The sequence below is a fragment of the Ixodes scapularis genome, unplaced genomic scaffold (assembly GCF_016920785.2).
Source record: "Ixodes scapularis isolate PalLabHiFi unplaced genomic scaffold, ASM1692078v2 PGA_scaffold11__112_contigs__length_91849675, whole genome shotgun sequence".
NCBI classification, from domain to species: domain Eukaryota; kingdom Metazoa; phylum Arthropoda; class Arachnida; order Ixodida; family Ixodidae; genus Ixodes; species Ixodes scapularis.
Window position 1 is genome coordinate 27015130 of NW_024609837.1, and position 60948 is coordinate 27076077.

Sequence of the window (60948 nt, forward strand, 5' to 3'; positions counted from 1 at the left end):
AAAGCAAAATACCTGAGTGACATGTTAGGCTAGGATGAGATGCCGCGAACCTTGTCAGCGACTATTAATGACTTTTCCACATGATAAAACCCATCTATTCTCCTGTTCCGATATCAAAGACTTCCACTGACGCCAGATTTTTCGCCTGGCAACATATAGCGAATGTAGTAGAAATCTTCGCTTACAGTCACCGACAGGATTAGAACGGCAAGGATGTCCTTGCGTGGCTTTGCCCCCGGCACGAGGTTCCAAACTTCGATAGTGCTTCGGCGTCTTCTTAGCCTCGAGCGTGCGTGCGCAGCCCGATGCACGGTGGAAGGCAACAAGCTCGTGCCGAAGGCCGTGCGTCCAGGCAAGACGCCGTTCTTATTTTGTCAGTGACTGTAGTCCCGCGTATGTCTCCAAGTATATTCGCTTTTCACCTGCCTGTATATATATCCTTAGCCAAATTGCCAACAAGAGAATTGGGCAAAGTTGGACCTGGCACAAAGCCGCGTCCTATTTTTTTCATTGAAAAACAAATTTCCTGCTGCCTGAAATAAACTAATAAAAACACGAAAGCAATTACATCGTAACGAAAGCATTCAAGGAGTGTTATAAAAATGATAATACCAAAATGTTTTTTTTTTTTAAGAAATAGGTTTATTTACTTTGAACATTAACGAGAATTGTTTTGCTACCTTCTTCAAAAAAAAATTTATTGTTATCAGTATAAAGAGTTTTAGTATTATTACACTCATTATTATTATTATTCACAAAAGGATCCACTCAGAAAGGGAATTCTTTTTGAGTGACGAAGTGCTGAAACTTTACCCGACAATTACCGAAGTGGAAGCGACGGAAAAAAAAAGTGTAGGTAATAATGAGGATTTTTTTTTTTGCCTACTAAATATTTGCGAATAATGCAGCAAACATCCATTCGTTTAATAATCTCCACGGAGTTACATTTAATCTTGATTTAAAACAATATGAAAAAAATGTGCATAACATGTCACTGAACTTCAGTGTCAATAGGTGAAAGACATAAATAAGCATGCAAAATAATAAACATCTACTTGTTGGTGTTACCTGCCTACGCGATCAGAAAATTGAGCTCGAGCGCTCGCGGACTTCCCCATATCTGGAATGTGACCAGGTTTATTCGGGGACGTAACAGTTAGAGCCATACCGTTTGAAACATTCCAAAACAGTATCCTTGCAGCTGTATACTCATGAATATAGCAACGAAGGTTGTTCCCTCTTCGTCAAAGCGTCCGTGTTCTAAATACTCGTCGAGGTTTAACCGATGATCTAAATAATCCTTGTAAATATTACGTAGTATATATGTCTCACGTCCTTTCTGCTGCCACATCCGCTTACGCAAAACTCGAGCCTCCGATTATAATAAACTACCATTGCCTGCTCGTAAGTACCACTTACCCACACGGTCGTTTGTGTACGTAAGGCTTCTATTATACGAGCTTTCATGCATTACAGGGGAGTTTGGTCATTTGAGAGGAGATACCCTGCAAAGGCGACTTCCCACCACTAATGTTTCCTTTTGTGTGTGCGTTTCTGTTCTTTTTGTTTGTTTTTTTCGGTGGTGGAGGAAAAAAAGTGCGGAAAAACCAAAGACGATGGCGTGGGTTCAAAAGGACACGTGTACGTTTGCTCGGTGATAGCTTGCAGAGGAGGGGGACAACCCTACCCTCGAAATCACGACTACTTCTAGTTACCGTTTTCCCGTTTCACGCCACACAATACGATGAAATACGAACATACACACACACACACACACACAAAAATACCACTTGGGACATACGACAATTTGCGATGCGCACTTCCGTGTATCTTTCAACGAGGGAGTGCATCATTACGACAGACAAAAAAACACTAAAATTTGTCATCCCCACGATCCCGATTCCCCAATCAAATGCCGGAAGGAAACGAACGGTACCGGAAGTAGAGTGTGCATGGCTCGGGAGAATTTTTTTTTTTTTTTCTGGTTGCAGACGCGTGGGGTCGCTTTAGAAAGAAGGAGCACTGATGTTTACTTCGATGCCGTCCTTTGAGATTCGCCGAGGCGTGGGCTGCTTGTTAAAATGTTCGTAGCGTGTCGCACGCTCTGCACTTCGCTTGTTAAGAAAACCGGGCAGATGCACCGTCTTTTGTCGACTTGTGTGTTCCAGCTAGTTTCCCTCGTGCGTGGGCTCTGTAGGTACATACAAGCGAATGTGGGTTCCCGGTTTAGTCCATAATGTCTGCTTGTTGGCGTTTCTTAATGTAGAAAAAAAATCATATGAAAGAAGAAAAAAGCTACGGCGTACAATTACAGTACATATAAATATTACAAAACACTACTTATATTTTAGTTTCTTTTGTCATGGTGAGGGTGAGGACCCTGTCTGAGTGGGCCTAGAGTTTTTTGGGGTTTTATTATCGCCAAAAGTCAACCAACGAATTGACAACACGAGGTTCAGTTCAACGAGCATTCCAATGCTCCGATAAAAGAATTTAATTCGCTCCAAGAAGTACGTAGCCATAAACTTCCTACAGCTGTCCTGTTCGTTTGTACGTCTTGCTAAAAAAAATATTACACTCGTATTCAATATAAAAGTGAAAACACCGTTATTGAGCACGAACATTTGATCACCAGCAGAACAAAGTCAGCTATTCGGTGACCCGCGCAATCTTCCATTGTGCTACTTGTTCACAAATATGCGCGTGTTCTTTTGTGGCAAGTTGGCAACAGGCGTACGCACAGTGTTGGTTAGCCCTACACTCCATTTCACCTTATGGTGTACCGCAGCGAAGGCTAAAAGCGCGAGCTTATAGCGCTGGCAGCTTCCCTTAATGCACGAGAGCTTGTACCGCCGAGATGTGCCCTAGAGCAAGGAGCTCACGCTTGTAGCCTTTCCTGCGGAACATCATAAGGTGAAGCAGAGTATAGGGAGTATTCACTGGCGGCCATAGCTGTGTGCGCGACTGCTGAGCGCGTGCTGACGGCGTGCTTCCACAGTACTTTCGCCACGTGCATTCCGCACCACCAAGATTGCCGGTCTTAGCAGCCTATTAACGTGAGCTCGTTCCGAGCATGCGCTCCAAACGTCGCCCTCAAATATGGCATCCAGTAAATACTCCCTATAGTCGATGACGGGTTAAAGGCTAATCTAACCTAAACCTAACATAGTGGCCGTGCACCGATATTCGCTTGGAATGTTGTACACGAGCTTAATGGCACTAGTGGGACCCAAGTATACTCGCACACAACGCCACTGACCAAGGAACTCCTTTTTTGTGGTAAAAATTCAAAAACGGAAACGAGCGGTCTTTTTTTTTTTTTTTTTTTTCTCAGACTCTTTTTTGCAAAACTTGATGACGTAGCTGGGAGGTCGCAGTATCCTTCAGTGACGATATTTGGACGCGGCTCATAGATTGGACCCGAGCGTTGTGTGAGCGCTCGATTTGGTTTCGCGATAATCAACAGCTCGATGGGCATTCGGGTAAGCCCGTGTCCAATTGCTGCATTGCCGACAATAGCCGAACAATAACAATTGTTCGGCTATTGTCCGCAATGCAGCAATTTCGGCTCCAGATCACGTGGCCGCTTGTTCTCACTGTGAGTTGAAAGGGTGTCCTCTGGCTCGTTTTTCTTTCATTATTTTTCTTCCGCGACTTCTATGGCGTGTGGTGAAAAACGAACGCGTGTTTCATAGGTAATAGTCCGATCTCACCAGCGAATTTGACTACGCCGCCGCTGCTGAAACATATCGATGAGATCTTTGGTCTTTCCGAACGTGCGACAAGCTCGCTGGAGACGGCACGAGTCCTCTCGTGCACTGCCGTCTGCCTCATGTGAGCTAAAGTCATGGCGGCTTCACGCTGGCTTCCCCAGTGCTTTGGCTGCGTGTGCCTGCGCGTTCAGACTTGCGTTAGCAAGTGCTAAACCACAGTCCACCACATGTGCTAAATTACAGTCCAGCACTCGCAAATGTTCGTCGCTTCGAAAGAAGCGAGCAAATCACGCGCCGTACGCACAAACGCTGAAAATGAGACCGGCCAGGAGCCCTTTTTTGGGAAAGGTCTATAACAATGAACAGTGCTGAAAGTGGTCACCGACTAGACCACCAGGTGGCTCTGGCGCTACGCCGCCGCGTTCACCAACGGGGATAACCGAATTCCCACTGGCTAGGTTCCAAACTCTACGGGACCGCCCGATTCAAAAGGGAACAGCGGCAAACCATCATCATCATTATCATCATCATCGCGTGATATCGGCATGGCTCATGAGCGGGCGTTTCACCCCCGTCAATTTGGTTCCTGCACACGCGCAGTGCGTAAACCATAGTGTAAACAAGCCCGGGCTTTTTCGCAAACATCACGTTGGCATGTTTCCGACTCCACCGACCTGTAGGGGTCGCCACTTACTGACAAATATGGCGGACAGAAACAGGTCGTGTCGTGTCATGTGCTGGCTCAACGCACGACGCTCGGGTTTAAGCAGGCGCGGGTGTTGACTTCAAAATGGTTTGCCCCGATTTTTATCCGACACGTTCAAAACCTGCCGCGGTGCGTTGGCGTATATGCGAGCTTAGCCTTGTGCGGGGAAGTGATGGGACGACAATCCTTACAGTCCTTCTACCGCGATAAGGAACGTTGATAAACGGGCGATTTCTGATTGACACTCGGTTGCGTTCGGATCAACCTAGGTGATGCGCTGATACAACAGTAAGGACATAGTGACTGGGAGAAGTGTTCGCCCTATACGCCATAGGCCATCACGAGCCACAGTTTTGCCGGCGGCCTTGTCGTTGGTGCCGTTTTCGGGGCTCCGGACAGACAGAAAACCCACGCAACTTCCCTTGCTTTGCTTCGGTGGCCATCATGCCAACCGCCGACAACGTGCGGTCAGAGTAGCCGCAAAGGGGCGAGCGGAAATCTCGAAAGCGCCTGTACGGACCAGTTCCTTGTTTTCCCTCTAGGTGCCGTCCGTTTCGCTGGAGTCGTCGTTAATATGGAAGCAATGCCCACACCACGCTAGGTTGAGAACATGAGAATTGACGCCTCAGTAACGAGCCTATTTACAGATACCACCAAAGATACAGATACACAAAGCCTATCGACATACACTACAGAGATACAGGAAAGTATTCTCAAAAAACGGTGGCAATGAAGATTCGTTATGGCCCTAAATAATTTTACATATGGTATCACGGAACGTAAAAACAACAAAGAAAAGAAGCAGCGTTTCGTTTAACATTTGCAAAGCGCCCCCCCCCCCCTCTTCCACAAACACACACACACATACAATTTCCGCCAAAATTTTACCATGAAAGTAGTATCTCTATTGTCCCACATAGTTTCTCGCAATACGTTGCTGCGAGAAAATAAAAATACGAGTGATCATCGCTTGAAGATGGAGTAAATAGATAGGCAGCTGGTTTGTGTTAAATATATTTGAAAAACCAGAGACGGCGGAAGTAAAAGGAGACAAAACGTCTGACATGAGACATTTTGTGTTTGTCCCCTTTTTCGTCCGTCGTCGCAGGTTTAAAAAAAAAAACTGTTTGACTTTTGCTGCCTTTTTACCTAATAATACACTAAGAAATGCATGCTTTCTCTTTTTTTTTTTTTTGTACTGTATTCTTTACATCATACATTGTATTCGGGCCACTTCCGGCCGCCATGACAGGGAGCCGAGAACACTTCCGGTTCGGGTTTTGTTTCCATGATTTTAAAGGGGGGCAACATCACCGCCATGTTTCGTGTGTTCTGCAGCAATTAAATCTGCCTTTCGTTATGTTTTCCACGTCCACTGGCTTCTTGATGTGCTGTAATGCGCTTTGCGATTGACTTGGCAACTTTGCTGTGGCACATCTCCACGAAACAAAAGGTGCACCGAGCCGCGGCCGTCGAGCGCGAACAGTCTGTCATGTGCGCGTCGTCGATTGCACGCTCAACACTCAATTTTGAAATCAAAGACGCACGCATCCGACTATTCCGGACAGCGAAGATGCTTGATCGATTAAATCACACTTGAGTTCTTAGGCAAATCAAAATTGATCGAAAGATTATTTAATACTCGCCGCAATAGAACTTTTTTTTTCTTTTTTAGCCTGAACGCAGGTTTTCATAACACAGACCAACTTGGTACCGCATAAACTATTTAATATATAAAATAATAGTTTTTATCGTGTCTTTTTTTATTGTAGAGCAGACTTACTTGCTGACGTTAATATTCGTGTGCATGCGAGCTTGTGAACAGACGCTTTTTGTGAAAGTCCTGAACAAACTCCAAGAAAAACCCACAAACGAACTAAAACAAATTAGAAAGAAAACAAAAACACGTAAATTTTGAGAGTTTGTGTTAGCGAAAGTCTTCAGAATGGGAGGGATCTTTTCGCATGGAACCAAACCATGGGGTTCGGTTCCACGACAATTTGAGACACGTCACTTTTGAAGTTCGAGAGCCAAACTTTTCTCTTTTCCGCATGCAATCAAGCCCTTGTTCGTTACACGATTCAAGCAAGACAGAAGCAGAAACCATCCTTTCGATTTTATTACTCGCCCACGTCGTCAAACACAGCACCGCTTGTGTGTCTGCCCAAACAGAAAAGTTCGAAAAAATGCGATCTGTCCCTAGGCGAGTGTCGCGCGATCGTAACAAGTCGGACGCGAAACTAGTTTTCTTTCCTTATTGCCTAAATTCTAGAATCCATAATAACCTTTTTGACGTCCGCGTCTCCTCCTGTATCCGGGTGAATATCATTCGCGGTATCGCCGGGGTAGGTCGACGTTGTCACAATCGCAATATTTTCACTCATCGTAAAAAAGAAAAAAAGGGAAACGCCACTTGATTGTTGCTGTGAACGAACAGCGCAATCGCACGCACTGCGACGGCTTTGTCCCAAATCTCTATTCATCGCCGAAAACGCCCGAGTGTCGAACCGAAATTTTTATTGGTTTGGTTCGGGTTTGGGTTTACTGCTTTCGGTTCAGTTACGGGGAGCAAAAATAATGGTTCAAAGCGGTTCGAACCGGTTTGAACCGCTAAAGTGAGAACATATTTTCGGCGTTGCTTAGGCCGGTGGTTCTTGAACGGGGGTCCGCGAAGCTCTGTCTCATCAATCAAACTCTGCAATATTTTTTTTTAGGTTGAGAAGAAACGTTTTAATTTTTTTGTGAGTTTTGTATGTGTTTGTCAATGGGAGAAGTCTACTTATCATTATCATAATTAATCTATACTTTTTCCTTCCCCTCACCGCAAACGGGGTATACTCCATCATCTTCGCCGATCCACAAGGGGTCTGCAATACATTAATGCTTGAGAACCACTGGCTTAGGCAATGAGCACTATTTCTGCCGTGAAATGAGTAGCTTTATAGTAGTTTTTTTTTTTTCTTTTGTGCCGTCTACTTTTATTTTCAAGTACCAAAAACTGGAAATCGCGTTATTTCATTTCAAAGCAACAATAAAAAAGTGTATTAACGCACAAAACGTCGTGTTTATATGACTCAACATCCATTCGTTTACCTCACTCACATATGTTTTACCTGTATCGAAAGGTTGTTAAGAAGTGCGGCAGGTGTCCTGAAATACCCCTGATTGGTACAACTTTGCGCGTAGTTGTGCCAAGGTATAATTACAGTGCATAAAATAAATAAATGCGCACATTGTCGCCATATATATTGTGAAATATAGTGTACGAAATACGTTTCACAAGATATACACAGGGTATTTCTTTTTTTTTTCTCTCTTTTAGTTGCACCAATTTTTTAAACAAGGGGTGGGGGGACGTTATATGAATGTAGTTTTCACCACGTGCTTATATGGCTCGGCGTACATTAAATTAACATATATAACCATCACTATTATGAGACTAATTTCCTAAAATTCGTCAATTAACTTTTTAATTACTGGAATTAGGATATATACTTGTATAAGAAACTTCGAGGCAGTCGTATGCCAAGACTGTTCCATTTTGCAGAATTCGCGTAACCAGCCCGTGTTCCGAGATATCTGCCCCCAAATATTCCACTAAATCCGACTTCTTTTTCACTAAATCCGGCAAACCCGCGAAAGTGGGCACTATAGCCGAACTACTTTTCCACAAGGGCGCCGCCATCTTGAATTGTCGTCACTTCCAGTATGGGCGAAAACATTGTTTTGCCATCGCCACGCCAATAGAAGACATTTAGGATATAAGCCTAACCGTCACACATTCTCGTTTTGGCTCCCCTCTATTTTTTAACTAGTTACAGGTTGAAACGTTTTACTATTTTGTCGTCGCCCATACTGGAAGTGACGACAATTCAAGATGGCGGCGCCCTTGTGGAAAAGGTCTATAGCCGGATAAAAGTGCGAAATTCGGGGACGAATATCGCAGAACACGGTCTGATTACGCGAATTCTACAAAATGAAACAGTCTTAGCATATAAGACCGCCTCAAAGTTTGTAAAATAAACATATATCCTAATTATAATAATTAAAACGTTAATGAACTAATTTTAGTCAATTAGTCTAATAATATTGATGGTTATACTGCCATCTAATGTCCGCCGGGCTATATAAACCCCCCAAAGAGTGAAAACCCCACATTCATATAACTTCTTCCCCCTTGACATAAAAAGTCGGTCCAGCTAAAAAAAAAAGAACCTGTATAATGACGACGCCACTGAGCTAAAAGCAATCATATTTTCAAAATATCTCGGGAGTTTTAGGACAAGCCCGTTCAGTCTACCTTCAATAGAAACAGTAAGCGGCAGTCACAACGCTTATAGTATTCCTAACCACAGTGGTGTAGGCGAAGAACCATGCAGAAAGGAGTGGTCGAAAGGTATATAGTCACTCTAATCTACACGCACGTTCGTGCTCAGATCGAAGCTGGCCTAAAATAGCGCGCACCCAAGTGAACATTTTTTTTTTTTTTTTTTTTTTACACGAGGATAAATTGGCGCAGCCTCTCTGTTGAGGTTTCTTCTTGACAAGATGCCGGTCGATCCAATTTGCAAATAGGCATCACCCTTGCTAACGAATGATGTTTCTTTTGTTGTTATATAGAACAAAGTAGTTTTTTTTAGGCTCTATACTTGACATGGCTGCTACTTAATTGGTGACTTTCTGGCTATCTGCGAGAGTAATCGTCATAGTTTCACCACGCTCCCCTGTGTGTTTAGTTTTTTGTCCAGCCCACAGATATGACATTTCTGTTCATCACATAGAAGAGGCAAATATGTTGGAAACGTTACCCATGCGTTAGAAATACACAGTTATTCAAATCAGCCTCAAAACCAGAAATTTGTTTACGGCTTTCCGTAAACAAACAACATAAAAACGTCAAAAAAAAAAAAGATTTGCAGAGCATCTTTTAGATAATTGGGGGTGCATTTGCTTATGGTGTATATCTTCAAGCTGATCGGTCCTTCATTTACGTTGTCAAATCATCAGTTATAGTAATTAAATTTAATTTTTCTTGTCATCAATAAATTTGACCATGAAATTCACATAACCACTTGAGACCGGCACAGGAAGACGATACTCGAAAATACGTCAGCTGTTGGACCTATCTGCGGAAACATGCTTTTCTGTTCGTTGTTTGGCTTGTGTGAAACACCAAGTCTCGGGGGGATGACAAAAAAGACCTTGTATTCACAAGATAGATCTGAACGCATATACACGAAATGTCCAGAAAAAGAGAGCTGATAAATGGTTTTCTTCTAAACAATCCCATACGCCTTACTACTAAAAAAGTGCACGTATGCAATGATAATCCTAATTACCCACAGATAGCGCGAAGGACATATTTACAGTATAAATCACAAAACATATCGCGAAATACAGTCTCGGGAGGCTAATGCTATATCAGGTTTTACCTGCATTTGTGTTGGACATTCACGTTACAACTCTGGGCTTTATCAGTCATGCGCTCTAACATTTTACTACACTGCCGCACATAGTCGCGGTACTGCTATTATGAACACTGCACAACTTTACAATTTTGACATCTACTTTTGCTGGTGTTGCGAACAACGCATTTCACCAGGAAACTGAACTGGTTTGCCCGTCACGTCATCACGCAATATGCTGGTGGTCATTGTGATTTGTTTTTGCTGAGAAAATCAAATCTAGTGGTGCCAAATGCGAAGGCGCACACTCAGCACAAGTCCACCAGAATAGCAGCTAATGTAAGGTCAGTGAAAGCCATTAATTTGAGGTACACAAATTATACTTGTTTGGTGCAGCGTCGTGAGGCACAGCGCGAGCGTCTCTGGGACCACAAAATCGCGCTTTCTGGCAAGAGTGTGTTCGCAAACAAAGTACAAGGTGTCACGAAAGAAAATTTACACGGTCTCTTTTACCGCAAAAATTAAGTAAGCATCGCCGAAGGCTCATTCTCCGCCCAAAGGTAGCGCTAGAGGTCACAGCCAGATGCCAAAGTTTCAGCCTGATCCGATAACTTAATCAAAAGTTATAAGTAATTTTCTGAAACTTTCAATGGGAAAACGGCGGCCGACGGAGTTTTCAAACATATGTGGCTCTATTGGCGGCGTGTGCAAACTACAGGGGGCGCTTCTCTAGCTATCATCATCATCGTTCGTGACGTCAAGGGTAGGACAGACTGGGACAGAACGTGCAGATCTTGGATACCTCGGCTCGTCAGCTCGCTTCAAGCACTGTTTCGGTAACGCGCGGCAAAGCGTTTCACGGGTTGCTTTTATTTAGTGAGGTGATTTTTGTGGTAGGACATTTGGACCAAAGTTTAAAACCGCACGTGGCACGCGTAGTCGTGCCAACACCCACTTTTGGCGCAGAAGTGTCGAACCTCTCGAATGGTGGTGGGCTGTTCTCTATACCGCAGTATACACAAGGCTGGATCATAAAAGTAGAATATCCAGCGCTTTACCCCACTACAACATCTACCACGGCGAATAAGGCGTTTTTCTTTTTTTTTTATGATTCGGACAAAATAGAACTAACAAGGAAATCTCTCATCAAATTGAAAATAGGAAAGCGAAATCCTAGAACTTCTCCCGTGTATGGAAAACACTTCAGTGAAAGCGACTCCGTGTATCCTGTTGGTTCCAATGTGTTCTGGGAGTGTTGGTTTCTTATTAGTTCCGAGTTGATTCCTTTTTTTTTTTAATTTTGTAGATCAGTAGGCGAACATTTTCTCGAAACAACTGTCAGGAAGACGCGGTGCATGGCTGGCTGCCGGAGTCGTTCACAACCGAATCTTCGCTTATTCACCCGGTCGGCTCGAAACGTGCGAGGCCCCCTCGCTATTGAAGTCCTAAATCTAGTAACTCGGTGACACTTCTACGTCCTAAAAAGTTATGCATACACCTGCTGTAAATTGCTACCGTTTGTATGTTTAATTTTTGAGGACCTAAATGCACATAATGCGTGATGCACTTCTCAGCGAGCGATTTTAAATTTGTGAAAAATTCTTATTAAAAATAGGATAGAACAAATTAATCAATCGCCCGAATTTGCCAGGCGATGACCGACAATTTGAGAATTTATGAAAATGTCTGCTTTTCTTTTGAGCAGAAGTCGCAGTGTGACTTGTTTGCCACATATTCGATTTGGGAGGAGCTAAGCGTCAGTTGCTGACTCGACAGTTGCTGACGAGCAGTTGCTCGTCAGCAACTGTCGAGTCACATTTGGATAGAAGCGCCGAAATCGGCAAGCTGTAGCTAAAACAAGTGTGCGGCGCGAGCTTTGCAACACGACTGTGCGCGCGTGCACAGCTAAGACGACAGCACGTCATTTACTCTGGTAAATGCAGAACCTTTTTTTTTCACAGGAACCTTCATATATCTGAAGAAAACAAGAATCAAGTAGGCCGTGAATAGCCCTGACGCACGCCGCGCGAGCTCTAATGTGTAGCCCCAGGCTTGTTTTTGAATATTTTAAAGTTTTTCCAATATAAAAAAAAAAAAAAACTTCGAGGTGCTATCATTCACTAGAAGGATCAGTCACAGAAACGTTATACGCGTTTCTTTAATAAATAAACCGTTTTTAATCGGCATAGATGAGAACTAACATAGCCACACCGTGCTTTGGCATAGCGCGTCGTCTGCTCGCTTCCTACCAGCTGCGTCATAGGAGGGCACCCGCGAGGTGGCGCCACCAAAACATCTCGTCGCCAATGGCACCAGAAACCGAAAACAGGCAAAAATGGGCTCCATTTTCCCATTGAACTTTTCAGAAAATCACTTATAACTTTTGATTAAGTTATCGGATGGGGCTGAAACTTCGGCATCTGGTTGTGACCTCTAGCTGGGCGGAGAATGGGAGTTCGGCGATGCCTAGTTTATTTTTGCGGTCAAAAAGACCGTGTAAATTTTCTTTTGTGACACCCTGTAGTTTCCGAGGTCACGCTTTCTGGTGTGTGTCGGAGAACCTTTACAACACAGTATGTTTTAAAAAAAACCTTCTCCTTTTCTTTTTTTTTCTTTTTTTGCTCTTTTAAATTTATATGTATATAAAGGGACTTTTTATTTTCCTTTATTTTGGGTTATTTAATCCTCCATTGCCCTTCTTTTGCACCCAAAAGTTGTGAAGTTTAAACAAAACACGGACGTGGTGAAAGCTAGCGAAAGAAAGTGAGAACGACACTCCTGTGCGACATGAGAGCGGCTGCCAACGTTCGGCTGTCCTGGAGGCCACCAGGATCTTTCTTCTCAGGTACTCCTCCCGTGCACTAGTAGTTGTATGTAACGTCGGATTAATGAGTCACATTTAGTCCTTCCAATGCTTCTACTCTTGGGGATAACTTTCTGGGGCGGTTCAGCAACAACGAAAGCATGTTTGGGTGCCTCATGGATGTGTACATGCAAAATAGGTCGTGCAACAACTCTCGTACTTTTAGTAAACACCTCACAGAACTAATCCCTGACGGTAACACTCGAGGCATCCATTAGTTTTCCTCTCCGCGCAATGGCAGACACTGGAGAAATAAAGGAAAGATACCGCTTTCTCCTTTTCAGCTCGCCATTAGAACAAGCGGCCACGTGATCGGACGTCAATTATATGCCGGCAGTGTTCCTCCTAGTCATGCGTTGGGGATGGCAAAGCATGGAGCGTGGGATGAGCTTCAGACATTGCAAGAGTTCGGCTATTTTAATCTTAATCGAACACGAGCCATTACCCAAATGTTTCCAGAGGCTGATTGTCATGAACCCGAGCACTCGACTCGGACTCATATGACAGTCGAATACGTCACGGTGTGACGTGACTCGTGGTGCGAAGTCCTGATCTCATGTGACGTCACGGTGTCAACAACGCTAAGGATTCTAGTGGTGTTATCAATTTGAATCGAATTGAAGCTGCGATTAACATGACCACATCACGTGATGTCACGGGGTCACCGTGACATCACGTGACGTGACATGATTGACACCGTTACGCCACGTCACCGTGCGACACGTGGCGACACATCATTAATCACAGTGCAAATGCAGAAGCGCCACGAAAACCTAAAAGTTCTCATATATTGCAATTTTGTAAATGACGATTTGCTCAATACATAGAGGTACAGCCGTCAATTTTTGGTTCTCAAATATCCAGAATGTGATATTAACAAAAAAGAACAAAAAAAAATGAAAGACGTTTCCAATTCCCTGCGACGCCAAATTAGAGCGCAGCTCTTGAGGAGGAGGAGGGAAGGGTACTGAGGGGAGGGTGTACCCCTCCTTCCTCTTCATCCTCCCTGCTACTCCTCCTCCTCCTCCCCGCGCGGTGCGTTATGGGACATTTCCCATAATGCACCGCGCGGCTACATTGACACCGACGGCGACAACGACGCCGCTCAAGCCGGAAACGGGCGCCTAAGAGCTGCGCTCTAAAAGTAGCACGAACCGTTTTGAACCAATACGCCTCGCAAGTGGGCTCATTTTCGTCTTCTGCGCATGAGAAAGGAAGTAGCGGTGACGTCAGAACGCCGAGCCCTGATTGGCTGATTGCGAACCCCTATCTGAGCGTCGTCTGCTCCTTTGCAACGTCGTCTGCTCGCAACGTCGTCTGCGTCTGTCTTACCTTTCCTGCGACTCTCGGAAGTCGAGCCAGCTCGACTTCGCCTTTCGGAGAGGGCAGACGAAATAACTCGAACGGTACGTTGTTTTTGTCTAACAACTAGCAGACGCGCATCAAGGAGGGAAGTCAAAGGACTCACTGGCGAGGTGTCCCGAGGCGCCGAGGTTTGTTTGCTAAGAACCGAGAGGGGGCGAGGGTGGTTAGTGTCCGCATGTTTCTTCCCGAATACTTTTTCCCTCCTTTCGTGTGCGGCGAGACTCCTCACTCTTTAACGGCGTCGGCGGGTTGGCGCAGTTAACGTCGTCTGCTTTACGTCTGCTAGTCAAAGCGATGGCTGGTTTACCTTTCCTGCGTCTGTCGGAGATTCACCGCTTTTTTACCGGCGAGTCACCGTTGCCTCGGAAAACAAGATGACAAGAGGAAGAGATTGACCTCTTAATCTAAAATTGAGGTCAGCAATCAAAGTATAACACGGCAAGGGTTCACAAGGGTCGCGCGGGCATATTCCATTCAGCACGCCAGCCGGTCGTGGGCAGACGGAGATTCACCGCTTTTTTACCGGCGAGAGTCACCGTTGCCTCGGAAAACAAGGAGATGATAAAAGGAAGAGATTGACCTCTTAATCTAAAACTGAGGTCAGCGATCAAAGTATAAGACGGGAAGGGTTCACAAGGGTCGCGCGGGCATATTCCATTCAGCACGCCAGTATGTCGTGGGCAGACGGTCGGCGAGTCGGAGTGCTTGCTAGGCCTATCTGCCGTGCTCGCTTGGTCGTTGTCGGTGGAATCGTGGCTGTTGGAGCTTTTCCCGGGTGTTTCTGGATCCAGCGTTCTTGTTCGTCGTGGTCTGTTTCAAGTACTTCTTACTTCTTTCTTGCTGCTTGAAGTCGGGACGCGTGAGAAGCGCACGTAGAAAAATAAACGTCCGCTAGTCGTCGCGACCGCGACGCTGTCGGCCATGCTGATTTGATCGTAAGTGCGTAAGACAGCCTCAGAGCTGTCGTAGGATTTCGTCGTAACCTGCGCATAACTTACGAAAATTTCGTTTCGTGAGTACGAATTTGTTCTCAAGTTTTGTCTTACACATATTTTTGGCGTAAGATGGCTTTGTGAACCCTCTGCACTTCCGAAAGTCGCGGGAAAGGTAAGACAGACGCAGACGACGTTGCGAGCAGACGACGTTGCAAAGGAGCAGACGACGCTCAGATAGGGGGTCGCGATCAGCCAATCAGGGCTCGGCGTTCTGACGTCACCACTACCCCCTGCGCAAGGAGCAGACGAACTTGCCCTCCGCATTTCCGCTTCAGTTCCAAGATGGCGGCGAATATTTCGGGTAGGTTCCGGTTTGCCTAAAAATAACGGCTCAGTTTGCTCGGTTCCGGTTAGGTTCGGCTTCAGGTCGATGCTTTGGAAAACGCACCTCTCGCTTTTTCCCGGGCACGATTGAGCACGAGTGGCATAATCCTTCGCACCCCTCTTCAAAAGGTCCAACAAGCGTAGCGTAGTTTCGGTTTGGCCACCTCGAACACTCAAGGCGACGCCGTGCGGTTGATGAAACTATGTTGTTCCCCCACACGCCCTCACGTGCACACAAAAAAAAAAAAAAAAAGAACAAAACAAAAAAAACTTATTAACAATTACATCCCTCGATTGATTTGTGAACGTCTAACTATGTTGAATGCCTCACGTGTACACAAGTTTCTACTGCTCACGTGTACACAAGTTTCAATGCACTAAAGCTGGATGTCACTGCTGTTGTACATTGATTTTCAAGTCAAAGGTAACAAACGCATGCGCTGCATTACTTATATTGCAGATTTATTTAAAGGGTGTGAATACAACACAAATGTGCCCCTGAAGCGCCACATCTCAGGCTATCAAGCAACACACCAAAAATGTCTCTGAGTATTCATTTGGACAACTGTTTTCCAGGTTTAGCGAGTGACTTGCTGCATAATCAGGCGTACAACTTTCCAAGAATATCATTTCGCCTTGTTCTTGTACCGCTCAAGCAATTCCAGCGGAGCATTAGGCCTAAAACAGACGGTATAATTTTCATCATCCATATCAGTCACCAGAACGGGTCCCAGCGGCTTTGGCAGATCACGTACATGAGGAATGGACTCGTTCAGTTCGTCGAGGTCGTAGCTAGTTGCCGACGCCTTTGGTCTGAGCTCGTAATTATTCGGAGACACGGCCTTCTTTCCACGAATAACGCAGCTGAGGATGTAGCGGGGATGCAGCATGAACCGTGCATGCTTGAAGACGCTTTGGGTTGCAATTTTTAAGTCTTCCGCGTCTTCTGAGTTGGCGAAGAAGTAGACAGCTTCACGTGCGCTCTTAATTTCCCCGCCATGCATCGTCCAAAGCTTTCTGTACTTCTCCGCAGTCGTCACAGAAAACCAAGCCACACAGCCGTCGAAAACCCCCATCGCAAGTCTTTTCAAATAGCAGACGACCCAACGACCCAACTTGTTGACTAGACATTAGAGGCAATACCTTTGTATTGGGGAGTGGCTTGCGCCACCTAGTGAATGTTCATATTTTTTTTCCCCCGCTCTCAGCGTTGCCGGACATCTAGCAACATCGCCTGAAGTAATGTTTTCTTCGGTTTATTTTGAAGACAACACTCTTTCTTAGGAGACATGCTAGAGAAGGCGGAGTGGCGGAGTCATAGAGCGCAGCAACTGCGGACTCTGCCAACTGCGGACGCTGCGGGCGTCGGCATCTGCGGAACGTTTGACGGCATTGTGGTCAGCTGATGCGCACGCGCGTCTGTCTCAACTGCACTCGTCGAATGCGTTAGAACGCGATAACGAAGTGCCGGACGCCGGCTTTCCACGATCTAAACGTTTTCGTTCGAAGTGTGCAGTGCGGACAAAGGCTACCTTTGTACCCGATACTTGCACCAGCAGCTTTGACACCGTTGTACATTAAGTATGAAAGGTGTTATAATCAAATACTTGGTATAATCATTCCAACCAGGGGTGCTAAACTCGTCGAACACAAAGTTTGGGCCGAAGTTCACGGAACGCACCGATGGGACGATCCCGACGATGACTAGGCGCTTTTTTCGGCGCGCTCCGCTAACTTTGGGCTCCAACTTTGTGTTCGACGAGTTTAGGGCCCCAGAGCTCGACGCTCTACCGTCTTCGCGAGCTCTCGGCTCCTCCTCTTCCTGTTTCTAGGCCCATTACTTTCTCAAGTTTTTTTACTAACAAGGCAACCCTGACAACTCTCGATTATCTGATGCCCTATGGCGCCAGAAACCTTAAATGGGCCCTATTCTACCACTGAAATGTTAAGTCACTTGCGACTTTTGAATAACATATCGGTTTTGTTTTTGAAACTTTGGCATCTGGTTCAGACCTCTAGAGCTACCTTTGGGCGGAAATGAGCATTCGATCGGCAACACAATTTATTTTTGCAATTTGAAATTTTTTTTTTCTGGGGGGGGGGGGGGGGGGGGGGGGGGGGGGGGGGACATTTTACATTGTACTTAAAGGGGTCATGAAACGCTTTTCCAACTTTTTCCTGTTTCGCTTTCCTCCTCAACTCATAAATCGCGCATTCCACCAAACAGTTAAAGAAGACGAAAAGGGGGAGTCCCCTCTTGCTCGCACTCTCGTTTGTGTAATCCCGGACACATCCATTCTCCCCCTAGAAGATTAGCCCGTCGCTCAAAATTCAGACAAAAGTCGCTTTCCCCACCCCGTTCATTCCGAAGCTGACAGTGCTGTTGAAGCTACGTGCTCGTTGGGCCAGCCACACTTGCCACGTGAGCGTGGCAAATGTGACTGCAGAGAATGAAGTCAGGTGATGAAAGGGAGGCGGCTGATTGGTCCGGCAAGCGCGTAGCTTCCACCACAATGTCAGCTTAGGGGTGAAGGGAATAAGTGAGGTCCGGTTGCGTGTGACGTCAGTTTGGACCCGATAACGCGCTTTTGGGACCGCGGTTGTATCACAGTGAAAAGGCAGAGAGGTTGCGAAGGGGAGGAGGTACGAAATAGTCCGCTGTTTTCAAATTTTCGCAAAGTCAGGCTTTTGACTTTCTACCTTTTTCTTTTGGTCCACTGAACGATGTGCTATTAGTAAAATCCCAATCTAAAATGATTTATCCCAACCCAAAAATCGTTTCATGGGCCCTTTAAAAGAACTACTTCAAGTAAGTTTAGAAAACTCGCACTTTACCTGAAGTACATTCTCCGAATATGTCCACGTACTTGGCATTTTTCTGCTAGTTTCCAAGGAAAGTACATCTGCCAACTTCAAGGTGTATTTCCCAAATTTTATTTTTTTAAAGTTCTATCATAAAATGATGATTCATAAACCTCTAACGAAAAATGGCATATCACAGGAAAATGTGCTTTGTCTTTCGAGATGCCATCTGGTCACTTGTAGGAGTGAAGTAATGGTGACTAAAGACCAATACAAATAACTGCCTTTTAAGTTGACTGTGTCAAATAGTTTGTCAGCAAGACCAAAACAACTACTCTGCAGCCACTTGACTTATCCAATATCTGTCACCATTTCCGAAAATAACTGATACCCCTTCCCCCCCCCCCCCCCCCCCCCCTCCTTCTTACCCCTGAAACAATGCATACCAGCTTGAAAAAAATGTACAGGGGAATGAAGGGGCATTATGAAAGATTGTGATAAAAAGTACTTATACTTTACTTGGAAAGTATGTTGTATTTATAGTACTTTACTTGAAGTACACGGCACTTGGTGTACTTAGTACTTTACTTGAAGTTGCGGGCAACCTAGGGATTCAAAGCGTTTGGCCCAGGTTACCCCTCCGACAATCGTCAGAGGTCACTTGCACCGCGAAGGGGCCAAGGGCGACTGGCCACGCAAACGGTGCTCCGCCGCTGATAAAGGGCCGTTGCAGAGCATGCGCGGGAACTTTTGGGACCGCGGCGCAGGTGATAACGGTCATTAAATGTTTACGTGTTGTTGAACCGGTGTGCCGTGTCAATCCCAGAGATGGGTAGCAGCAAGGGAAATCCCACAAAGTACATAACCTCTGATATACTTTGTACTTTACTTCAAGCACTTTCAGGATGTACTTTATCCAACATTGAATACACTCAAAACAGTGGAATCAACAAGTCAAACAGCAGTCGCTGCACAGCTGTTGTAGTTTTTTATGTGCCACAACATTACAACCGCCGTCAAAAGTTCTTGGCCCAGAGTGGCTAATTTTTCACGCAATGCTCGGAAAATGGCTGTCAAGGTGATAATAAACTCGACTTCCTCCTGTCAATGAATCGCACAAAGCAGTAGCTGCGATACCCTGCGAATGACAGACCGAGAAAATAGCACAGATACACAGAGTGAAGAGAGGCAAAAGGAAATGATGGTGAAGCAGGCTTTCAGGTCTGAAATGAAAAACATATTGAGAACTTCATTCGCTCTCTGAACCGGACTGTGCTGGTGATCCAGATTTGGATCGTGAGCCAGCCGAACCGACTGGGCTCCCCTCTTTTGAACCGGGTTGCGAACCGGATGGAGATCTCGAACCCGATTTCGAGCGCGACTTTGATCTTGAGCGCGACCTTGAACCGGACTTCGACCTCGAGCGCGACCGAGACCCCGATTTCGATCGGGAGCGCGACCGCGATCCTGACTTGGACCTCGACCCGGATTTGGATCGGGAACGTGAGCCGGACTTGGATCTAGACCGTGACCTCGAACCAGATTTAGATCTAGAACGCGATCTGGAGCCAGATTTGGATCTGGACCTTGATCTTGAACCAGATTTCGACCTGGAACCGGACTTTGACCTGGAACCGGACTTGGATCTGGAACGAGATTTGGATCGGGAGCCCGATTTGGATCGGGATCCGGATTTTGATCGGGAGCCAGATCTAGACCTGGACTTCGATCGGGAGCCGGACCTCGATCTCGAACCGGACTTTGACCTGGATCGAGATCGCGAGTTCTGGCGTGAACCGGACCTCGACCTTGAGCCCGATTTAGAGCGGGACTTGTTGGACCCCGACCGTGACCCAGAAGCGGATCTCGACCTGGAGCGCCGTGGACTGCTCCCTGGAGACCTGAAAAAAAAAGGTACTTTTTTGCACAAACATCCGAGGGAGATGACCCAGTTTAAAAAGATTCCCGGTTCCTCTGCGTGCCTCATGAACGAACTGCGACGATAGCTGAGGCACTGAACACAGGCATTTTCCCGATAATTTTGGAGGATAAATATTCCTGCTGAACGTCACATAGCACTGGGATGTCACACGACACCATGTGACATTGCCCAACACCACGATGACCCTACACAAAACACGGGGATCTGCTGCAAAAACACCGCCCATAACGGTTGTTGCTGTAACAGTGACCAGACGATGTGCATGCAATCTGCAAGCCTGCACGCCTAATTTTCACGTCAGACAATGCACTGAACATCAGAATGGGCTTTCGTAAATTACCCTTCCTTCTCGGAGTCCGAAGCCACAATCTTCCTCTTCTGCTTCTTCTTGCCCTTGGCACCGGTGTCGGAGCCGGATCCTTCGCTCTCGGAGGCCACCCTCTTGCGCTTGGTCTGCTTGCCACCCTCTTCGTCGCCACTGCAAGAATGCACCGTCCAGCATCAACCCAAATCTAAACGTTCTTCGAGCAATTAAAAAGGCACTCAATTGGATTTGGATGTCTCTTTAATACACAAGCTCAACCTACATGCCCTAACCATCAAAGAAAACCCCAAATTACGATCCTTTGTTGCCTTCTTCCCTAACATCGCAGCACGCCTGTGGTGACCAGAGGGCGCTGCGAGAGCAGGGGCGCTGGCAGGGGCGCACGGCACCTTTGCAGTTTGATAAAAAGTTTTCGAATACGACACAACTGGCGACGATTGCCCAGCCACGCGAGCCCCAAAGAAAGGGGTGATGTTGCAATGTTTGGCTGCATTTTTAATCGGAAAAAGACCCCATGCACCATTGCCCTTTTGAATTTGCTGGGATACTTGGGCACATAGCTGGAGTTTTCAACGTAACAGATAATCTCAAAATCTCCCCTGGTGCCCCCAAACTCCCGCAAACTTTGCGGGCCTCACGTGCGACGCTAGTTTCAATGTCTATGCGGAGCGCAAGTTCGTCTGCTTCTTTTGCAGAGGTTGTGGCGACGTCAAAACATTGAGCTGCGATAGGCTCTGATTGAAGGATAGTGGGCAGACCTCGAGGCAGCTTGCTTTGAGGTCTACCCACTCTCCTTCAATTGGAGCCAATCAGAGCTTAACATTTCCACATCACCACAATCCCTTCAAAAGAAGCAGATGAACATGCACTCCGCATACCAACGATACCATACGTATATGTTAACAATGGCTCGTCATATTATATACCATTCATTAAATCAGTATTCCCCTTCAGTGAGGTTTAATTGTAACTGACCACTATTATTCTCGATTGCACACTTCCACCCGCTGCAAAGGTGCCAGCATAAATGCTGGTAGACACAGAACCGTTCTCTTACGTTACACACAAGTCACCAAAACATTAGTGCTTGGAACCTTGAGTGCCAGGCTACCTCCTTGAACTGGGAGCCACACTTAATACAAAGCACAGATGTAAGCTTTCGCAACGTAACGCAAAATGAGAAAACGGGGCCGTGCGAACCGGCCTATGCTCTCACGGCAGACGGACGCAGACAAGAAAGAGAGGCTACTCCACCTGGACTTGCCCTTGTCGGAGTCCGAGTCCTCGCTCGACGAAATGGTGGCCTTGGAGACGATGCGCAGCCGCTGCTTGGCGGTCATGCCGGAATCCTTTGCGGCCGACGCCTTTTTGGTGGCCTTGCCTCCCTTGCGCCCTCTCCTGCCCTCTCCGTCCCCTCCGTCCCTGCGGCTTTGTCTCCTACACAGATTGTACAGATGAAACAATCAAATATGCTGTTACGATGATGACACAACAAGTACAGCGTGTGGCCCAAAAACTTTATGCAGTATTTTTTTTCACCGCAAAATCAAACTATGCATCGCCAAATGCTCATTCCCCACCCAAATGTGGCGTTAACGGTTCGAACCAGGGGTCAAAGTTTCAGAGCTACTAACTATTATCTCATTCAAAAGTTATAAAGTGATTTTCTGAAAATTGCAAAAAGAATGAGCATTTGGCGATGCAGTTTATTTTTGCAACAAAAAAAAACCTGGAATTTTTTTTGGGGGGGAAGGGGAGGGGGGGAGGCAACTTACACACTTGTTTTACGGCCTTGTTCTGTAAAGGCAATGTGGCCAGTGCGGAATGTTGGCTAGCATAGGGTCTTGCATGCACCACGCTTCAGCGATAACCCGAAAGAACGCTTGTAGTCGCAACGCCCGTCCATATTGAAACCGATCACCAAACTTCCTGTGCAGAGATAAGCGGCAAGAATTTGTCGAGCCATTTCAACGGGCCTGAGTAATATTCACTTCCGATGTCATCTGTTTCAATGCTCCTACATTATCCTCAGCAATAAAAAAAACGCTCGTGCTGTCCGCCCTCTTCTACGCCGGTCACGACGGGCAGTAAGATAAAACCTTTACGAGAGAAAGACCACGCCACTCTTTGGTGTGAGCAAACTCCTCGTCGCTCAACGTATCTTGTCCCAGCAGACAACAAAATGTCAAATTTCATCCGCCAAGAAAAAAACAATTCTGCTTTTAGGCAAACCAAGCAATTTTCTAATTCCCGTGAATCCGGAAACGTGTTAGTTAGCACTTAGTTGGCAACGCTCAAGCACAAAGAGGCATCCTTGACATGCGGGCGAACTGCCCTTGTTACTCGTCGGTCTACTGGAAATAGCTTGGGCAAGGCGGCCTTGTAACAAAGCACTCACTCCTTCCTCTTCTTCTTGCGCGACGGCTTGTCCTCGCCGTCCGAGCCTGCGGCGTGCTTCTTGCGCTTCTTCTTCTCCTTCTTTTCCTTGTTCTCAGCGTTCTCGCCGTCGCCCCCTTCGTCGCTGCTGTCGCTCACGTAGTCCTGAGACTTGCGACCCTGGAGGAACACAGCACCCCAAAATGTACCAACGTAGTACCAATGTAAACGAACCAATGAGTGTGTGCATTGGCACCAGCACCTTTGAATACACTCATGTTTAATGGCACTGTTTTGATCAAACCCAGCAAGGAGCAGTTGCTCTGATGTGCTTAAATTCTTGAGCAAGATACAGGTTAATGAAAGCAGGGACTGGATTTGCTGACATTTGACCTGCAAGGGGCCCTCATTCCACTTGCACTTACTGCAATTCTAAATGTGACCTTTTTTTTGTTAGTACAATAAAGTACCATATTTTCTGGACTAGAGTACAAGGACTACATGTGTTCAGAAGTTGAAATCTAACATGGTGTGGACCAGGGATGGGCAAAATACATGCAAATATGTATCGAAATACAAATGCAAAATACTTTGTCAAAAATGTATTTAATTACAAATCTAATTACATTTCCAAAAAAAGCATTTAAATACAAGATACAAATACAACCAAATGTATTTGGTCTCCTCCAAATACTTTTCCAAATACATTCCTCAAAATCTGCGTCAGCGACTTCAGGGCACCTGCAACGGGTTTCTGGGTATCTCACTTTACTTTTGCATCGCACACTCGGGAGTTAGTGTGCCAGGCTCTAGTCACGTAATAGAAATATAATCACAAAAAAAAAAAATGTAATCAGCTTGGACGTAATAGGTGAAAAAAGTACAGAGGTTCAAGCAGCATTTTTTGTCGATTACATTTTGGTAGAGACCAATAAAGAACCGAGACGACCAACACGCGCAGCACTAGCTAGATAATCTTTTATTGTTAAAATTCGCACCAGTTACGAAAATCTGGACTACCCGCGCATTTAGAATGTTCCAGGCAAAAATATGGATGGAAATCAGGCTGGAAAGCATCACAAGTTGTCACAGGCACTTATTTAGCCAGTCTGCCTGTGAACGTCACTTTCGGCACTATTCTTGCCCTGGACTAGCACCGTAATCACAAAGTCACTAAACGCTTGTGCTTGATTGAGAGACACTGCGTTCGGTGCAGAACGTAGTTCTCTTCCTGCTCTGGACAGTGACAATAAATTTGAGGGATGTATTTTCGCCCACAAAATTGTATTCAATTACAATTGTATTTGAAATACCTACGTTTTAGTATTTAAATACACACGTCAAATACATTACCCAATTTGTAATTAAATACAAATGCCAAATACACAAAGTATTTGAAATACGTATTTTAAATACTTGTATTTGAAATACTGCCCATCCCTGGTGTGGACTATCTACGGGTGCAAACTATGCAAGGTATTGTTTTTCAAGATTGCTCATTGTGACGACCTTGAAATTATGAAGCAAAATTTTAGGGACGATCGAAATACTGGCACAAGCATTTGAGGTACCGATACACTCAAGATACTGGGATATATGCCCGAGAACAATTTATGTGTGACTTTTCAGAAGGAAGGAATACACGTGCATAGCCTTGGTGCTACAGATGCACAAACTGGTGCCCTTAGCATTAACTCCGTGAGAAGGAGATGCTGGCTCCGTGAGAAGGAGATGCTCCTTCTCACGCGAAAGTTTGAGAACATGACGTTGCCTGGATAAAAAATTCACCTAGAAAGATGAAATTTCTCGACGAGCCGACGTCCCCCTAAGCCTAATATATCGTCAAAATGAGAAATGACATTGTGTGTGGCTAAAACGTCTATTCCAGTGGGAAAAAAAAAAAAGAAAACGCAAGTTGGCAGGAAGGAAAACAGTAGTATCCTCTTTCATGCTGACAAGCGCTCTTCACTTATGTAAATCCCACATCCCTCCACGACGTCAGCTCTTGTTTTGGTGATGATACTAGGCTTAGGTGGAAGTCGGCTCCCGGACGTATTTCATTTTTCCCGATCCCCTTCCGATACGGGTAACGTCGCACGTTTTAAAACTTCCCCATTCCATCTCCACCGCTGGCGTCGTACTCTCACAGAGTACGAGCTTCCTGCGATGCATAGTTCAATTACGCGGGCCGCAAAATGCGGTTCTCCTCTCTCGGGACTGCCCTGTAAGTGCGCCTTCCTGCTTACAAGGTCTGTAGACTCCTCCCCTGCTTTTGTCCCAGTGTCCAGACTGAGGGGCGTTCACCAGTTGCCAGTCAAGGCGGGTAGGGGATCGTCAGGATAGAAAAGCTGGAGAACCCCCGGACTACAATAAGACACGCTGGGACGGGCGGAGTAAACGGTGAGGGAGGCGGCACCTTGGACTTTTTGCCCGGCTTGTCCTCCGGGAAGTCTGCGAATTGGAGCTTGCTCTTGCTCTTCTCCACAAACTCCTGCCGCTTCATGATCATGGCCCGCTCCTGCTCCTGCTTCTGCTCCTCCAGGATCCTCTGCACATGCACAAGACATACAGGTCTAGAAAACACAGACCAGAACAAACAATGTTGGTTTGCATGCTTGCGTCTGAGAACGAGTGGAATGCTGCTGTAAGCAGCATTCCACTGCTTACGGCGAGATATGTTAATTCCCTTTTGTTTATTTATTTAACCATATCAATATCCAATATGAATATGGAAGTTATTGTTATGCGGGTACATTGTGATAACCCGTGGAGTCATGGAAGGCCTCAGATTGTATAATGATTGTATAATGATAGTATACTAAGTCTGTTTAGTGTATCTTGTTTGTCATATGTCTTTTGAGAAGGTAATGTGTTCTTATTTCATGAGCTGCCTGTTTTCATGCACAAGCCCAAAAGTGCTTTTGAGGTATAGAATACACTGTACAATTCAAGGAAGAAACCTGCAATAAACTTATTACTATCATGTTGCCAGCCGCCCCATCGGTGGCCAAAGCAAGGGTGAACGCTGCCTTCCCTACTGTGCGAGCAAACAAGATAAAAAAAAAAAAATAAAAATGATCACCTATAGCATTGTCAGAATTACTTCCAAGCCCACAAGGAGATGATAATGCGTAAAAAATTAGAAGATCTTGCCGCGTGCGTGGTTGAGAAGGAATGCTACTCCATACTTCAATGATGCACGCATGGCCGAGAAGGAACGGTACTTCATACTTTTAGAAAGATTCGTGTTCACTCTCATCCCGCACCTCCACCAGAAATGTCACAGACAGAAACAAATCGACAAGCATAAAAATAAAGATAAAGGTTTAATTGGCGAACTTGTGCCAGAAACAAAAGAAAGAGTATCAAGGAAGCAGCAGCAAACGTCGAGCTGTCGGCGTTCGTTGAGCTGTCATCCAGCACGAGGGTGCGAGTCCCTCTGGCTCAGCAAAGCCACACTGGGCTCTGATCTATTACACTCCATATCTCGAACATTCGGCCTAGGATGTTCGAGACTGGCTTGGCAAGGTCATGCAGGGCTTTTTATCCACTATACTCGGTATCTCCAACTTTGGGTTTAGAATGTTTGAGCGTCGAGCTAGCGCAAAGGTGACTCGGCAAGGCCAAGTGTTGGCCTCCTTATCTCTTACACCCGAGGTAAGAGTAAATACAAATCTTCTAGAAGTATGAGGTAGAGTTCCCTCTCGGTCATGCACGCGGCAATGTACAGAGGTCGGAAGGGTTCCAGGGCCACCCGGTAGATGGCGCCACCAGCACACTGTCTCATTGTAAGCTGCTCTGAGCGGTTGCGTCGCGGTCGGTCACACTCTAACGCAAATGTGTGAGGCGGCCTCAAGGCACGATGGAAGTGTAGACCGGCGCCATCTGTTGCAGTCACCTGCTCCTCGGAGATCTTGCGCCGGAGGGCTTCCCTCTCCTCCTCCTGTTTGCGCCTGATCTCCCTCTCCTCTTCGTCCATGCGGCGAGCACGTGCCACGTGGTACTGCGCCTGACTCAGCAGATCCTGACACTGCCTGCAAGGTTTGTCCACGTGTGGGGAGCGTTCGTCGAGCTGACCGCCAACGGCCAGATCGGGTTTTGCCGTCCTTGGCGGCCGTCTTTACGACGTTAACGGTGGGCTCACCTTGACTCGATGGCGGCCTGAGCAAGGTCGTACTTCATGCGATCCCCGTGAACGCTGAGGTACTGGAAATACCTGCGCAGAAGCCAATGTAATTCGTGAATTCATAGGCAATGGAGGCAGTCTGCCCTTTTACCTCGCAGGCAATCACAAAACAAACGATGCATAAGTGAACGGCACTATTAAAACAAAATCTTTTTCTCACAAAATACTCATGCTACACCCATGTTTGAAAATGTATCTAGTTCCAATGATGCATAAGAGGTAAATATTAAAACTGCAAGAAATAAAAAAAAGAAATTTTGTAAAGAAATAAATCTGATTCTCAAATAAACATAATATCTATTCTGCTGAGGCTTAAAGGGTAACTGCAAAGAAAAAAAGTGTATTTTTAAACAGCCTAATTGGGACAAGCATGTCACAAAACAATTTTTCCGCCAAAAACAAAATTTTTTACAGCAATAATTATTGCGCGAGACTGATTTTAGTTTGCGGCTATTTCGTCCGTTTTAAATTGCGCGCTACAAAGTTGGTATTATATGTCACGTAGTGGTTGCTATACATCACAGAGTGACGTACAACAGCCACTTTGCGCGCTTCGAAAGAGTGGGAGTTTCAAATGTGGAGAAGTTGTTTGTGACTCCGACTAAATTTCGTCCTGTGGCGTAAATATTGCTAGAAAAAATTTGTATTTTCGCAGATTTGTTTTGTGACATGATTGTCCCAATTAGGCTGTTTAAAAAAAAAAAACATTTTTTTTTCTTTGCAGCTACCCTTTAAGCCAAGTGAAATGATTTTGCATACAAGCATTTTGTTTAGGAAGTTTAGCTTATTAAAAATTCATAGTCTTTATGAATACAGACTGATCCTGAGTTTAAAATCAGCAAAAAAAGGAAATATTATAAATTGTTGTCAACCCTAGCGGCACTGACACGAAATGGAGTATTGGAAGGTTGTCTACTGTTCTACAAACTATGGTAAGCAAATGTTACGATATACCATACCAAAACTGTTAAATTTTCTTCTAGAAAAAGAAATTTGCATTGACACAATCTCCTTTAAGGCTTTGCATTCTTTTTATCTGTAGCAGCGACTCACCTCCCCCACTTTAAATTTGTTTATGCTACACAAAATGCATTCTTTAGTGTTTTTCGTATTTCTCGTCTGCCACGTCTGTGCATGCAATCTGTTTGGTGATTAATGATTGTGCTGTAATCTCGTGCACATTTTTGCTGCAATGCCATTGTATGGGGCCGAGGGCTGGTCAAGCCTCCCTTGAGGCTCTTACCCTTTACTCCACCATGCTTCATTGAAATAAACTTTTATTATTAAATTTTTTTTTCCTCACTTTGACATTTTGGGATACTAGGTTCATCTTACACAGGGTTTTAGAATGAAATTTTTATGTGACAACCTTGAACTTGATATTGTTGGTTCTGCATAGAATAGGTGCACCTGTAAGCACTATTTGTAGTGGTTTATCACTATCTACTAAAATCTAATAAACAATTACACTCCAGACTCCAAGTTGCCTTCAGACAAATAAAATTAACACTACCGGATGAAATCTTGAGCATAGTAGTCACATATATTTTGTTTGTAGATGCTGAGAAAAAAAAAATCTTATAGTCCGATAAGAACACCTTGAAATATGCCACAATCTAGTACAGCTATCCAGAAACTATAATCCCAGATTTGAAATCACCTGTTGCCAATGAACGAATGAGGCAAAAAACACATGAAAACAGATTATGAACAAGAAATAAAGTTTGAATACCACTGTTCTCCCTCAATTACATTACAGTGCAGTATAGTTACATCATGCAGCAGTGATGCCATGACCACGGGTTGAAACAGTGCCTGTCCAAACTGAAACGAGGAACGACCGAGCTCGGCAGCCCGAATCTCCGCAGTGCGCGCTTCCGATCCACGCGCTCCAAACTATGATGCACCGATGCACATGGACACCAAACCCCCCAATATCGGAGAAGATAAAAAGAAGTTTCAATGTCCCCCGTCTTCCCTTACGATTAGCGCTGAAAATAGGCCCGGTTGACCCAACCGGTGTCGTGTCCCTCCCTCCCCCTCCCCCCCTCTCCTCTCCTCTCTCTCTCTCTCTCTCTCTCTCTCTCTCTCTCTCTCCCCCCCCCCCCCCACCAGCATGTCCGTATCAACACCTCCTGAATAGCGAGGCAAAGATTGGCCAGCAACCCAAGGTCGAACGCGGCGCTGACCAATCGCGGCGACGGGCGATCTCGCCGACTTCCCCAAAACCCTCCGAACTAAAATCCTGGGGGGTGTTGTCCGAACACCCCATGGGGAGGTCTTGCAGGGAGGCTTTTGTTGCCCAGACCGTGGCCGAGAACCCCACCTGTGCGCCAGGCCGAGCTCGTGCACGGCGGACAGCACGGTGGCCAGGGAGGACTTGTCGTCGCGCAGGCACTGGGCGGCCAGCCGCTGCAGCACCAGGGCGATGTTGTACAGCAGCAGGGTGTCCTGGGGCGCCACCCTCCTCGCCCGGAGCAGGATGCGCTTGCACTCCCGCAGCCGGTTACAGCGGAACAGGGCCCGCCCCAGAAAGATCAGGATGTCCACGTGGTGATGCCGGAAGAACTTGCGCAGGCAGTTCTCGTACTGCGCCGTCCCGCGGACGAGAAACGAGGCGTTTCTTCAAACATGTTTTTTTTTGGGAACGAGGTGGATGCGATATGTTGCGACCGAGAGTTTGAGTTTGCTAAGCTATACCTATAAACACTGCTGCTATAAGAATGACATGTCGTCTTGACCGGCTCTCTCGCTTTGCGAGCACAGATGCATAACAGGCCCACTCGAAGCATTGTGCTTGTTCTTGTAGCTTCTCCTTTGCTTGTGCTTGTTTAGGTAAGGATTGCTATTGCAAGGCTGTAATAAGTACTAATATAAAGTTTGAATAAAGTCCCAAAAATGGCATAAGCCCTTAACTTAAGGTAGCTCTCTAAACAAACATCAGTATTTTCAGGAAGAACCTTCACTGCACGAGTAACTTAATATAATTTAAACTTTGCTTCGAATTATCCATACTTTATTTTTCCTCGTTTGCGCTGTGGTTCACCGTGTACGGTTCAGTTACATGAGTCTTTGCCATAAATAAGATCTGCTGTACAAGGGAGGGTCGTGATAGAGTGAAGACTTCTCGTAAAAATGTAAATTTACTAAGAGTATTAGTAGAGTGACGTTTCACTAGTTTAGATACCTTCGTTCCCCCAAAAACCGTCCATAATGTTAGCAGTCAATAATAACGAGACTAAAATTTCATCCCTAAAAATGTTTTCTACTATGTCGTGGCATATTCACAAACGAGGTACGTATTGATTGAGACATGACTACACCACACCCCAAGAGATGGCATCCCACAAAGGAGCAGACTAACTCTGGAAGGAGAAAACAATAAAAAACTTATGCAATCGCAAAAAAAAAAAAAAAAAAAAAATATTGGGTGTAATGGGAGGATTTTGGTATAACCACGACCATGTCGGCCAGAATCCCCTCCTTGCTACCAACTAGGATTCAGGCAAGGGCTCTGCATCCTTCATGCTAGACCACTAGCTTGCAGTTTCATTACACTCATACACAGTCCATAGTTTGCATTGAGCAAGCTGATAGTCAGACAACTGCACCTTGACATCAAACTTGATGGCTGATTTTAAGTGCTGGCTACAATGGTAGCTATCCACTAGAAGCAGAGTGGATGCAAACTGCGATGGGAACCACACGTTGCCTCACAACAAAACTTTAGATATGCAGCAAATGCAAAAGCTACGCAATTTGAAGACAGATTCCACGAATAGAAGGTAAGTGTGCAAACAAGCTGGTGTAAACTGAACATAATTACAACTCCAAAGACTGGAGTGAGACAGGGGGACAGGACAAATATGAAGTCTTCAAAAACCTTGTGTTTGTCCTGCCCTGTTTTCTGTCTCAGACACCGGGTTTTCATAATTATGTTAAACTGATTCCATGTTTAGTTGCTTAAACACATTCACACTCTGACGCCGCTTATTAGCACATCCCTACAAGTTTGCCATCGAAAAAGAAGCATATCTGCAGACTACAAATACAGATCGGTAGAGGTTGAGACATTTACAGGAGAGCAAGTCAGTCACCATGGTAACTAAGTGTTTTAAGCTGAGAAGCAGAAACAACACCCACCATTTGTATGGCTGCCACATACTGTTTCTGCTCGACATAGATGTGAGCAATGTTGAGCCAGACGTCGCAGAAGTCAGCCGTGGCTTCACGGACTTGGGCAAAGATGTCGCGTGACTCCGAGATGTAGCCCTTGTGCGCGAGCACGGCACCTGCAGGAACCCGTCGGTTGCAAGAGGGGCACAAGCTCGAGAAAACTCCTCTTTGCCAGCGGTGCGCGGCCAGTTATTTGCCTAAGCATAGAGGCTGCTCAACCTTCGAGCTTTGCAAAGGCGTGCCCACTGTTGCCAGACATGCACCCGATAAGTGCAGTCCCACCCAGAGCGGCCAGATCAGGTTTTGAAGTGCGGATGCTTGCAAGAGTGTACTTGTCATACAGGCTTATGAAAAACCATCAGCTGTGCAAAGAGAGCCCATACTCGATTAGCTTTTCTCTCAACGAAATATAATAGCTATTATTAGGATGCGACTCTTAAAAAAAGTGACGGAATGCCAAGGAAACTGTTACAAAATCTGCACACATACGTCAGAGGACAATCTGCAAAAAAAAATGTGGTGCCGTATTTGCACGATTGTAAGTTGACCCCCACATTGCCCATCAGCAAAAAAAAAAAAAAAAATCTGTAGAAACACACTTTACAGCGAACGCGCAAGAGCGGCCGGGCATCTCCTGCGAAAGCCCAGCCTCAAGCACGAGATTGATGCCTTCTGAAATGCTTTGGCTGTGCATGCACGCGCGAGGTGCATGAGATGCCCAGTGGTTATCAAAACTAGAAAGTTCACGGGACAACTGAAGCTACTCCCCGTCGTTCTCGCTCTGTCCGCGACTAGAGACTATGATTCGTCCGCACTGGTGATGTCATCCTTGTCGTCGTCACTGTTACTTTCTCAAAGCACGTCGTCATACAACAGAACCTCGCACTGCGCAAATGACTGCATCAACCGCATCTTCCACGCTTGCTCGGTGATCGCGCTGCAGGACGGGTAGGGACCGATCGCGCTCTTCTGCGGCGTACATTCCCAGTCCGACCTCCAACTCTGGAAGGCGTCCCCACCTATCCAGACTTTGACCTGTGGAAGCCTCTTTGTTTGTTGACACAGTTAAGGTCCCGCGTCATTGCAAGCTCCACAGGAGTACCGCCCACATCGACAGATCGCACTTGCGTACAGTGGCGCGGTTGTTCGTTGCTTCTGGACGAAAAATGGCCATAAACGAACACTGAAAACCTAAACTGCCCGGATCACACACATCAATAAGAAAAAACATAGTTGGCGCTCCAGCATGATCTTTACACTCGATCGAACAACATGTGACCGCGATTCGTACAAGAAACTGCAGAAAGAAGCCGTAGGGAGTGAGGCGTGAGGCTGTTCCAGCAGCCATTCCAAAGCGGCTCTTATAAGAAGTGCTGCCACCTCCGGGAGTCAGGAGCACCGTGCGCCGTTCACTGCCGTACATTCGGGCTAATTTGCAAATCACTATCCATAATACTTGTTCATGCAAATAGTGCAATAATAATAGTAATGCTCTATTTGCAATGCTACAGGTACAGCCGGCTAAACTCGTAACAAGTCGCGGTGTTCTTGATGTCGTGATTGCTTCGTTTTTGTCGGCGGTGGAATGTTAGGGTTCGTTTTTAAGTCGATTCCCCCCACTTCAGATTTTCAAAAATTGAAAAAGGGATTGACCTACATTCGTGTAAATACGGTAAACTGAGAAGAAAGAATGAAATTCTAGACGTGCCACGACGGGAATCGAACCCACGACCTCATGATTGCAAGCTCGACGTACTAATGCTACGCCAAGTATGTGGATAGACACAAAGCTAGTTGGTTCCGTCTCTATCACAGTGGCGCCTACAAGCCTCAAACGCAAGTGGCAAACACCGGCATTTGGCGTGTAATAATAAGCATATCCATAAAAAGAAAAAAAGAACAATTTCGCTGAAGGCAGGCGGAGTCGCCATCCGAACTCGTCTGCAACGACAAGGCGTGCGCTCACCCACGCCGTTGGCGGCCCAGATGTTGCGGGGGTCTAGGCGCAGCACCTGCTTGTACATGGCGAGCGCCCGGTCCTGGTGGCGGCGCTCCTTGTCCCGGTCCCGCATGGGCTGGTGCAGCGTCTGCAGCCACACGTTGCCTAGGGCCACCAGGGAGTAGGCGTCCCCGGGGGCCCCCTTCAGGATGCGCTCAAACTTCTTCTGCCCCGGGCCCCACTCCTGCTTGGCCAGGTGCAGGTTGCCGATCAGGGACCACGAGTCTGGGTGCTCCTGCCGACCGATCCAGATCAAAGACGGATTAATACGGACTAAGGTTAAAGACAAATCAAAATCAACTAGCCTGCTTCTTTTGTTTGCCCATTCTATCGAGTTGTAGTTTATTTATGTATACAGAGTTTTGCAGCGCTTTCATTTACTTCAGCTTGTTCTCATAATTAGATGTTTTCCCATACACGTATCATGGATCTGCTTTCTATTCTCTCAGACCCTCAAAGGAAGCCGTCAACATGGAAACCAGTGAAGATTTCCCCAGCAGATGTGGCAGTGAAAACTGTCGCTCAACGAGTTAGAAAAAGTTTGGTCACCTGGTTAACTTGGAGGGCTTCTTTGAACCAATCGGACGCCTCGTAAATCTGGCCACGGTCTCTAGCCATGCATCCGAGGCGGAGGTAACCTTTAGAAAAGAAACAAGAGTGAAGGAACTCGGTGAGCGTTCGAGGTGCGACAAATATTGAGTCTTGCACTTAAACTAAGACCGCACCCTTTTGTCATTTACTCCAAATGATAGTGAGCGTTCTATCTAGTCTATAGCCACCGGCAGAGTAAGAAAACAGCCTGCCATTCTCATTTTGCCAGTGACTGTAGCAGCAATACAACTGCCATGCCTTAGGTTTCTGATTTAAATTATGTCAACTGCTTGTATGAAAAACAACATCTTACTTCTAAGGCACCTTATAACAATAATAATAATAATAATTATCTCTATTCGTGGGTGACCCCACAAAAAATTCATCTTGAACGCTGGAAAGGCACCATGGTCTGTGACCTTTCGGATTTCACCACCGTTTCTCTGAAGTTGTTGTTAATTATGCTTCAGAAAGTACAGATAGTGCAAAATAGGTAGACTTACTGGTTAGGTTCGCTCGGTAGAAATCCAACAATGGGAAGTTTGAAAGTAATGTACGCAATTTTAGCGCAAGCTACCACTAAATTTAGCGCTTGCGTTAGCGCACGCTACGCAAAGAGTTTTTGGAATAGTGTTCCTCTGCCGTGACGCAAAAGCCAGAGCATTTAGCGCTTGCAATGCCGCCAAGGTACAGTCACAATTTTTATTTCACACACGAAATGCTGTAATTTGAGCAAAGACAGTTATTTTTTTTATTCAGAGTAATATTTTAGATTCGTTCAAATGTGAGTGCGACGGGGGCGGTTGACCGGTCGTGTCCGCTTGCGTTTCCTTGGCAAGTGAGGTCTTGTGTACTGAACTTCGCACACCATACTTTTGCCGAGAAATGTTTGCGAGTCAGAAGCATCAAGTTGTCGGCGATCATTGCCCATCTTACCGGGTCTAACTAAACCGAGTGCAATGTCGTTCTGTGTTGAAAATCGCAGTCACGAGGATGCCACCAACATCACGCTCACAACGCCACTAAAGCCGCCGCAACCACGTCTTGGAAGCCGCCATTTTTTAACTGCTGGCCTTGGCTTTACCCAACTTCTCATCACAAATCCTCCTTGGAGTATTACAAAGACCCTTTGCGTACGCACACAATTAAATTTTCGAAAAATAGCACACGCGAAGCGCAAAACGTGGTTAGCGTTTGGCGCAAGTGCAGTGGTGACGACGCTATTCTTAGCACACACAAACACTTAGCATGCGCTATTTTAAAATTGTTTAATACCGTGCTCACGGCTGTGACATAACATTTCAAAATTCTCCGCACAAGAAAGCATTTAATATCCCGAAACAATAAACCGAGAAATAAAGCACTAGGAGTTCAAGGCCACGGATACTTTCCCTCGGGCGCAGCATCTACTGAACAGATATTATTATTATCGTCATAATTCCCACCCAATTTTGACACCGACACCTTTTTCCATAGTTTATGCGTGCACATAATTTACTGTGCAAAATCAACTTCTCGCATTTTCTGCACATCTCAAGAGCCACGTCATCTCCTCGATTATTCAAAGAAGCTCTAGCCATTGTAAAACACTATAGGGACGTCGGTGGACCACAAGAAAGCCGGCTGCCCGAATCGAATGACAAAAACAAATAAAAATGGACGCATCTCCACAAGGGTGAATGATGTTGATTGGGGCGAAGCTCTGGTGGTGCTGATGATACTGATTTTATTGTTCATAGGTAGTGCTGATGGTGCTGATATTTTTTTATTGCTCATAGGTAGTGCTGAGTTCGGGGTTGCATCTCGACTTCATTATTACTGCTTTATGGTCGGTGAAACACAGAGCCAGTGGTTCTTCTAGTGGATCAGCTTCGATCCGCTAGAAGCCGTGGGAATGCATCTCCACCGCTGTCAACGGTCCATGCCAGAAAGAGAATGTGTGGTATGGATCGTGGTTATATACGCAGTTGAGTATTTGACCGCAGCGCCCTCTCGTCTATAGACGTTGAGCCAATGCATGCAAAGTTTAACGCGATTATATAGGCATTTGATCGCAGCACCCTCTCCTGTATAGACGTTGAGCAGCTACATGCAACGTAAGCAAGCAGTCCTGAGTTCGAACTCCCGTGCGGGCGTACATTGTTTTTTTTTTTAAAGTGGGCCGATCCCAGAGGCAGTGCAATCGATGTGAGCACGGACGCCGGAGAAGGCTAGAACGTAAGGAGCTTTGCCCCTTATACACCAGTTTGATCATGCTGACAAAGACTGGAAAGCGTGCAATGTGATGACTGCAAACCATACACCTCATGTGTGGTTTGCAAGTGAAAGCTGGTTCAGACGTCTGCTGCAAGCATGCTAGCTACGTCTGCTGACCGGAGCGACTGGAATAACCGCTCTGTGCTGTGCGCACACGTTCCGACAACATCTGCAACAAGCGCAGCACTCCTGGCTAATGCAGCGGCCGTCAGCAAGGCAGCCGCGTCTCCACCCCCTTCAGCCGTTTCCGAAGGGGGGGGGGGGGGACTTGCTGCCACTCACTGGCGTAACAGAAGATGGACCGACAGTTTTCAATGGCTTTGAGCTTTATTAATTTTTATTTTATTTTAGGCTCACAGGACTGAGCAGACGAAAGAAATGCAGCATGCTGCCTTGGACAATTGCGACTTTTAACGCACTACCCTACCGACGGCACGGCCGCACGCTTCTTCTATGGTTACGGAAGACGACGTAACTTTAGCGGCGACATGGCAACGTAGAGATACGATGTCGTGATGGCGTAGACGTTGCAAGCGTTCGAAAATGCTGCACCTAATCGATTTCCCCAGAAAACGAAAGCGCGCAGAAATTCGCATTCTTCGGACACACGTTCGAAAACAGTATGCACCAGCGGTACCTTGAACACGAGCACACACATAGAGTGCACAAAATATGAAATCCGGGCGATGTTCGAGGACACGAACGCTGAGAAAAGACCACTGTAGTTGACGTAAACGAACACGGGGGCACGAGCGTTTCTGCTGTCTCGAGGGTACCGCCACGACATCGCCGCGCTAGTAGATAGATCTTCTCTTCTAGGACGTGGTGGTTCATCGTCGCGGCAGAACGACGAGAGTTCACAGTCAAGGGTAGCTCTATACGCAGAACGACACTCTTCCACCATGCCGACCATCGATGATCACCGCCGCGTTTTTTAGTGAATAGCAGGAACCACGACCTGCACGCAACGTGCGCGGCCGAGCTCTCCTCGATTTGCGATTCGTCGATCATTGCGGTCGCTCCATTCGTTCCCAAACGTGCCGAAAAAGTTTGGCGCGGCCCGACTCTTTGCGTCACGAATGACACGGCCATCTGGCGCTTCGTTGCTACAATAACTCATGTTCCAACCAATTTCATTCGTTTGTACCTAGTCGTAGCGATCGCTCTGAACACAAGCGCATGAATGGGCTTGAGGCTGATGCGGGCGTGGCGTGCCTAGTGCAATACACACACATAAAACACAAGCATAATGGCACGTGACATCATCAGATCATAACATCCCCATAAGCTTCGTGTGGAACATGATGCTGGAGTCAGACAGTCGAGTCTTACAGTTTTTCTATAATAGGAAACGGCTCATAAAACACCTCCCTCGTGGAAAAGAAAAGAGCTCAAGAGGTAGTAGCACTTACAATTTACAATTTATAAGTGAGAGCAAAAAAGGGATGAAATAAACATTTTTCTCTCTAGTTATACCACCAGAGGGTATAACAAGTTTAAACCAATTAAAATAAATGAATAGAGCCGAAATTCAGCCAAAATGTAATAATTTTATGAAAAAAGCCAATTTAAAAAAAAATAACATGGGAAAAGTGGCACTCACAGTCGACATAGTTGGGATGTTCCCTGAGGATGTTCTTGTAGGCCTGCTCGGCCCTGTCGAAGAGGCTCAGGGCTTCGTACAACCTCGCCAGGTTGTACGTCGTCGTCACCGAGATGGACCCGTAGTAGTGCTCGTCATTGCCAGACTCCGTGCGGCTGCGCTCCAGAGACGCCTCATAATACCTGCAAAGATATCGCGGCGCGAGCGTGAACCTTTGCAAAAGTCGCTCTGCGTGACACACACTGCATTCACCGAAAGCTGCATGGACGTCAAAACACTGCTTTGCGAGTAACCGAGCAGTGGCAGCACTTCTTCCATAGCTCAACTACAGGACTCCCAAACATCTTTACGTTTCTCCCCACTACCCTTTTTGCCGAAGCTTTCTCGACTAATTTGATGAAACAAAAACGCCTGGAACCATCAGTAATAACCATTGAGGTGTCCTAAACACTGGGAATGTTGAGTGGCACTAGGTTGGGCTTAAAAAAAAGTCAGTAGAAATAATTTCAAAAAAAGATGGTCACTTCAGCATTTTCCAAAAGTGCACTAAATGCATAGTATTTAGAACACTCACATCCACCCAAAGCCACAGTGAGTCACACAGATTACACGGTGCACCAAACGCATCACCTGTGAACTGGCGCTTGAACTGCCAGTTGGCCACTGTGTAATGGCAGCTCACTTCCAACCACTGCTGGGCCTGGCACTTTTGTTTTGCAGCTGCGTCCCTTCTTCCTCCCTTTTGACCTCGCTGCGCCCGTTGCTGCTCGGCGCAACAAAGCCTGACACAAAGGCTAAAAGCAAAAGCCTTCGTAGTATGTTCCATCTGTTTTTCTGCGAGTGCACACTGAGGAAAGTCCCAGAGCAGCCGACCATTGTACGCGGAGCATGCAATGTGTGCGACCGCATACTCTGTGCTGCATGCTCTATGACGTCTACCCCCTGGTACGGACGCCAAAATGCTAAGAGACGACCCTATAAATGCTATGCTTTTTAAAAAACTGCAACGTCACGCTGGCCCACCTGCGTGCCTCCTGCAGGTTCCCCATGCGGAAGTGCAGCGCTCCGACGTTGCTGAGGATCTCGGGTGGGATGTCCGCCTTCACCTTGTCCTGGAGGAGGCGGGTGGCGGTACCGTAGGCAGACAGCGCCGCCTGCACATCCGACTGCTCCAGGATTTGGGCCAGCTCGATCCAGGCCTCCACGTCCTCCGGAAACTGCTCCGTCACCTGGAAAGGCCATTCTGGGTGACCTCTCTTTCTGCCACACTCCCAGAAGATGCTGTCTTCTGCACTTCACTGATACTACTCAGCCCTGAAGATATCATTGAAAGACAATGGCACAGATACCGTCGTTCAAAGTGGCTGGGCACCTGAAGGAACTAAAGAACCATGAAGGGCAAAAACATTATTGTTGTTGGTGCTGCGATTGGCAATTGACAAGTCGCGTCCGTCACTCTTGTGCCCAGCGGGGGCAAAAACATTATTGTTGTTGGTGCTGCGATTGGCAATTGACAAGTCGCGCACGTCACTCCCGTGCCCAGCGGGAGTAGAGTCTTCGCTTCGAGACACATCGACCAACAGCAGACCAACAAGCAAAACGAATGTGCGCTCAACACTAGCAGAGCACGTGTGCAAGGCATTCCATTCCGGACTTGGTCAAATGAAGGTGAGGTTCTCAGCATTGTTGTTCTAATGATTGAATGTTGCAACAGGCTATTAGTTCCCTTGTTTTAGGAAAAAAAGGGAGAGAAAAAAGAAGCTTCGAAGCACATGCTACCTTCTTGAGGTGGGTTTTGGCCTGGTCACGCTTGGACTGGCTCGATGAGTTGGCATACAGGGAGCCGAGAATCTTCATGGTCTCATAGTTTCCGGGCTGGGCCTTGAGCACCTTCTCGAAGCACTGGGCCGCATTGTCCACATCCCCCCGGAAGATGTACATCTGTCCCAGGCCAAAGTGGGGCAGCACAAACGACGTGGGCGCAAACTGCGTCGCCTGGGAAAGGAGGAAGCAGCCTGGGTGACTCGGTGGCGTGCGTCGAAACAAATCACAAACCTAGTCAAAAGTCACAAAAAGCTTACAAAAGGTTTTTGTTTGTTCTTATGTAAAAGACACAAGGTTTGCCCCAACTACAGTCCTCATGTATTCCCCACCGTTTATTATCGAAAATGGGAGACATTGAGAAAAATATTGTTGAAAGGAGAGAAACTTGAGATTGCCGACAATCCTTACAATCGTAATACTTTTGGATCATTAATAATAAGCTTTTTGGTATTGGTGGGCACAACAACCAAGACCAGTGACCTAAAAACATAACAAACACTTCCTTTTTTCTAGTTTATGATCTACTGCCAATCATTCATCACTGCCTTGAGCCTGCCATGGAACATTCACCACATACACAATTCCCTCACAATTTCAGTTATACCAAGATTTCCTACAGTTACAATAGGGAGAATCCACTCCTTAGCTACCATACATGTTTGTAAGCCCATGGCCAATGCTTTAATCTCTGGTTAGCAAACTACCAATGTAGGCATTCGAACACAGCAAGACAACTTCTGGGAGTTTGTAATAAGGACACGCAATATGCCAAACAGTTGGTTACTTTTTGCCGCACGCCGCTGCCAAGGAACTGGACACAACAGCTGTCACGAATCGTCCGCTGTGGCGAAGGTACTATGGGGATGAGATAATTCACGCTACCTATACATCCTGCCATTCTTAACTGACAAGTTAAGAATGGCAGGATGTCCCTTTCAAATCCCATCCTTGCTTCATCGTCCCAGGGATTTCGATGACAACAGGCTCAGAACGGCTTCCATTAATAAACATAAAAAATGCTCATTTATCTCAATCCTACGGATGAAGTTGGCATGCACAAAATGCGTCTCCGCGGCATTCTTCGGGTTTCGCTATGGACATGGCATTTTTTTCCCTAATTTTTCTTTGGTTATAGTGTGTTATTTTATTCCAAACTCTGTCCCCTTTTTACCGTGTTTGAACGATTCTAACGCACAGGCAGATTTAGCCACCATATAATCAAAAAGTAAATTGCTGCCGATACTACCGCACAGGTAAAATAATCAAGAATGAGCACATACGTCATAGAACCGAATTTATAAAACGCATGCCAACACAAAAATAATGCAGTGCACTAGTCGCCGTTATCAGAGTCTGACGATGGTTCTTTGTTGTCCACAGAAGTAATTAATACTTGCTTTCGTCTAAACCGATTTAAGTGTCGCACTTCTTGCACATGTACGAGTGTGTGGCTGTTGTTTCTGGCGGGGTCGTCTTTCAAACAACACTTTGCAAGCTCGTCAGGTGGCTGGGATTGCGAGGCCACGCAGTCCTGCTCCGTTGTTATCTTTTTTCGCCAGCGTGATGGTCTTTCGTTCAAATAAAACCTCCTGGTGGAATTTTTTTTTTTTTATCTTAAAACGACAGGCACGAACGAGTCTGTAGACGCGAGAGAATGTGCGTGATAAGGATACCAGAATGGCAAACATGCAAACATAAACAAACAACCACGATGGCGATGGGGCTAGCTACCTTATACTAAGCATTGCATTTTTCACGAGTTTCGGTTTGTGGTTTCGATTGTAACGCGCATGTAGCTTTGGGCACCGATTTTGGCGGAAAAAAGTGTGCGCCAGAATCGTGCAAACACGATATGTGATGGGTGGGCACATCTCGGGATTTTTTGTTTCTTCTCATACACTGCTTCAGCATGAATGCCGAACACGAACGCCGGTGTCCGGCGCTCGAACAGTTAGAAGGCAAGACCGTTGTAAAGAGAGAAACCCAGCTAGCTTTGCGCCTACCCACTGATTGGCACGGTGGTAGAAAGCTGTTGTCCCAATCGTAGGGTCGATTCCCTTTGAGGAGCATTTAGAATTTCTTTAATTTTTGTCTCAATTCACCACTTTTCATACAGATTGTCCTCTCCAGTACGCGTTGCCCATTCCGTAACCGTTTTCGGGCCGTTCTGTCTCACTTTCCCCAGAGGTCCTGGTCCTAAGACACGCCCCGCGTCAAGAGAGCCCACAGCCTGCCCACCTGGTAGTAGTACTGGAAGGCCTGGTCGAAGTCCTCCTGGACGTGGAAGGAGCGGGCGAGCTGGTAGCAGCTCTCGGCCCGCATGGCCTCGTTCTCCGTGTTGTGGAAGGCGTGCAGGGCAAGGTGCTGCACCTTGCCGTAGTCCTTCTTGAAAAAGAAGTGGTTGGCCAGCTGGTTGAGCACCACGGGGCACGAAGGGTCCACAGCGTACGCCCGAGACAGCATCTGGACCCCCGTGCGGGTCGCCTCGGGGCCCTTCAGGTTCAGCTGCAGGACGGCCAGGCCCGCCAGGGCCCCCACGCACTGGGGGTCCAGAGCCAGGGCCCGCTCAAAGGCCGCCCGGGCCTTCTCCTGCTTACCCAGCCGGTAGAAGCAGTGGCCCATGCCAAGGCGCACCTGCAGTTGATGTTGTATTACATTGTGTCGAAGCCTAACGTTTGGCCCCTTGTCGTATTGTCTCCAAACGCCCAAGTGTAACTTTTTATGTCGCTTCGCTCATTAAGGCTACTAGCCTGGTGGGGAAGCAGGAGTCAGCATTACCTCACTCCGTGAAATAACGGAACAGTTGGCCTCTCGTCGTGACGTCGCGTTAGAAAGCCAAGTGCCCAAACATAATTTTTTTTTATTTAGTTTTGTCATTATAGTACGCATTTTGACAGAAGCAAAGCTGAGGTTTGCCCAGCCATTGCCGTCGCATCAACATACCGTGCAGTCTTCGGTTAAATTTAGCAGGCTAGCATCTTTCTGAATCTAGCGGGACGCCACTATACATCACATGTCACCCGAGGTCACGCTGTCGTGTCATGATGCCAGGTCAGCGACGACACGGTGTCAGCGACGTTGTTAGATTCAGTACCGCTGGGAGTCACAACGAATCCCATTGCAATAGACCCTCTTCCAAACTCCGTCGAGCAACAGGACGGTCATGGCGACCGTCAATGTTGCACCACAAAGGAACGAATTGCGCGATCGGATCTGAGCCCTCGCCGAACATGGATGCAGCGCTCGTTTTCGATACGAGCCGAGCCAAGTTCACGCCGAACCCCTACGCAACCCGCGTGTCCAATATATGCTCAGAGTATTTGCTTGAAAAGGGTCTATTATCGCTTCTGTAATATTGCCAAAGTCGTCACAGCCACCGTCGAGGGCCCTCCAGCCTCACCTCGGCCGGGCAGTTCGGGTTGGTGCGCAGAGCCTTCTTGTAAAAGGCCAGGGCCCCTCTGTAGTCCTTCTTGTTGAATGCGATGCAGGCCTTTCCCAGCAGAGATGGAATGTTGTTCGGAGACTGTTTAGAAAGAAAGGAGACAGCGCCACCCGGGCGTCACTGTTAAGGGGCCCTTATAACTTCCACAATACATTATTTTCAAGTGCTTGCCACAAAATAAACATGCACTGAAAAAAAAAAATATTAACACATTTTTTAATTTTATTAAACACATTTTGGGTTCCGAAATATGCTTCTATTTCAAATGCCGACCCCGAAATAGAAGCACTTTTGGGGAATTGCTCTTAAAGGACAGTGAACTCCCCAAGAACATTTTTAAGGAAAAAATCTCACCTTAGAAAGAAAGAAGTTTAAAAGTAAAAAAAAGTCACAAATACAGCGCTGACTCAAGACTTTGTTTTCTTTCTCGTCTTCTTTTGCCTTATTTTTTGTGCTACTTTTTTTTTTTTTGCTTCTATATGCGTTGAAGAACATGAGAAAGAAAACAAAGTTGTGAGTCAGCGATGTGTTTGCGTCTTTCGTCTACTTGACCTTGCGCCTTTTTTCACCGTTTTCACTGGCAGAAACTGCTACGAAACGGCATGAATTAGGCAACCATACCTGGTTCAGGACGAAGTTGAACTGCGCATCTGCCTGATCCATCTTGTCTCCTTCGAGGAGGCAGAAGTAGGCCCTCCCCAACAAATGGTTCTGAAAAGAAAAAGTATAACAAAGTAAGTTAACAACACTATAACAAGTACTATGCTTGTAAACATGAGGATCTTTAAAAAATGTCCGCACAGAAATCAGGGCTTTCCACAGGCACAAAATCAATTTTTCAGAGCAAGCCTTACTCCCCCGTCTTGACTGCTTCTTACAGCACACAACGAGCTCTCACTAAGCTGTGAAGCATTTTGTGGGCGACGTACGACAAATATGTTTGGTGTTTGTAACGGCTTACGGAAAACCTAATCTTAAGTAGTTTTAGTCCCACAACTTTGACCGTAGGCGTTTTCGCACGTGTGACAAGGATATAACTAGGTTATAAAATTTTCAGCTCTTCACTTCTTGGTCTAGTTTGAAAATGTTTATGAGCAATTATACAACTTGAAAACAGCAGTCTGTTACTGTTGCCTCTTTAACACCAATGTTGCAATTGGTGATGACCAGATGACAATATTGCAACTTCCTTGGATGGAGTGGCATCCAGGAAAATCATAAGCGTGCAGCAGAACCCCTGTGGAGTGAAGATGGGGACATAACGAAGCAAAGTTGAAATCGTATGCTCGTAATACCCGTACAGGCATCTCAGGTACAAACATAGTGAAAAAACTGATATAGTGAAGATTTTGCTTGAAGAATTGACCTTACTGGAAAGGCATTCCATTGTAAGTTGGACGGTAAAGCACACTAAAGCTTTACAGGACATGAAAATTTGAACTGGCCATATTTTCTGAAGAGATCAGTTATGACAGCCATAAAATGTGAGCCTGTGCTCACGGTTCAGTCCCAAGATGTGATTGCATCCAACCCTCGTCAAGCCTTAAGAGAGATTATAATGCAATTAAATGCAAAGGTGCAAGCGACCTGGACAGGAATGATGAAAATAATCCCTGAAGAAGGGGAACAAGAGAGTCAAAGGACAAACATAAATCTCCAAACACAGCTAGGTGACTGGTGCACGACCAAAAAAATTCTGCCTGGTCCGGGTATCGAACCTGGGACCTCTCCATTTCCAGGGGAGCGCTCCCCCAACTGAGCTAACCACGGGTTAGACGTCAGTAGAGCAAACAGGTTCTAGCAGCTGCCACCAGAAGCTTGCATTTTAAGGTTATGATTATAGTGAATTAAATGCAAACGTGCAAGCGAGCTGGACAAAAATGACGCCAAACACAAATCCCCAAACACAGCTACTAGGTGACTGGTGTGCGACCGAAAAAGTCCGCATTCTCCAGATATTGTCTTCCCCAAAAGAAAGCCAGCATCTTTCGACTGTACCCGATTCCGTATCTCTGTCACCGGCAGAAGCCTATCAACCTGGCCTTGCCTGACCTCGCTTCGCGTCACGAAATTTCTCGATGGTGTCTCTTTCATAAGGCCTTTCACCCTAGTCCATCATTCGGTTAACATCCTCTTACAGAACCTTTCTATGTTTCATCCTGTCTCGATCGCTATGATAGAGTAGTAGGGATACCAATATGCAATACTAACACATTCTACAAGTCATTAATTCCCAAAATCTCCTTAGACTGGAACCACCTTCCCACTTTCGTCGCCACAATCCAGCCAGATCACCTGTTTGAATCAGCCATTAATAATATACTGTACAGTGCCATCCACTCTTCGAGGGGTACTTCGGCTATTTTTTAAGCTACCCAAACTAACTACATTTTCTAAATCTCAGGCCTTTACTGTTCCAGGTATGCAATATAGTATAGCGAAATTAAGAGTAGTTATTGTGAAATCGGCACATGAAAATTATGCCAAAACCAACATTTAAATATACCTGCGCTTTTCAGTGCCGTGACATCAGTGTCAGGAAGGCTTGCCAGTCAAGCGGGCAGTCTAAAAATGGACTATGCGGAGCATCCATTTCGTGCTGCTGGGCGGGTGCTGGAGCAAGCTTCCAAAGCATTCATATGACACCCTGAAACTGCTTGAAATCAGTTAGGAACAAAGTATATGGTCCAAAGAGTGAACCCCTGCCTGCCACTGGCATCACTTGTTAGTTGTTGCCAGAAGACATTCAGTCTGAAAAACACGATGAGGACCAATATTGTACATTCAATAACTTTGCAAAAAAAAAAAAAAAAGATAAGCTTGCCCTAACATTTAAGATAAGGTAATACTTCAGCGATGTGTGTTAGTGTGTTTAGGAAATGTTCAGACCAATCGGGGACCACGAAACAAACGCCAAAGTACCCCTTTAAAGGCCACTCCGCTTCTAGATTGTTTTTGAAAAAACAATGCATTCTTCTTTAGTATCACCTGGGAAGACCACACGTCAAATATTACAACCTAGTTCTGTCTAAATGTTTCTTAAACGGTTTGGCAAACTTTGCAACGTGCCAAGTTGCCGAAATCGGCTGACTCTAGCAAACGAATTGAGGTGCAACCAACAGCAGAGTCAAGGTTACAGCATTGACATAGCCAACATTAAGCTAAACGTCATCCCCATTGCCCCTTTTTGTTTGTTTTTACTTCTCCGAGTCATACAGTTATAATGTACACTAGAGGTTCAACTGGCGGTAGTGTCTGTGCGACTTCCGAGAGGCAAATTGAAGCAGACAGCAACCAGTCTACTTTTGCGGCGCTCCTGCCGGTGCATTCCTATGGGAAAACACGCATGGATTTTCTTCTTTGCCGGAAAATAAGATGGAATACTTTCGTTATTTGGGTCGTACCGAATAGTATGCACCTTTCTTAGCATTGTTAAAGTGTAATTGCTTTAGTTAGCACATATGATTTTTCGTCTTAAGTGAACTATGTTTAACTTTGCTATATTTAAGGACCAAACCTCTGTTCCACAGCAGGTGTGTTAAAACAAGCGCAAGCGACGATTCTAAGCAAAATAACTATTGAAAAGAGTATAGTGTGTATTCAAGGTTTGCCAGCATTCTGGTGACGCTTATATACTGCTAATATGCCAGTCCTGTCACTATACGAAAATGACCCTGTCTTGCATCTTTATGAGCAGTTAGAAACATTGAAACACAAAACACTAAAGTATGTGGGCTATGAAAGGTGTCTCTTTTTATTATTTTCTGTGCAGGGCAGTTTTTATCAGGCACTTGTTCTCAAAGAGTTCAAGCGCGTGGGCGATGTTTTGAACGTAGGACAAACATCTTCGCACAAAGCAGAAAGAATAAATCAGTAGTTATTGAAAGTCGGACAATACAAGTGACCTTAAATTTATTCTGATCATACATCCACAGAAAGTTACTGATTCAGTGCTACTATGTAGTTCTTGCTGTCTCTCTTAGTTTTCCAGATGTCGTTTGTTCGTTTGGTATGTATATTCATCATGCTGAAAGGCGCCGATGTCATAGTCGTGCTAACAGTGTCGGACAGTGCACATAAATACATGTACGAAGCCATTTTAGCATTGTTTTTCATACAATGAATTGGAAAGAAAAATGCCGTAACTGACCAATTATTTTGTCTACCTGACTGAGAAATGTTCCAAGCTACCTAGTACAAAGACAAACAACAGAAAGAATAACACACTTAGGACAAAGAGACAACGGACACTTCTTCTTCCACTGTCATTCTGAAATTCTTCAGTCTCCATTTTCTCTTTGTCCTAAGTGTTATTCTTTCTGTAGTCTTTGTCCAAAAACCAAAACGCTCCCGCTTTTATTACCTAGTACGTACAAATTATTTGGGATATTTGCTCCTTTAATCAAGCGCACGGAGAAAATGCCCTCCCCTTTCGCCATAAAAGAGCGTTACCGGAAGTCAGTTTTCGACTGGTTCCTGTCTGCTTCAATTTGTCACGGCACACTAGTGCCATCTAACCTCTAGCATACTTTATAGTAACTCTATGTTTTGGGGGCAAGCGTAACGGGTGACGTCAGCAATGTTTCCTTTCGGCACTCAGCTGTGTCCAAGTGACTGGCGTAATGCACCTGCGCAGCGCGCTTCTTGGGAGAGCCGTCCAGCCGTTACCGCCATCTCCCAGGTCACACACAACCGCCATCGTCGTCTCACCGTTAGTGATTATTGTCTCTCAAAATTTCGTTCAGACCACATGCACAGACTGATGCCAAAATTGTGTAGACGTCGTCGAATGTCGTAGACACCAAAAAGTGGTGAAAAGTATGGAGCATACGACAGTTGCGCCTGGCACACGCCCGCCCCAGTGACTCTAGTCCGCCCCAATGGGGCCCACCTGCCCTACCCGATCCTGCCTGTCGTTGCGTAGAAGATCATAACATACATCCCGTACTAAGCGATAGCCATGTTTTTGGCGTCCCGAGTCCAATGTCACCAAACGAAGCCGAGGTTTCGGTTTTGATTTCTGCTCATGTTTAATGTAAGATTGAACAATATATAACCCATTTTTTGCAAAGCAAATGACGTAGTGCTGCTTATTAGTGCTTTTTATTATAAAATCACTCATTATCCAAAAATTTTCGGAATGGAGCGGAGTTGCCCCTTAAAGGGGTACTCCGTCGATTTTTTGAGCTACCTCAACTAACTATATTTTCTGACTCCCCGGCCTTTACTCTCTCCGGTATGCTATTTAGAATCGCGAAATTCATAATAGTTATTGCGAAATCGGCAAATGAAAATGATGCAAAAACCAACATTCAAATATACGCGCGCTTTTCAGGGCCGTGACGTCAGTGGCAGGCAGGCTTGCCAGTCGAGCAAGCAGCCAAAAAATAGAATATGCCAATCATTTGTTCCGTGCTGGAGCGCGGGTACTGCAGCGAGCTTCCCAAGCATTCATTTGACACCATGAAACTGCTTCGAATCAGTTTAAAACAAAATCTACAGCCCAAAGAGTGAACCCCTGCCTTCCACTGACGTCACTTTTTCATTGTTGCCAATAGAGACTTCGAGCTTGAAAAACACGGTGAGGACCAAAACTGTAAATTCAATAACTTCGCGAAAAAACAATATTTTGACCTAATATTTGGGATACTATTTTTGCGATGTTTGTTGGTTAGTTTAGCAAAATTTCAAGCAAATCGGAGACAATGAAAAAATCGGTGGAGTAGCCCTTTAAAGGGATACTCTAGCGATTCTTCTACGGTCGCTGATTTGCCTCAAAATTTGCTCAACACACTGACAGACACAACTGTATCCCCCAAAATATTGCCTAAAAAAAAAAATTTTGTTTTTGCAAAGTTATTGATTTTTTTTTTTTTTTTTTCGTTCTCATTGCGGTTTTTAATCTGAGAACCCTTACTGGCAACACTGAAGTGCAACGACAGAAATGGTAGAAAATGGACAGTAAACCGCATTCCTGGGCCCGTTTGCTCGAAGTGCTAACCGCGGGTAAAGTTAGCCGCAGTACCTAGGAGAGGGAATTTGAGATCACGTGAGTGGCTCGGTAGGGATGCGGGGAAACATGGCGGTCGTGAGTGAGCGCCGCTCGCTTTGGAACTAATATGTCGTTGTGGTTGCAATATCAGGCCCGTTAGTCAGCAACAAATAATGCAGAAGGCTTTCGCTTTGCCTTACCTCACTTAAACCGCAAAGCATAGGCAATGACATCGCCGCATTTTTTAGATAGTGTTTAGATTCTGGGCATTCCTAAGCCTAAATGAACGCGATAATTGTCGGCATGGCAACACCTTTGGAAAGCGGGTTGTTGATAGCACACAAAAGCAGACGGCGTCCCGACAGACTTTTTTCTGAATTATCCAAGCATCGCGAGGAGAACGCTGCAAGTGTAATTCTACGGTTCACGCGCGCTAGCCTTGCTCTTATAAAAGATTTGAAGCAAAAAATCATAATAAGGCTTTAACGAACGCGCGTGCAAGGCAAAATTTGTTTTATACTTTTTGCTTTAGAACGGTTACGACTGCAGACGCCAGCACGTGCGACGCGTGCAACTACAGTCGTAGCATGCACCTCGGTGCTTGGATAATTAAGAAAAAAGGTCTGTTGGGACGCCGTCTGCTTTTGTGTGCTATCAACAATCCGCATTTCAAAGACGTTTCTATGCCGACAATTATCGCGTTCATTTAGGCTTAGGAGTGCCCAGAATGGAAACACTATCTAAAAAATGCGGCGATGTCATTGCCCATGCTTTGCGGTTTAAAGGCCGACGACCAGACTCGAGATTCTGCAAGGCAGAAGACCCTCCTCTCCACGCCTTCGGGGGAGGGAAGCGAAGGATGGAAAGAAGGGACCAAGAGGGGCGGGCATGGGTGGAAAGGGTAGGAGGGAGAGGAGGAAGCGGGTGAAAAGTGGAAAGCGCGAACTGGTCGTCGGTCTTTAAGTGAGGTAGTGCAAAGCGAAAGCCTCCTGCACCATTTGTTGCTGGCTAATGCGCCCGATATTGCAACCACAACGACATATTAGTTCCAAAGCGAGCGGCGCTCACTCACTGGGGCACCGCCATGTTTCCCCGCATCCCTACCGAGCCCAGTCACGTGATCTCAAAATCCCTCTCCTAGGTACTGCGGCTAACTTTAGCCGCGGTTAGTGTTTCGAGCAAACGGGCCCTGACTGCTTACAGGACGTCTGATGGTGGGAAAAGAATGTTTGGAATTCACTGAGAAGCATGGAAAAACACTTGACATACTCTGTTTAAGACTGCCTGTGCGACCTGAAAGTTTGTACCATTTCTGACGCCACACCATTGGAGAGTGTGCGGAAATTTGAATTTTGGTTTCGGCATCATCTTGCTTTACGGTTTTCTCAATGGCTATTTTGAATTTCGAGACAATAAATAGCACATTGTGAAGACTAAAGTCCAGGTATTCAGGAAATGCAATTTGTTTGGGCAGCTCAAAAAATGGCCGGAGTACCCCTTTAAAGGGACCATGAAATTACCTTTTACTTTTGCTAAATAACTTTTGCATTAAACCTTCAATGTTCACTGAATGCCGAACAGGCATCCGTCTTCGTTTGGGTTTATTAACTTCTACACAAAAAATTAATGAAATCTAGACTTTTTCTTCCTCTCCAACTGACCGCAAAACAAGCCGTGGCGTAATTTTGACAATCCTGACGTCCTTCAGCATCGGAACCGGAAGTTTTCACGGTAGTAGAAGAATGGAAGCGTTAGCGGCGGCGAGTCGGCGGTGTGCCGGAAAGTTTTACTGCGCTGATGGCACTGATGCCACCAACATATTTTTTTAATCGGCGCCTCTCATCACCGGGATAGCCATGGACACATCGCAGCTGAGCAAAATTCAATTAGATATGTTGTGCTACAGCAACAGCATGGGGCTCATCCCATATGCCGGAATGCCTGTTGGGAAGTGCGGCGAGTCTTCCGACAACGACTCCAGTTCTTCATCGGAATCGACGCAGGGATTTTGGAACCTGCCCGCATTCACGGAGAACACTGTGAATGTGGCTGTAATCATGCTCGGTGTAAAAATGTTCCGAGCATACACGAATGACCTTAAAACTGGGGTCCCTTACACCAATGAGCATGCCCCAAGTGCTTCGACGTGGTTCATCGAGTGGAAAGCGGTGAAACTGCAACTCTTTCTTTTTAACCACCGGACTGCAGAAACTGTAATTCGGGCACTTCGGTACGCTGCAGCCTTTCGGCATAGCGACCGAGCTATCGATCACAAACAATGTAAACACTACTCGAGCAGCCAAAAAACGAAAGTCTGCTCTGCGAAGAAAGCGCGACCAGGAGCAAACCCAATCAGCAGACGCCGCTCATGGGTTGATTGCGCAGGCGCAGTAGGGTCTTTCTCTTGCTTCGTTTGCCACACGATAGATGGAGCTTGGCTCTCAGCATTAAAGGGAAGCTACGGAGCTTCTTGGAAAAAATGAGTTAGAAGTGAATTCTAGTGTATTTTTACCCCGTGAACCCGAATACCCAAACCATTTGCTGCGTAACTATTGTTAAACGCGAGAAAAACGCGAAAGACAGTCGCTGTCCGTGACGTCATCGACGGCTCTTTTGGCTGCCCAAGGCTAGGGAGGCGGGGCTTCAGTCCTATTTTGAAATTGCTGGTATGGCTCTCCGGCGCGTCGCATTGAAATACAATTTTGATATCTGTTAATCTGAAGGCCAAATGAACGGAATTCAAGCGTTTTTTCTCAAATGTAGAAGTGCCCCATCTTCCCTTTAAGAAATTCAGCAATTTTCGTCACATCTCTAATTATGCAAAAAAATGTGGATTTGAATATTATTTAAAGGGGTCATGAAACGCTGTTCCAACTTTTTCCTGTTTAGCTTTCCTCCTCAACTCATAAATCGCGCATTCCGCCAAACAGTGCAAGAAGACGAATAGAGGGGAGGCCCCTCTTGCTCGGAATCTGGTTTGTGTACCCGGACAGAGCCATTGTCCCCCTAGAAGATTAGCCCGTCGCTCACAATTCAGACAAAAGTTGCTTTCCCCAACCTGCTCACCCCGAAGCTGACAGTCCTGTGGAACCTACGTGCTCGTTGGGCCAGCCAGACCTGTCACGTGATCACACTCTCTCGCGCATACCCACGCGCAGAGAATGAGGTCAGGTGATAAAAGAAAGGCGGCTGATTGGTCGGGCAAGCGTGTAGCTTCCACCACAATGTCAGCTTAGGGATGAAAGGAAGAAGTGAGGTCCGGTTTTCTGTGACGTGCGTTTGGACCCAATGACGCGCTTTTGGGACTGCGGATGTATCACAGTGAAAAGGCAGAGAGCTTGCAAAGGGGAGGAGGTACGAAATAGTCCGCTGTGTTTTCACATTTTCGCACTGAAAGTCAGGCTTTTGACTTTCTACCTTCTTTTCTTTGGGCCCACTGAACGATGTGCTATTAGTAAAATCCCAATTTAAACGGATTTATCCCAACGCAAAATTTGTTTCATGGGCCCTTTAACAAAACTTTTAGGAAACATTCGCCGGCTATTTATTATTTATGATCGCGGTGTGCTGGTAAGGTAGGCTCTTACCCAATAAGCGATGTGGATTTGGCTGACGTGCTGCAGTTCCGCGGATGCATCGCAGTGAAAAGGCAAATAGCTTTCAAAGGAAAGAAGGTGTAAAAAATTACACCATCTTCCCTAGGGGAACCATGGGTGATGCAGAGCATCGCGGATCGTTATTAACGGTGTTATTAATGGTGTTAGTAACGTTGTTAGTAACGTTGTTAACTTGCGTGTTATTACGTTGTTAACTTGCGTGTTATTACGTTGTTAACTTGCGTTGGTTACCACACACCGCTTTTCTTTTAAAAGTTTAATAGGAAAGAATTTTTTTGGCCCTCCCTTTTTGGGTTTCTTTTCACACCTTTTACGACGTGCGGCGGATAAAGTTTAATTTCAAAATCGTTTCATGATCCTTTTAAAGGAAACACCGGAGCGCGTGGTTGTTGCCCCCGGAAGCTCGGCGCAGACGCGGCGTGTACCAGAAGAGGCGGTGCACGCTGCACCTCGCAGGGTTCAGCACCGCTTTTTCACTCGCTGCGCCTGCGCCGTAGAGCGCAGTAGCAGACGATGCGCAGCTAGTACCGCTTCGATGCTCACTGCGCCTGCGCCAAGCTTCCGCGAGCGGCCACGCATCTTGGTGTTCCCTTTAGGAGTAGACCCCTCTGGACAGTGCCATACCTTAATTTGTGCGTTGCTATTGTTGTTTATATTATTTTTCTGTTCAAGCAACTCCCCTCTGCAATGCCACAGGCCCTGAGGGTATATAATAAAGGCTAACTATAAATATTACTTTAAAAGCTCCAGCCCATGCTCAAAGAGTCCCTCAGGTCGGACACTGATAGCATCCTCGATCATCCGCACCGGTGCGCACCGGGGCACTGAGGTGCGCCCCTTCATCTTCGATCAAGTGCACCGGTGCGCACCGTACGTCCTCGATCAACGAAGCGCACCCTCCCGGTGCGGCTTTTCGTTGCCCCAACGTGCACCAAGAAAATCGACGGTGCGCCGGGGTGCAGTCCCATCAGGCATTGCGGCCGGGAGCGGGAATCGAGAAGATGGCGGGAGTAGCAGACGCGCAGACTATCGAGATGGCGATCTTGCAAAAACGAACACGCCTCGCAGCTGCACTAGATGATTTCCTCGGGTCTTCTGACGGCGAGACGACGAGCTTCTCACCATCGCCGCGATTACTGGCGATTGCTGCGGTGGCAAGGAGCGCCCGAAAAGCACGAACTTCGTGGAAAGCGGCGCGAGGCGTTTCGATGACAGCGAGGTACGGTATTATCTGGCGTTTCGTTTTCTTGAACTAATAATGATGGCCAACATATACATGTGGAATTGTCACCCGCTTCGTGAACCCATCGACAATCACGTCCACGATGTTTATTTCTGTGGGACCGTCAAATCCGCGAGTAAAAAAATAAAAGAAGTTGACAGCAGACGGGCATCGTGCGCTGACCTACGCAAAATAAACGAACAAAACGCGAAGTGACGCAAGGTGGAGCTCGCCGCGGTGCACCGGCTATGTATGATCTCTATGGCACCGGCGCGGCGCAGTTTGTCCTCGATGTTGCACCGACATCGCGCTGCACGACCGAGGAGCGCTGTGCACTGTGCTGGTTTCAGGGCGATTCCGGTGCGAGTTGATCGAAGATGCTATGAGGGAAACACTTTTGGAAAATGACAGAAATAAGAAGACACTACAACAAGCAACAATTCAATTACTGAGATTTTTTTTTGTTAAATAAAATTTAAGACCATAGAAGCTTTTAATGTTCCTCTCCCATTTTCAAGAAAAAGACCAGAGAGCTCCCTATGGCTAGTGATATCGTTGTTTGCATAGCAAAAGTGGATATTAGAGTAAGAAGTAAAAAAGTTAGAGCGTCCTTATCAGTTGTGTCTAGTATTGTTTTAAACAGACCTAATAACGTATGAGATACTGGATATTTTGATAGAATTTCACACTTTAATTTTGACAATCTCCCGAAGCAGCTGTTTCCTCTACCTCCCTTGCCCCCCCCCCCCCCCCCCTCCCCCCTTTTTCTGCTGGAAATAATTAAAAAATAAATAAACAAGTAAATGATTTGTGGTTTAGAGCAGAAAACCCACAGCACAGGATGCAACTCGGACGGCCACTCGCCTGTGTGTACATGATGATCTTGTCGGCGGTGGTGTACAGCAGGGTGGCCTTGGTGAAGAGCTCATGCTTGCGGTCTTTGCTCTTCTCGCGGCTGGCCTTGTGCACGTAGTAGGCTGCCAGCGTGTCCAGGCATGTCATCTGGTCCTGCTCAAAGTCCCCGTAGTCCAGGCGGGCCTCCGTGCGCCCCGCCTCCAGCAGCCGCACAAAGTCCTCCACCTTGCCCTGGCGGTAGTACTCCAGCTGCATGCGGAAACCGTCCGTCGGACCTCATCCGGAAGGGCACACAAATGCAGCGCTCCGTGCTCCCCTAAGCTTAATCAGTGTAGTGGGAGCTACACGCTAGTGAGACCTGACCCAGAAGGACACAGAAATACATAGGCCCGATTGGCCCCCAGGGCCCGTTTGCGCGAAGCCGGTTAACTCTAACCGCGGTTAAAAGTTAACCGCCCTTCCCTACTAGGTACCTACAAGTACCTAGCCAAGTTTGACGAGGGCTGGATGAGCCATAGCTCCGTGTTTTATTATGGGTTGGTAGCTGGTGCCACCTACAGGCTGTAGCGAATATACGTGGCTTCCGTGGAAAGGTTCCCGAAATGGGGGGACCCAAAAAATGCGCGCTGCCTGGTTTTCGCGACGCAGCGCGGCATACATTTGAGCTTAAGAAACAATTTTTATTGCCCGTGGTACAAATAATCGGCAAGGTAAAACTAAATTACCCCCTGTTTGGAAATTTTCTAAATATTTGGCTGTACGAAGTGAAGAAAAGCCTCGGTGAAATTTCCTTCCGAGTTCGAAAGAGGACGACGAAGTTGAGTCCTAGAAACAATGAGAAAGAAGTGAGCAGTGAAAGGTGCGCGGTACACCGGCAGCATGGTTGGCCAGCATGTAAGAACTGTATATAACACCGTCATAAATTGAAAAACCTGTAACTCGGCTCCACTGAAAATTGACCTATTAGTAAATTACCCGAACATCAAGAAGAACGCTGGAAGTGAAATTCTACGATCTGCGCGCGCTGGCCTTGTAAATAATCATAATAAATCTTTGACGAACGCGCGTGCACGGCAAAATTTGTTTTAGGCTTTTGGCTTCAGAACAGTTATTACTGCAGACGCGAGCAGGTGCAGCGCGTGTAACTACACTCGTAGCATGCACCTCGGTGCTTTTGAAATTTAGGAAAAGGTCTATAAGAACGCTGTCTGCTCTTGTGTGCTATCAATACCCGGCCGATTGAATCAAGGCAATCCACTTTCCAAAGACGTTGCCATGCCGACAACTATTGCATTCATTTAGGCTTAGGAATGGCCAGAGTCGAAAGTCTATCTAAAAAATGCGGCGAGGTCATTGCTCATGTTCTGCGTTTTAAGTGAGGTAAGGCAACGCGAAGACCTCCTGCACCATTCATTGCTGACTAATGCGCCCGCTACTGCAGCTACTACGACGTATTAGTTCCAAAGCGAGTGGCGCTCACTCACCGGGGCACCGCCATGTTTCCCTGCCGTCCTTATACTGCCGGTCACGTGACCCAAAATTCCCCCTTGTAGGGAAATCCGGTTAACCGCGGTTAGTTAACCAGCTTCGAGCAAACGGGCCCAGGTGACGGTCCCAGTGATGTGATTGGCCTAAGCCATTTTGGAGCACCTTTTGGAGCAGCCAAAACAGTGTTTTGGAGCAGCGAAAGTGGCTTTTGGAGCAGATATTCTAAGCTAAAAATATTTGTTTTAAGTGGCGGACAAACGAAAGGCACTTCGTGCTGTGTTCTGACAGAACTCGCTGTTTATGTTTTTACGGCTAAGACATCCCACAAGTGTATTGTAGGCGTTGCCGAGCAATTCCAAAAAGAACGCATGCTACCGTTTTACTGGTTCCCGACGTGCCAGATTTTCATCAAAAGTAAGCAAACTTAAAACAATGGATTGCAAGCGTCCCGCTGGTGCCTCTGTCGTAGTCGTAGTATGTAAAATGCAACTGTCCAGCATGCGACAAAAAAAAAAAAAATAAAACAGTCCAGCGGCGCGTGCTTGCCAGGGCGGGAGGCAAGACAAAGCTGAACACACAGAAAAAAAGAAAAAGAACCTGAGCGCATCGATGCAGGACATCGCGAGCCAGGGTCAAAAAGTTCTTGGAGCACTTTGTGCAACGACTGAACTCGAGACAAACAAGCGCGCTGTGCGGGTTCAGCGTGCAGACATTGCCTTCTTTGTTTTAGCTCACTTCTCTTCAGCAACTTTCTTTCACGGCATATTTTTCACGTACCGGGGTTCTTTCGAAAGAAAGCCTACCGAGAAAAACCTAGGTAATCAATATTTCGACAAGCAGTCATTAAGTTAAAGAGGGATTTTTGTATTAGAGTATGATTTAAACAAAGACAGGAATGTCGATGAATAAGTTTAGGAAGCGCCATATCTGCAGCGACGTGGGGACGGCAACACCCGATGTCGCGCGACCACAGTAATTGTGGTAGCGCGAGCGTTTCAGCTCACAAAGTAACTCTCGCCGCGCAAAAACATGGTTTTGTTTCACAGCATGACGACATTGCTGGCACCCGGCACACTAGCGTCGGAGCGTCCGCACACGCCCGCGTCTATCGTTGAAAAAATTAGAAAAAAGACGCGAGACGAGATTCCCGAAATGACGAGAGCGCGAAACGCGAGACGGCGGGAAAAACTATACAACGGGGGACCGGATGGACGATTCACGCAGGGTATCTTTGTGTCAGGAGCCGCTTGCGCCACCTAGCTCACGCATGCCTAATAGACCGATCTCACCAAGCGTTCCGCGCATGCGTGACGCCGCCATAACTATAGTTCGTAGGAGGCAGACGCCAGTTCACGAGACAGCTCATGCCGCCTCGTGCTCTGCTCGCGCAGACCTCCAGCAGGGTTATCGCGCGTGCAGAAAGACTACAGCTCCCACGATGCACGTCGGCAGCGGTGGCATACTCAAACTAGCTGGTGAGATCGGTCTATTGCGGTTTTCAGTTTAGTTTCGGTTTTGAAAGGCGACCGAAATCGGTCCTTTGGCGCAGGCTTGGCGCAGATTACCCATATTTTGGCAAAATGTAGCAGGATGTAGCAGGGTTAGCCCATAGGCGCAGTTTGGCGCAATTGGCGCAGCAATCACATCACTGCGGTCCGTTACAAGCTACACGCTTGTGAGACCTCACTCAGAGAACACAGAAATACAATGCTTCAAACACACCCCTAAGCTGACATTGCGGTGGGAGCGACGTGCTAGTGAGACCTCACTGAGAAAGACGCAAAAATACAACACACCATTCACCTTCAAGTAGACAGTCTGTTGGAAACTATGCGCTATAGTTAGATCAGCCATACGTCCATTTTTCCCCAATGCGATTGTGCTTTTGCCCGTACCCACGCGTGCTCGGAGATGCCACCAATGACACCATAATGCCTTTGGCAGATAACGGGTGACAGAGAGGCTACTCAGACGCCTGCAGAAATTTCTGTACGTTTTACAGAAAATAAAATTGGCCTGAATATATTTTTGGGTAATTTAGGTGTGCTAAAATGATAACAAAAACAATATTAATCCTCCTCAACATCTTGTTCATCACCATCATCTCCTTCACTTCAAATCCGATATGATGAACCAAGACAAAAGCGTGCATCAGCCTCCTGACAGAGGTTCAGCCACTCTTACACGAGACAATACCCAAAACAAGCGTCAAAACACTGAACATTAAAACTCACTAAAATAAAATTCATACAAAAAAAAAAAGAATTCAACGAAGAAAAATGCAATCTAAAGGCCAGTTTCACTCATACATTACAGAGCTAAATCAACAGTGGAACAGTGCTGATGCAGCATAGACCTTAACTCAACTTAGGATCCATGTGCCGCTGTAAGGCGAGAAGTTAGCGCCGCATTAGCAAGACACAGACACAGCACCGCATTCAGCGCTGTGTCTGTGTCCCTCCTTCTACTTGTCCTTGTGTTTGTTTGCGCTGTTTTATTTCTATGTTTACAACGCATTAGCAAGGTCGGGACAAGTTCCGGCACAGGCGAATAGTGTTGAGGCAGTGCCGCGGTGCATGCGTGGACAAGCCATAATCGTCCAGACCACTACCATTTCCAAGTCACCGAAAATAACCAATAACAAGCTAACTACGCCGCTGAAATTAATACATAGAACTTTAGAGGTTGGTGAACCTAAATCACCATAGACCCCACCAAAAAAAAAAAAAAAAGAAAAAAGAGCAACACTAGCGGTCGTCATTTCTTCCAGGGCACAAAGCGTTTCCCGTACAAGCCAGGCAGAGCTCACGCTGACCGCCGATATAGCCTTTGCGTCCGAAGCGCGATCGGCTTCTGCGTCCAAACAATGCCGGTCTTGGATAATTCGCGCAGTGGCTACTAGATAGTGTGCACTTTTGAAAAGCGTCCATTGCAACGACGAGTGCCGTACGTACCGCCAGGCTGACCCACAGGTGGAGCTGGGCCTGTTCCTGCCGTAGGATGCCGAGCACCTCATCCCCATCGGGCAGCTGGTCAAAGTCCAGCTCAATGACCTAAAACAAGCACGCGCAACCAGTTTTGAAAACTATGAATGAGCGCACACTGCGACATGGTATGTTCGAATGGAACGCCAATGCTTTGTCCTCACGGTCAATATTCGACGCCAGACATTACCACACAAATTCGTGCCACGAGCAAGAAAGCTCAATCGAGCTTGTACTACACTGAGCGATATCGTCAATGTGAGCAACAACATTGACACTTTCCCTTTGCTGATGACAATTTTTGCCGCTTTGGTTAGTGCCTCGATTGAGAACTTCAAACCATTCTATCAGTTTTGAATAGCCTTTTGATTCGAAGAGAAATACAGAAAAAACACGATTACTCGTTCGTGCTAACAGTGTTGTGCAATGTACGTTCAATAAACCTTAAAACAAAACAAAAATTTTAAATTGTTGATCCTGTGTTTGTATGAGGTACGTCACACTCTGGTTGTACGATTGGAACCGGAAATACCATTTTGCACATTACGTTAGCAGTACACCGGACTTCACTACAAGCCTGGCCTGGAAAGGGAACAATTTCTTATATAGTCAGCTGTCATAAAATTTTTAGATCGCTGTACATGCCGTCCGTATTAGCAAACGACGTGTGAACAGAAGTGTAGCACGAACGGGTCATTATTCGTAGATACTAAGTACAGACAAGTTAGTTTGGAACATGAGAGGGTATGGCCCTTTCATACTACGTCCCACCTTAATATGGATCAACAGCAAGGCTACAAGCAAGAGGGTAGATTTGATTGGTGATCTCGCTGCACGAGCGATCGCACAGCCGAGGTGCGATGAAACCAAAGGAGCTCGCGCTTGCAGCTTTCGCGATTATTCCACGTTAAATGAAGACAAAGTATGACGAAAACGGTTACACACCAGAGGAACGGGGAACGGTATCTTTGCCGTGGTCGAAAACGTGAAGGTCTTATGACGACAGCAGTTAGCAATCTAGGGGTGACTGAGCGCGGAAAAAACGTTATCTAGAAGCCTAGTAACTCCCACTGACAATCATCATACGTGATGAATCCAAAAACCTGACTGACAATCATTTAAAAGAAAAAAAAAGAAGCAAACTGCAGAAGAGAATCGATTGGTCGAACGCTTGACTAGCTTCCGGGGACCAAGCTAGCCATACACACCTGGCAGGCGAAAACCAATCGATGTAAGGGATTAGAATGAATCAAGACAAACTCACCTCATCTGTGTCTCGCAGTGGGATCTCTATGGACCCGGGCATCTTTGTATTATTTCGTAGCCGCTCTGAAAAAGGGCCACATGTCACGCAGTTCAATAACAACGGGCGGCCATCTTGAAAGAATCTGCGCGACGCCAACTACCAATGTAGCTGAGACAGGAGTTGATCCACCGGCTAAATATGGTGAAATTGAAACCGAAACCGAAACTGCAAGTGTAAAGGGTGAACAAAGCGTAATAAAAAAAAAAAAAAAAAATAGAAAAGGAAAAGTTTTAGATGTACGAAAATATATTGCGATTTCCAAATCTTTACCACAATGTGCTAGAATACTAAAGTGTTATGAGCAAAAGTCGTGCAGCCTGATCGATTCAATATTATGACAGCTACAAACGGTGCTTTGCGGGATCCTAATATGGTACATACTAGCTTTGAATACTGCTGAATCAAGGCTAAAGTCGTCCTATGCTTCAATGTGCACATATATCTCCGACACCACCGTTCGTTACCCCGAAGAATAATGTTGCACTATTATCGATTTGTATGTTGCGCAACCATGATCATGCCGTGGTCATAAGACCGCGGTAAAAAATTTCAATCAGAAGAAACCCGGCAATGACTCAAGAGCATCTTCCG

At 46.2% G+C, this 60948-nt stretch overlaps 1 protein-coding gene across 1 annotated transcript; it reads right to left on the reverse strand.

The window, feature by feature from the left end:
• Nucleotides 1-19119: 19119 nt before the first annotated feature.
• On the reverse strand, nt 19120-60463 carry LOC8028466 (RNA polymerase-associated protein CTR9 homolog). Its single transcript, XM_029989267.4, has 20 exons — nt 60316-60463; nt 59022-59120; nt 54589-54828; nt 43515-43604; nt 42852-42974; nt 41690-42085; nt 39407-39622; nt 38651-38856; nt 37628-37809; nt 33727-33815; nt 33145-33412; nt 31146-31294; nt 29329-29591; nt 26961-27032; nt 26715-26850; nt 25233-25364; nt 22839-22996; nt 21695-21877; nt 20456-20593; nt 19120-20074 (listed from the first exon to the last, which is right to left on the reverse strand). Exons 1-20 carry the CDS (start codon nt 60355-60357, stop codon nt 19423-19425), a joined length of 3834 nt encoding a protein of 1277 aa, XP_029845127.2. The 5' UTR covers nt 60358-60463; the 3' UTR covers nt 19120-19422.
• Nucleotides 60464-60948: the final 485 nt, after the last annotated feature.

Coding starts and splice junctions, on each gene's coding strand:
- LOC8028466 (XM_029989267.4), bottom strand. CDS start 60,357: ATGCCCGGGTCCATAGAGATCCCACTGCGAGACACAGATGAG. Junction 37,810..38,650: donor AACCTGCAGGAGGCACGCAG/GTGGGCCAGCGT, acceptor ATATCTTTGCAG/GTATTATGAGGCGTCTCTGG. Junction 22,997..25,232: donor AGCCGGGCAAAAAGTCCAAG/GTGCCGCCTCCC, acceptor GTGTTCCTCCAG/GGTCGCAAGTCTCAGGACTA.